We start from the raw sequence: 72,089 nt of genomic DNA, 5'->3' as shown, positions 1-72,089 counted from the left end.
CCTAAATTCCGGACTGACTCTTGGTTTCAAAGTCCTCTAGTAAAGAAGAAAGGTTCCCTCTTTTCTTTCAATATCCTTAATCTAGACTGTCTTTTCTTAACTATTCCTTGATGTACACATTATACCCCTTAGTTAAACTCTTGGAACTCTCACTCTGCTTTTTACCAGATTCTATAACCTTAGGTTCCTTACTTCATCAGCCAGACCTGTTTGGTGGTATATTTTCCAGATAACTTCAGCCTGGCTACCTTCTTCACTGTGCATATGGTTTACCTAAAAGAATCACAATCTGGAAGAGGAAACCATACTCACTGTACTCATTTCCTTCCATGCCATTGAAAGCTGATCAGCCAGCCCATCCCTTCTGAATTTTCCCGGAGAGAGTCAGACACCAGTTTCTAAGCCTCCCAAATTTCGAGGACATATGCCAGTTTTATTAATAATTCTCTTATGCTCCATGCAAGGAGTAGCTTGGGGTCAATATAAGGTTTTATGAAGCTTATCAAGCATTGATCCAGGGACAATATGCAGATCTTCCCTCTTGGAGATCACCACTCCCCAAATCTCAAGTTCTCTTGATGCCATCTCACTTAGCTTGGAGGTAGAGGTGAGTGCCAGAATGGAAAGGGAAAGAAAAATGTTTAGAATTCTCTATTCACATAAATCAATAAATAGGCCTCCTGTTAGCTCTTTAGCCTTCTCTCATATGGACTAGATTTGGGTGTTTATTGCTTAACCAGTTTGTCTGCCTTTTAGCATGTCTTGCATAGAGGTTGCTAGCAAATTCTTGTTAGATAAAATATAAAAATTCCCACTTAATATCATGTTGTATAGCAAAATGCCTAGCTCACATTAAATGTTCAATAAATGTAGATGCAATAATCATATTATTAGCACTTGGAGCTAAAAAATAATGATGTGTATTAGAATGAAGATGGAATTTAAATTATTTTTACTTATAGATCTAGATCCTTGATCTTGGTCAAGTCAGTAAACTTCTGCTTGTCTCAGTTTATGGATATAAATACACACACATCATGCATAACTTTTGCAGTGAACTCTGAGCTCCCTTCCACCTATAATGACCTATAATTCTACCCACTATTCAGTCAATACAAGTAATTGTTGAGTTTAATTTACTATAACTATATGCTCAAGCATAAATGTAAAAAGAGCTTTATTTTAGTCTTCATCATCTCAAATAAGGATATACTCACCACAGATGAATGCAGATTCAAATCCCATGAAGATGATAATATACTAAGGGAATCTCAAGCATATTAATTCATCTCCTTTAGGTCTAGGTTTGTTGGGCATAGAGAACCCACTTAGATACGCACCATAGAATAATTTACTTAACCTTGATTACATACCAAGTCTGGAATGTTTTATTCTAAGACTTGGATATTGCTCTTTGGAGTTCCAAAGTTAAAGGGGAATGTCATATTAGGAGTTAAGAGACCAAAAAAGCTTGAAATGAAATGAGATAAAACACATTTCCACCTTTGTCTTATTTAAATTAAAGGGATTTCATACATCTTCTCACAATATTTCATAAGCATTAAACCTTGACAATAGTTGGGCTTCTACATCCTTTGAAGTGAGAGATAAAGCCAAAAGCTGAAATCCATTAACCTAAGCCACTTGCATTTGTAAAAAGCAACACAATTAGTATTTCCCTAGGATGGCTGATCAAATGGAACCAAGTTGCTGAATCTATTAAACGTGCAGGCCTGAATTGTATATAGCCACATGTTCACTCTACAAAAGGTGTCAGGTATTATGTTTGTAGATCCTGGATTTTGATATAACCCGAAGGGAAAAGCCCGTATCTCTGTGTGACTCAATGTCACTTCTGAAAAAGTCATCTGTCTTTTTATTGTGCATATAAATTTAGGGCATTACTAGGAAGCACGATCATATTTTCTTTAATGTAAGATGAAATATTTCCCAGAGTAGGACAGTAATTCAAATAAAACCCAAGAAATAATGCATCTGTGTCCATCTCTCTAAGAAATGTATAGTCCCACATACCACTAAAAAAAAAAATCTCTGGTCCATTTAAATGATCTGTTCAAAGGAAAGTGTATCCAAATAAAAATCAGACTTCTGTTTAACAAAAATTCTCTCAAAACCAAAATCAAAATACCATGAGATACACTTCCTATTAAAATTTAATATAAAATTCCAGACAAGCCATTCTTATTTTTATTCGAAGTGTCATAATGTTAACATAAGAATTGAATTTGAAACACAATTTAACATTAAAAAATGTCTCAGCTTTCAAAAGTCCTAGGAGAAGGAGGCCTTGTGGTGACCTCATTATTCGGTTTTAAATTTAGCAAAGGAAGAGCTGACAGAGTAACAAGGACTATGGACAGAGGTGGCAGCGGTGGAAAGCAGAGCCTTTTGGAAAGCAGAGCCTTTGGAAAGAATAGACTCTGTCCTCACAGTGAAGAGCTCAAAAGTATAGGGCCATAGCTGAAACTTGGAGAAATCCAGGGGTTTTGTATATGTTGTCCTGAAATAAGAGCATCCACAATTTTTCTTCTGCTTCCTTTAGAGAGATTTTTTTTAATGTATCCAACTTATACATGCTGATTACGATGAAATGAAAGAAATTTGTTAAGAGAAGGAAAAGACACATTTTTAAAACAAACTTTGTTCAATTTATGTAATTGGAGTACTTTTAAAAATTTTATTAGTTTTAAATTTGAAAATAGTATATGATATAAAAAACATCCAGATGAAAAGAAAAATTAGTATATGACTTTGATATTTTTGTAAAAATCCAAATTGATATGCTGTCTTCATACTTAAGCACTTTTTAAAAAAGGTTATTCCCCCCAAAATTACTCTTTGAAGAGCATAATATATACCACTGTATTTTACCAATGTAAAACCTAACACTCAGAGTATTTAAATGATTTCATTTTAAAAATTGTTGGACAAAGACCGTAACTAGGGTCTTCTTACAGATCTTATCAAATTTAATAGGCATTGCTCTCTTCTCGTATGGACTTATTCATCATGGAATCAAAGTTAAATATTTATAGTTATATGTCTGCACACAAACTGCTTCTTGGGCTTGGCTGAATTAAAACAGAATTTTTCCCTTCAGAGTTTTCATTAAAGTTGAAACTGATAACCAATTGCATCTAAGAATTTTAGGGAGATAATGGATGTACATTAGAACTTCAGAACATAAAATGTAATATCTATATGTAAAGCAAAGTGCTGCAGGTTTCTGGAAATTAGCTGTTGTGCATCTTATGTATTTATTTATTTTACTATAGCCATGCAAGCAGGAGGAGTGGTTACTTGTCAGTATGCCCCCTCAACACAGCACCATGCTGGATACATAGTATATACTTAATAATATTCCTCAGTGAAATAAATATGAATACATGAATGAAATGGTTTGCCAATGAACATGCCTTTTAAAGTGTTTTCATTTTTTCCCACACTATCAGGGGGAATAAAAAAAGAAGTGATTAAAAATTAAAAGATTATAACCATCCAGATGAAAGGCAGTCAATATCTGGAACTGACTTTACATGAAGGTGTTTATGAAGTGGTTTCATAGAAAAATTCTGAAGTGTATGTAGTAGCCAATAGACTGAAGTGTATGTAGTAGCCAGTAGACTGAAGTGTATGTAGTAGCCAGTAGAAATGTTGCATCTTTTTAAAAAAAACAATGTAACAAAGAAACTTTAGATTTTCTTAAATGGGAAAAATTATTTCTGGTTACAGGTAATCTCAAAGCTATTTGTTTCCTGATTAAACTAAAAAATAGTCGGTCCACTCCAGCACAAATCAGAGAGACAATATTGAAAAGTCAGATGACAAATTAGAGAGCATGTTGTATAGTAGCATCAAGTCTTGTTAACTAGATGCAATTCCGCATTTTGAAAAAAAAAAATTGAAAACAAAATTATTTAAATTTAGCATTTTATAAATCTGTGCAAATTAGAATAGCAATATGTAGATCTAAAAAGTATTAAAATAACAGAATACTCTGCAGACATGAAAATGAGAATTCTTTGAAAATGATATTATGAATCTAAATACAAAGAATTTATCATCACAGCATAGCTTCCTTACAACATCCTCAGGAAGAATCAACGAAAACAAAGAAAAATAAATTCATCTGGCTAAGACTCCTATTAGTTCCAAATTTGAGGAAATATGGTATGTTACCACCAACAGCATGAAGTAGGAGATCTGAAAAAATAAGTGAACTCTAAGACAAAAATATCACTGGAGATAAAGGACATTTTAGAATGTGAAAGGGTCAATTTATATAAGGAAGATATAAAACTTATAAATATATGTGCACCTAACAAAAGAGACCCAAAATATATGAAACAAAACCTGGTAGAATAGATTGGAGTTATAGGCAATTCAACAATAGTACTAAAAGACACTAATAATTCCCTCCCAAAAATGAGTGGAAGCAAGCAGACAAAAAAAAAATATCTGTAAGTATATAGAGGACTTGAAAATACTATCAACCAACAGACCTAACTAACCTCTTTAGAACACTCCATACAACAGTAGCAGAAAGCATATTCTTCTAAAGTCGATAAAGAACACTCTCCAATATAAATAATATGATAATCCATAAAACAAACTTCAGTAAATATAAAACCATTGAAATCATACAAAGTATGTTCTCTGACCAAATTGGAGTTAAATTGGAAAGGAGCAACAGATGGAAATTAGGGAAATCCACAAGTAAATATGGAAAATAATACACTTAAAAATAGTTTATAGGTTAAGGAAGAAATCACAGGGAATTTAGAAAATGTTATGAACTAAATGAAAATAAAACCACAACATATTACAATTTACGGGATTCAGCTAAAGAGATGCTTATAGGAATACAAAATACCACAGAATGGGTGGCTTAAACACCACAAGTTTATTTTCTCACAACTCTGGAGACCGGAGATTCAAGTGTTGGAAGATTTGGTTTCTCCTGCGGCCTCTGTCTTTGATTTACATATGGCTGCCTTCTTGCTGTGTCCTCACAGGGCAGTTCCTCTGTGCCTGTCACATCTCTGCTGTCTCTTCCTCTCCTGAAAGGGTCACCAGTTCTGTTGGATTAGGGCTCCGTCCTTATACTCTCATTTAACCTCAACTACCTCTTTAAAGGCCCTATCTCCAAATACAGTCACATCAGGGGTTAGGGTTTCAACATATGAATTTTTGTGGGATATATAATTCAGTTCATAACAAGCTCTAAATGCCTACGGTAAAAAATAAAGAAATAACTCAAATCAAAAATCTCAGTTGCAGTCCTGAGACACTGGTAAGAACAAACTAAACCAAATATAAGCAGAAAAAGAAATATTAAAGATTAGAATGGAAATCAATAAAATAGAAAACAGAAGAACAACAGAGAATAAAGAATTAGTACTTTGTAAAGGTCAAGTAAATAAATTGAATTACTAATTTAAAATCTCTCCATAAACTATACCAGGCCCAAATGAGTTCATTGCTGAAATACAGAAAACATTTAATGAAAAAAAAAAAATCAATCCTTTAAAAAACTTAGAGAAAACAGAGGAAGAGGGAATATTTTCTGTATTATTCTACTAAGTCAATATTACCATGATACCAGTGCCAAAACAAGACATCACAAGAAAAATAAAAATTACAGATATCCCTGATAATTATAGATATAGGGATCTATAATTATTATATAATTAAAATATCTATAATTATATATATAGGGATAAACAAATATAGACAAAAATTATATAAACTATTAACAAACTGAATAGAGCACTATATTAAAAAAAGATTTTACAGTATTGCTACGTGATATTTATCTCAAGAAGGCAAAGATGGTTTAACATAAAAAGTAATTTCATGTTATACTTCATATTGCTTGAATGAATGACAAAAGCCACATGGTCATCTCAAAAGAGGAAGAAGAAGTATTTGACAAAATCTATTCAAGACAAAGACAAAATTCTCAATAAATGAGGAAAGAAAAGGAACTTCTTAATGAGGATAAAACCATCTAGAAAACAAACAAACAAAAACTAGAGCTAACATCATACTTGCAAAAATGAATATTTTCCAAGAGATCAAGGTCCACTATCTCATCAACTCTCTTTGATGTTGCACTAAAGGTTCTAAGCAGTGCAAAGAGGCAAAAAAAGAAAAAGAAAACAGCACCCATAGGAAAGGAAAAAAATAAAACTGACTTACTTCACAAATGACATGATTTTATATGAGTACTGTCATAGGAGAGAAGATTAATATGCAAAAAAATTATTCCTATATACTAGCAATGAACCATTTGAAAATAAAAATTAAGAAAATATTCCATTCACAATAGCACCAAAAATAATAAAAGTCTTGGGAATAAAATTAACAAAAGAAATGCAGGAATTGTACACTGAAAACTACAAAACAATGGTGGCAGAAATTAAAGTTCTAAGTATAACTTTTAATTTAAAAATTAAAAGTTAAAATTTAATACTACTATACAACCTAGTAACTTCCACTCCTAGGAATCTAACCAAGTAAAATGAAAACACATTTCTATATGAAGACATGTTTGTCTCCAGAATCAGGATAGGAGCAGAGACTTGTTAAGCATGAGACCCAGGACCAGACGATACTGTTGAACTATAGCTCTGTTCTGTAATTATTAGGCTGTTGGTCTTGAGAGATTCATAAACCTCATCCATGCATGTTCACTGGAGCCCAGAAAATCTTTCTAAACAACTACATTTCTTGAATACCTGTCATTTCCTTAATAAAAATTATTTCTAAAATTCTGTTAATTAATGAATTCTTATGTAAACATAATTTTAATATTTTAATAATTTGGCATTAGCCATCTCTAAAATTTTGATTCCTGTTTAGCATGTTTCAAATACTAACTACTATTAACTTAATTAAACAAAGGAGGCCATTAGACTGAGGAAGCTCTAATGCCATGGAGACCTACACAAGCAAACCGAAAGCTAAGTCTGTAAATGCCTCAAGGTTATGAAATAGAAACTTAAGGACAATCAATCTCAAACAGCCAACAAGGCCTTTAATCCATAGGCAATCAAATAATGTCCTTCTTTTGCTTCCACACCTTCTCTATATAAGTCATTGATGTACCTCCTGTGGGAAAACACCCCTAACCACTACCGGTTAGCTGCTGCCCAATTCCAATGGATTTTTGTTCAAATAAACCCTTCAAATTTTTAATATGGCTCAGTATATCTTTTAACACTACTTTAAAAATTAACAATAACATACACACATATATCACACTCTTTATATACAGTATTTCAAAGTAAATTATCATATAGGAAATTTAACAACATGCACTACGAAAGGTTCCCATATTCAAAAAGTGTTTAATGATATTTAATTCAATAATTCAGGAACTAAAATGAAACATCCCACATATCTTGATCCTCTTTACTAGTGACAAATTGTTTTATCAACTATATGCATGACTGGTGAAATTTTGGCCTTGAACATTCTTCAAAATGGATTATAAGATGTATCAGATATGAAAGACTGAGGTAAAAAAAACACTTTAAACTCAGAACCGCAATCAATAATCGATATTATCTCTGCCAAACTTTTCCCCTTCCCCCTGCCCACCCCTCCCCCTTCCTCTCCCTCTCTCTCTCTCTCTCACAGATACACACACACACACACACACACAGAGTATAACATCACATGATCAGGGGCTCACTAAAATGAGCTTCTACTTCTCACAATTTTAAATGTTCTTAATTCTAACTTAAGAATTGTATCACTTCCAAACCACTATTAAATATTTCTAAAATGTATTTTCTTTAAGCCAAGCAAATTACTGCAACATTGGGTTGTATTTCTAAAGCTTGAAATGAGATTACATTTAAAAGTCCAAGAAATATTGTTATAGCTGACATTAATTCATAAGTATGTACACTTTTATGACTAAACGTAGTGATGGCAAGCAAAGGTTTAAAATAGAAGGCCATAACTTGATAAAATTAAAATAAATATTCAGTTTAAAAACCTAAAAAAAAAATTAAAAAAAAAAGCTGTCCCAGAGCTTCCAGTAATTTTGCCTGGCCTTATTTGTAAATGAAAATTGGAAATCATGATATTACTTGTTCAAATCCTGAATTATAAAATGTATTTGTTTTTGCTATAAAAAAGATTTAAAACCACAATGTTTGAAACAAGTTCAACTGTGTTTAATTATTCATTATTTATCTGAGTCAACATCAGTGTTCTACTGGGCTCAGAAGTGATAAGTGATATTGAATAGTAGCTGTAGAGGTATTTCAAGACAAACTTTGTTCTTTGAAAATCATGCTTTTACACATAGCCCACTTCCTGAGAGAGAAAGTGATATTAGTAGGTAAGCAGAAATAGAAATGACGTTGATATAACACAGCAAATAATGAAGTGCTGAAAGAAAACTCCAAGCTTAATTAAAATATACTTAGAAGCAAACTATGAAGAGAGAAATGGTAGAATAGGTATTTGGCATTGATTTGCAAATCATTATGACATTTCCAACAGATTTTTCAATGATACAAAACATAAAGCTTTGCTTAAAAAGAAGTATAAATTTTGGTTGAAAATAGCAGATACTCTTAACTGCTATTAAAAAAAAAAAAACATAAGTTCAAAGCCATAAAGGAACCTAGCCAGAAACAATGCTTTAAAAGACATGATGTAATATAGAAGAATATTTTTACCCATCATTTTAAAAAGTGACTATTTTATTATACAAAGGAATTTCACAAAAATTGCTTGAATGCAATCCCTGTTTGTAGTAATGGAAACATTACATTATATTACTCTTTGGGTTGGAATGGTATTTGTAAGGTATTCAGAAAAATAATGCCCATGGAATCAATTAAGAAAATAAACATCTTTAAAAAGAATATATAATGTGTAAAACATTGGAAATGCACAAGGAAATTAAATGTTGGATACTGAGGCAAAAAAAACAGAGTAGAAGATGGAATGGCCTCAGCATTCCCATGAAAATGTTGAGCTTATCTGGTAATAAACTGGGAACTTAGAGCATTTTCTTTCTTCCCTCCCTCTCTTCCTTCTTTCCTTATTAAAGTAACATTGATTTATAACATTATATAAGTTTTATGTGTACAACATATTATATTTCTACTTCTGTATACCCTAAAATGCTCCCCACCAATAAATTAGTTTTCATCTATCACCATACAGTTGATTCCCTTTAGCCATTTTGCCCTCCAGCCCCCCTGCCCCCTCCCCTCTGGTAATCACTACTCTGCTCTCTGTATCTAAGTGTTAGATCATTTGTTATTTTTTGTTCTTTATTGACAAAAAATTGTCTATAACTTTTTTCTAAATATTAAATAAACTGTAATGCAAAATTTTGTAATAATTTAAATTAATTTTTAGTTCTATGCATGTTGTAATTACCATTATAATTCCTCTATTGGAAGAATTAGATTAGAGATTTTATTTTATCTAACATATTTTTGTTATCTCTTTGTTCCTGAGTATTACCATTTTGGCAATGTAATCAGAGAATTATTATCTAATAAATTATTTTTTACATTTTTTTGAAATTATCTTTATTGCCAGGAATTTGGTCAAATTCATAAATATTTTATTTCTATCTGAATGAAATCTAATGGGTCCTACGTCCAAAACTGGATAATGCATTTGGCATTTTGAACAAGTTTTATGTTTTTGTTATTCAAACAGTACATACACTTCTTTATCTTCTTTTACTATTAATTATTGATATTTTGGTGTTAGATGCATGCATGTTTAGAAATCTTATATGTTCCCAGTCAGTTTAATCACTTGTCAAATATATGTGATCATTACCCTTTATTTCTAGTATGAGTTTTTAAATTTAATTCTATTTTGTGTGATATTAATGTACTAACATTCATGTTATTCATTTTTTACCTAATACATCTTTTATATTCCTATCCATTTACTGTGACTTTTCTGAACTTTATGTTTTAGAAATGCCTGGAATATAGCAGATTTTTAAAATATGCAGTCAATTTTTGGCATTTATCTTCAGTTATCTACAAAAATTATTATTCCTAGTATATATGGATTTATTTCTTAAAATTTGTTTTTATTTTATTTCTTTGTCTTGCTTCATTTTTATTTGACTAATTGCTTTTCCAGATTTATATAGTATTGTTCAAGATTTTAGTTTTATTGCACTTCTTGATTTTGATATATAAACCTACCAAAAAAGAAAATTGTTTTCAAAATTGTACTAAATTCTCTGTTTGTCTGAAAATGTCTTATTTTTACCCTCATCTATAAAAAAATTTCATTTATATAAAATATATTAATAATAAATAAAGAGGGTGGGAGGACATTTTTGGAGGTGATGGATATATTTATGGCATAGATTGTGGTGATGGTTTGTTTCAGGGATGTATAATTATCTGCAAACTCATTAAGTTGTACAAATTAAATATGCATAGATTTTTGCAGGTCAAACAGAACTCACTAAAGTGGTTTAAATATATTCTAAGAATATCATCATTTATTATGTAATCATTCTTTTCTTTCTAGAAGCTTTTACTGTTCTGTTTGTTTTTATTGTAATACATTGGTTTTCTTATACTTAAGTGGATGTGGAGATCTTTTTGTTACTAATAATTGGGAGTAATTTGGCTTTTTAAAAATGAGAACAGGTATTTTTATGTCTAGAAAAACATTAAGCTCTAATCTTTTAAATATTCTCTACCCAATTGTTTCTAATTACTTTTAAAAAATAGGTATGTGTTAAGCCATCTAACTCAGTCCTCCATGCCTTGCAATCTCTTTTTCATGCTTTCTTCTCTTTGTCTTTGTGCCACATTTTTGATATTTTATATTGATTTGTCATTTTGCACATACATATATACATATATACTCTTCAGCTGCATCTAACCTGTTATACACACACACACACACACACGTATGTTGTATGGTGAGGGGGTGTGTGTGTATGTGTGTGTTTTACTTTGCTCATTTGCAGATTTTCCTTAGAAATTTTCAATATTCAATTATGGAAATAAAATCCTGTTAATAATCTAAGTTGGGACTTGTTAGTAATATCTGCACTTTCAGCAGTCTGCATAGGAAACTTCTCATACTGCATATTTTATTCTAATACTTATATCTTCAAATCTATATAGCACCTTGCTTTTTTTTCAAGTTCCAACAATATTTGCTAACAAAGGAATTTATCTTGGTTTGTCTTCATATTTTATATGTTTGGTTACTGCTGCCAGTTTTTACTTTGCAGAAAAAAAACTTCTCAAGAGGTATTTCACTTTTTACTTTATGATTAAGTTGAAAATATTAAAAGGAATAGACTTGATGACATTTTGTAACATATGAGATTTGGTAACATGAATCCTAAAATCCTGAAAAAATTGCCAAGAGCCTCTTCATTTTCTGGATGCTTGTATGTAAATGGTTTGCAGGTTGTAATTGGTTAATATTATATGAGCACTTATCTCAATTCACAATGTAAATTTAAAATGAGGTATCTTATAATTAATAATGTGTGTAAAACCAAATTTCTAATTATATTCTTGAAAACTATGAAAGTTCATTGACTCTTTGTCAGATCTAATTAGATACAGATTTGGTTGGATAAAGACTGTGTATTAGTTTCATATGGGTGCTGCAGAAAATTACCCCAAACTTGGTGAATTAAAACAAGAAATTTATTTTCTCACAGTTCTTGAGGCCAGAGTTCAGAATCAGTATCACAGGGTTGAAATCAAGGTATTAGCTGAAATCAAGGCTGCCATCTTTTGAGAGGCTTAAGGGGAAAATCCATTCCCAGCCTTTTCCAATTTCAGGCAGTTGCCAACATTCCTTGGCTTCATTCCAGTCTTCTAAGTCAGCATCTTCAATCTTTGCTCCATCTCCACATGACCTTCTCCTCTGTTTGTAGTCAAATCTCCCTGTGCCCTCCTCTTTTAAGAAAACATGTGATAGCAATTAGAGCCCACCTAGATAATCCAAGATTATCTGGCTACCTCAAAATGTTCAACTTAATCACATCTTAATCACATCTACAAAGATTTTTACCTTATAAGGTAATATTCACAGGTTCCAGTTATTAGCATGTAGCTATCTTTAGGAGGGCCCTTTTTTAATTACCACATAGATCATGTAGAAATAACTTTCTAGACACAAGATGGAGCCACTCCTGCCCAGGGTGCCATGGCAGCAAACCGAAATTTAGATAACTTTTTTTTCCCTATTAGATTAAGTTTACTATTTACATAGTTTTTATCTTCCATAATCTTTCTTTTTTTCCTTCCAGTTTCATTGAGATATAATTGACATACAGCACCATATAAGTTTAAGGTGTACAGCATAATGATTTGACTTATCACAAAGTGGTTATGACAATACCTTTAGTGAACATCCATCCTCTCGTGTGGATACAAAATTAAAGAAATAGAAAAAAATATTTTTCCTTGTGATGAGAACTCTTAGAATGTACTTTCTTAACATCTTTTATATATAACATACAGTAGCGTTAATTCTATTTATCATATTGTAAGTTATACCCCTAGTACTTAATTACAACTGGAAATTTGTGCCTTTTGACTACATCCAGTTACCCCTCCCTCCACTCTCCCACCTCTGGTAACCACAAATCTGATCTTTTTTTCTATGAGTTTACTTTGTTTGTTTTTGAAGTGTAATTGACCTACAACACTATGTTAGTTCCTGTTACACATTTCATATTCCTATACATTTCAAAATAACCACCATGATAAATCTAGTTATGATATGTCACCATACAAAAATATGACATAGTTACTGACTATATTCCATGCACTTTTCGTTTCACATCCATTGAATCTGTGAGTAAGCATTAGTCAAATCCATTTCACCTGCCTTCACTAATCAAGGTCATTTTAATTGTTGTTACAAAGACTTACATATCCCCCTAGCAGCATGTAGCTTTAACAAGGTGTTTGCTGGAGTTGTATTCCAGGATCTTGGAGTCAGCTGTGTCTAGTTCCAGCTGAGCTGGTTAAGACTGGATAGGATGACCCACCCTCCAACTGGGGAAAAGGGAGAATGTGCGGAGGCCTGTAGCTTAGTTATAGCTATGAGCAGAACGACGATTACCGCACCTTTTTCCACTCATCTTTCCCCATGATCCCCACGGTCCTCACGCTCCCCACACTCCCCAGACCTCAGATCACCTATCTCACAAATACCCAGAGTCCCTTGCCTTAGAGGAGGTGGAGCTGAGTTTTCTCCAGTTTCCTCAGCTGACTGTCTGGTGAGTAAATCCTCTCTTTGCTAAAAACCTTGGCATTTCAACATTTTGGCTTGCTGCACGTTGGGCAAAACAAACCTGCTTCGGTAACACCATGACTCATTTATTTTGTGGCTGGAAGTTTGTATCTCTTAATCTCTCTCACCTATTTTTTTCCTCCCCCCACCCCCCTTCCCTCTAGCAACTAGTATCTATAACTCTGTTTCTGTTTTGTTTGTTCATTTGTTTTTCTTTTTAGATTCCACATATAAGTTAGATGAGAGAGCCTCAACATCAAAAATGCAAACAACTCCATTAAAAAATGGGCAGAGGACCTGAATAGTTATTTATCCAAAGAAAATATACAGATGGCCAACAGGTACATGAAAAGATGCTCAACATCATCAGTTATCAGGGAAATGCAAATCAAAACTATAATGAGATATCACCTCACACATGTCAGAATGGCTATTATCAAAAGGACAACAAATAACAAGTATTGATAAGGATGTGGAGAAAAGGGAACCCTCGAGCACTGTTGGTTGGAATGTAAACTAGTGCAGCCATTGTGGAAAACAGCATCAATTTTCTTCAAAAAACCCAAAGTTGAACTACCATACTATCCATCAATTCCACTCCTGGATATTTATCCAAAGAAAACAAAAACACTAATTAGAAAAGATATCTGCAGCTCTCTGTTCATTGCAGCATTGTTTATAATAGCCAAGATATGGAAGCAATCTAAGTGTTCATCAATAGATGAATGGATAAAGAAGACATTGTATTATATAACATATATACTATATATATAAAGAAATATTACTCAGCTTAAAAAAGAATGGAATCTTGCCATTTGCAGCAACATGGATGGACCTAGAGGGTATTATAGTAAAATAATTCAGAGAACGAAAAGTACTGTGTGAGTTCACTTATATGTGAAATCTTAGGTAACTTTTCTGCCCCTGAAAATGTCCCACTTCACCAGAAGTGCAGTGTATTCAGTCAGCTGATCCCCAGACTCCATGCCCACGGTGGGCTCTATGCTTATTTCCTTCTTATCCCAAACAAGGTTGACTGTATGGCCCCAGCAAATCAGATATTTTCTACTTTCGTCTTCCTTGTTCTTTATTCTTTATCCTTTAAAAGCTTCCTGCCTTCCACCCTATTTTGCAGTTCTCTAAAAGGAGACTGTTCACTTCTTGAAGTATTAAATAAAATTTTTGGTATCACCTAAATTGTTTTCTTTATTTTCTAACAGTTTTTGGCTGAGGATGGGATCTGAAGCTGGCTACTGAAGGCCTATGGGACAAGGAGACTCACAGGCAAGGTGGCCATTGAATGCCTGGTGTTAAGCGTCCCTCTCATCGTTACCAAAGGCTGTGGGTAAGTCATTTTCAGATTTGAGCTCCACTTCCTTGTGTGCAGCTCTCTGATCCAAAGTAACTTTATTTAAAAAACATATATAGCTTGATCCTAGGATGTTTTCAGAGTTTGTTAAAGTTTCCAGAAAGGTTCTGTGGGCCTGGAAATGTTCTGGTGTAGTTATATTGGGAGTCTGTAGCAGGTGCTGTGCGATGGGTGCTGGCCATTAGGGAACTCAAAAAGCCTCAAGCTAAATAGCATAAATAGCTGGGGGACTTGGGAAAATAAAGACAAGAAATTCAGACTGTTTTGACTATCAGAATCAAAATATAAGTAGACACAAGTCAAACTATTAAAAGCCATTAGAGCATCCACCAGTATAAAGAAATTTTCCAGTGAAAGGAGTAACAGAGCTATCGCTAATGGGAATCTCAGAAGCCAAATCTGCAAAACTGGTGGGCACAGATCAAGCACTTGAAAGCTGTTAGAACTCTTGCCACCTAACTCTAAGACTCCCGTGCCAGGATAAGTTGGCCATGGAATGAGTTGGATTGGTACTAGGTCACCCACCAACCTCAACATTTCAGTGCTATAAGAGACACTGTAAAACACCACAAAATCCCCAACCTAGTGGCATATCCAGCTTAGGTATTAAATTGGTTCCAAGAGATCCAAGCCTTAGCCAAAGAAATGAATCCTCAAGTTTCAAAGAATTGAGTGTGCCACCTTCCAGAAGACCTGCTTATTTTATGTCTAAAAAATTAAAATTAATAGAAAACTTTGCCAAATTCTGGTAGATACTGGGGCTACAGTGTCTACTTTGAACCCTACTTGGTTGGGAGCCTGCACATGAGATCCTTGGAAAACTGGCAAAAGCCAGTGAAGAGTGAGAATTCTTATCAGAGTCTGCTCTCCTGGATCTCTGAATGGATAATGTAAAATTTCACGTTATCCCTTCCTTTCTAATCCAGACTCTTGTGAATTTGGTTTTGGGGTTTCCACTGGTTATCAATCTTTTCTCTCCCAGGGACAGCTATTGCTTGCTTATTTGTCTGGTTTTATGTCCTGAGAACTTGGCTTGGCTTTCTGCCTGCCTGGGGCACATGGACTGTTGGTTTTTGCATATGCAAGCAGTGCAGCTATCAGCTTGGGGGCCGAAAACTGTGGCCAGACAAAAATGTGAGTTGCACTTCTTTTGTGGCTAGGGTCCTACTGATTGTTGCCAGCTCTTGGGGAAATTGTGTGTGCCTTTCTTTTGGCTATCTTTAGGAGTGGCTCTGCGTCTTGGGAGGATGGTATCTTTTGTTATCTCTGTTACAGAATTTGTCAGCAAGAAAGTTAAGATGATGGTTAGCGTTTTAAGGTCTCATGAAATTTTCGTGAGCAATCTAAACATAAATGTTAACGGCAAGTAAATAGATACAAATAAAATTTTATAAATGAACTTTTCAACAATAATTATATTTGATAGTATGTCTATTTAAAAAGCTTCCAAATTTTTTTGATAACCTTAAAGTTACAAGGCTAAGACAAGTTAATTGATAGATATTTATTGAATATTTAGATCATTTCCAAATGAGATAAAATACTGAAACATTAATTACTGAACATAGTTTTATCCACTTTTGGCATCTTTTTATAGAGGAACTAAAGATATTTTGGTGTATTAGTAAATGTGTTTTGTGCCACGTTGAAAAATTTACGCTAAGGAAGAGTATACTTATAGAAATTATGAAGTGTATTTATAAATTTGCTGATCCACAAAATGCTCGTGTAACAGACAATCCACGATTGCTTACTTCTCAGTTTTCACTATGGATAAAGAATTCTAAGTGTTATGAATTCTAATCAATATAAAACTACTTAGAAATAATAAGAGTAAAATGAGACAACTGTGTGTGAAAAGTAGGTAAGAAAAGTGAAATGACTGTTTTTTTCAGAATGAGAAAAAAAACATAGGTCAAAATCTGAATGGATATAAAAAAGCTGTAGAAGGTTTCTGGAAAAGGAATCTTGGGAAGGAAATTTTATGTGTGGTCAAGCTGGCTAAGCTTGGAATGGATTTAAGTTTTTAAAAAATGAGTTTTAATATCTAAAGTACACTGGTGCAAAATTGGAATTTCCTTTTTTCTCTGTTAAAAGGACAGTATCCTTAGGTTATTGGTCTGCTCTTAATAAAAAATTATAAACAAGGGTTTTCCTTTATGTTTTAAGTAATCTGCCTGGAGAGCAAAGATTTTGTGTCTTACCAAAATAATTTACTGCACTTCATGTTGTCTTTATCAGATATTTGATTACTTAAGAGACTACTTAAGAGAACTTTCTTCTCAGTGTTAAAAGAGCTAAGTTTTGTTTACAGCTATGTAACTTTCTATATTTGCCTTTAAAATATTTGTCACTTTGCCTATGTGTATATTCTTGACAAACTCCCCCCCCCCACAAAAAAAAGTCAAGTTCTAAAAGAAGACTTTTGACCTTTAACTAACTTTGGGATTTTCCAAAGGGACTCTGAGGCACCTCAAATTTTTTGTCTCTCATGTCCTTAAGATGGCCTATAATTATCTACATGTTCTGGCTTCCCGTTAACTCTTACCCTGAACACTCTATTTATAATTTAACCTGATTCCTGTACATGTCTTCCAATTGGGAACCTCAAGTTGTAAGATGTATCGGTACTTTATTCCTTTTTATAGGTGTATAATACTTCATCACAGGTATATGCAACAATTTATCAGTTCATCATATAATGGGCATTTGGGTTGCTTCCACCTTTTGGATATTGTAAATAGTGCTGCTGTGAGCTTGTTACACTTGAATTTGTTTGACTATGTGCTTCCAGTTCTTTTTGATATATATCTCAGAATGGATTTGCTGGGTCATATATAATTCCATGTTTAACTTTATTGAAGAAAACTCCAAGCTGCTTTCTTCATAGCTGAACCATTTTGCATTCCCAACAGCAATGTATTAAGTTTCCAACTTCTCCACATCCTTGCCAAGACTTGTAAGGTTCTGGATATTTTTGCATTTTATTTGTTTGTTTTTAATTACAGTCATCCTATGCATGAAGTAGTAACTAACTGTTATTTTGATTTGCATTTCCTTAATGACTAAAACATTGAGCATCTTTTCAAATGTTGGCCACCTGCATTTCTTATTTGGAGAAATATACCCAAGTTATTTGCCCGTATTTAGATTGAGTTGATAGCTTTTTATCACTCAATGATAAAAGGTTTATATATTATGAATATTAGACCCTTATGCCTTTCAGATGTTTTCTCCTATTTTGTAGGATGTCTTTACATTTCCTTTATAATATCCTTTGATATACAGAAGCTTTTAATTTTGATAAAAGTCCAATTTATTTACTTTCGTTGCTTGTACTTTTTGTTCCATAACTAAGAATCCATTGCCCAATCCAAGGTGCTAATAATTGATACCTAGGATTTCTTACAAGATTTTCATGGCTTTAGGTCTTGCATTTACCTTGTTCATTTTTATATATCATGTGAGGTAGAGGTCCAAGTTCATTCTTTTGCATGCTGATATCCAGTTGTCCTAGCAGCATTTGTGAGAATATTCTTTCCCCATTGAATGGTCTTGGCACCCTCTTGGAAAGTTAATTAACCATAGATGTGTTATATCTGGACTCTCAATTCTATTCCATTTGCTCACATATCTAATGCTTATGCCAGCACCACATTGTTTTGATTACTGTAGCTTTGTATTAAGTTTTGAAATCAAGAAGTGTAAGTCCTCCAAATTTGCTCTTTTTAAAGATTGTTTTGTTTATTTGGTGTCTCTGAATTCCATATGAATTTGATGGTTGGGTTTTCTGTTTTGCAAAAATGTTGTTGGAATTTTGATAGATATTGAAAGTATTCAGGGCATATTACCTTTATAACAGTATTAAATCTTTCAATAGATAAACATGGATTGTCTTCATTTATTTAAGCCTTTCATTTCTTTCAGCTATTTTTGTAGTTTTTAGTGTACAATTACTTCACCTTATTGGTTACATTTATTCCTAGTTATTTTGTTCCCTTAGATGCTATTAATGAAATTGCTTTCTTAATTTTCAGATTGTTCATTGCATATTTAAGGAAATATAATTGATTTTTGTGTGTTGATCTTTTGCCCTGCTATTTTGCTGAATTTTTTATTAGCTCTAGTGGCATTCTTTTGTATTCACTGCATTTTCTATATATAGGAATATGTCATCTGTTAATAGAGATGATTTTACTTCTTCCTTTTCATTTTGGGTGCCTTTTATTTCCTTCTCTTTTCTAATTGTTCTAGCTAGAAGTTCCAGTACAATGTTGAAGAGCAATGGTTCAAGAGGCATCCTTGTGTTGTTTCTTTATATATAATCTTCTCCCCTATTACACCAAAGAGGAGAGGTCATTTACAAAAGTATTTAAATATGTGCAATAAAATTTAAAATTACAAATATATAATTGGTGAAGGGAAAGTGTACATAAGATAGAAAGTGTCATGAATGAGGGCAGCATGTAGATATGGACTTACAGTATTCTAATATAAGGCTGCAAATTAGGCTCTGCACTTTTCTGATATCCAAAGGAAAATGGGGAAAATCTCAATTCTGTTTAAGGAAAAAAGCAAAACAGATATTTAGATGGAAATAAAGACTTCCCAGATGTCTCAATCTATAAACCTTTTTCTTCTATGAATTGTTATATAGGGCATTCTAAACAATGTGGTTGGTAATATTCTCTAATATACTTTAAAATAATTCAGTAGTGAATATGTAATAAATTATTATAGGAATTCTTAATGTAGGATAAAGACACAAACCATTAAAAGCAATGGAGGAATGGAGATAGAAGCAGCAAGGTAAAGTTAGTTTTAAAGAACAGAGCATATCTTTGTGAGGATGCCCTGATGAGAAAGAGAAAGTGCTAGGCAGTCATGGGATTGGACTGTGGCTAGATCAGATTATCTGTTTTTAGCTGAGTGAGAACAGCCGGGTGGTTGTTCAGACTATCAGTGTCTGGTGGGGAAGGGGTGGGTGGAGATGAAGGAGATTCATAAGAGGCAGCAAATCTGGGCCTTTCATTAGTAAAACTTGCTTCACTTTGATCATCAAAACTTGGAGAGTGTAAACCTTGCAAGATGAATCAATTTCTTAAAATATATTACTCATTAAACTTTGCTGATTTGGAGATAACAAACTCATTATTAAAATGTGTATGTGATTTTGGTGGTTTTATGTTTTGCTTTGTTTTAGCAATGACATTTTGCCATTATACCTGAAAATCTAAACATCTAGACTACTATCAGTTCCAATTCACAGTAAAGAAGTATGATTTTTAGGATACTGTATCACTGCATATAAAACAGAGCTGTATGAAAAAATGAAAACATCTGTTAAACATTTTATTCCTCTCTGAAGCATAGTCTGAAATATCAATAGTAAATATTAATTTCAGCAGTATGTAGATTATTAACAGTTATTATTTTTAAAAGTAAGAGAGAGATGATTCTGATGCTCATCTGCTTTTTCCTGCCTGGCTTTTGCTGATGACTTATCACAGTATTTGTGTGGTAGCTTCTAGACAAATCAGGACAGAGTCATATGTTCTTGTCTCCTTGTCTAAGCTCTTTAACTAAAGATAATTTCTAGTTGATCCTCTTTAATTATGTGACTAATTAAAATTAATAAAATGTGATATTTTCTCCTCAAATTTACTTAGCTACATTTTCATGGGACTCTAAACTCAAGGGTCAGGGGAAGAACAGTATATACAATTCTATAAGGCAACTCCATGTGTTCTTCAATTTAAGTACATAGTAAGCTATGGAAAGAGGTAGAAATGACTAAGAAGGGATATTATTTTGCCAGATGTTTTTTTGTCAATGAAAGAAAGAAATACTGGTTAATTTGGGCTCTATTTTATAAAATTATGTTCTCAGTTAAACTTTCTAATGATTTTTATATATTAAAGATCTCTGGTGTTATTAGTGTCTTATTTTACTTGTTTCATAAAAGCAAAACTAATAAATTAGTCCTTTTTAATGAATTTTATGTATATTTCAATATATCGCAGCCCATTGAACATTTTCAACCCAAAGCTTCTAGCGAGTACAGAGTTCTTGCTCTGCACAAAAGAATATATCTAGGGACAATAAACTGTTGTCCTGTAAGCATGTTTCTTTCTTGTCCATTCAGTTTTATATATATTGCACTAGAATCTTGCATATAGTATCCTCCCCCACCATTCCATGCTATAGAAATATACAAGGTTCCTATGGAAATCATGGGATATTTTTACTGCTGCTCCCAACACAGGAAACTTGATTCTTAAAATTCAAGAAAGGGTATATTGTCATAGCCTTAAGGTCATTTTTTAAAATTATTTATTTATTTATTTTTGTGTCTGCGTTGGGTCTTAGTTGGGGCATGCTGGATCTGCACGGGCTCTTCATTGCAGCGCATGGACTTCTCTCTAGTGTGGTGAGCAGGTTTTCACTCTCTAGTTGTGGCGCACGGGCTCCAGGGCACATGGGCTCTGTAGTTTGCAGCACAGCAGGCTCTCTCGTTCAGGCGCACAAGCTCAGTTGTTGTGGCATGCGGGCTTAGTTTCCCCATGGCATGTGGTATCTTAGTTCCCCAACCAGGGATCAAACCTGCATCCCCTGCATTGGAAGGCAGATTCTTTACCACTGGACCACGAGGGAAGTCCCCTTAAGGTCATTTTTGAATTGTAATTAATCAGTGTCAGCCATATAGACAGACCTGGATAGAATACACATGCCTAAGGCACACTGTAGACCTACTTAATCAGAAACTCCTGGGGCAGTTATAGCATGTGCATATTGGAAAGAAGTTCTTCACATGTTTTAGAATGATTAAGAAAACCCTAGAGCTGGTAATATTCTCAGGAGAGGAAATAGGATTAGAAGGTGCAATAAAGCATGGAGATGGGGATAGCTTATAAAACAGAAAGAGGGTATAATCCATATAATATATAAAAAGAAAAGAAGAAACACATGAAAATGAAAGTAGTATGACATAAAATGACTGAATTACCAGACTAGAAGTAGAACTGATGAGGAAAACATCAAACAGGATTTAAATGTAAAGTTGGGCAAAGCATTTATCTTAACTTAGAATAAAACTTGCAGAGGTCAGGGCTCCTGTCTGTACTCAACTTCTTAACCACCACAGTCTTCCACATATTTGATACTCAGTACATATTTCCAGGGTGGACAAATGCTCTTTAACTAGTAAAGTACAAGTAAATTCATGCAGAAGTGGAGAAAGCACTGACTGTACTTGCGTCACTGTTCCAGGTGTACACAGAGCCCATCTGTTGTACCAGATGCCTGGTGGTTGATGGGACAACAAGCGTGTGGGAGACAAAAAGTATCCTTTTCCAAGAAGGCCACCAGGAAAGAATCCAATGCAACTATGCCAGGACTACTCCTAACTTCCATCAATAGCCTCACAATCATATTGAGTTCACTAATTTAACCAGATATCTTCTGCAAATGTATGGGGAGATAATTGGGCTGCATTTTACAGTTTAAAATAAACAACCCTTGAACATTTTTGATAAAAGTTAATTTACATGTGCTTTAGGCAAACACTCTGTGTTTTCTATGCCTTCCTTTAAACATACTAAGACATTAGTGGCTTCTAGAAATACTTCAGTATGCAGTATTTCTAAATTAACCCTTAATTTTCAAGTATTTGATGTGGGTAGTATATACATTCTCCTAATTTTAAACATCTTTCATTTAGCTATAATTATAAAAACCTATGGCTTGTAGAATAAAAATCTAATGATTTAGTTTTCTATTTCAGATTGTCATTTCTCACCTGTAAGTTATAGGATTCTGAAAAAAAATGCAGACAATTGCATTAAATTTAGTGTTATAGTCTCTAGATTATTAAACCAATGTCATTATTGCAAAATATTTTGCTTTCATTATTGCAAAACAAATATCTGTACTGTAATCCTAAGAAGTCTTATTTATATGTGTGTTTTTCTCCCTTTTACTTACTTTTTGTAAGAACTAATGCCTTACAATAAAGTAATACATTCCTTATGATGTTACTTTAGTTAGCTTTCTGACTTTTGTGCTTCTTTTGTGTGTTTTGTTTTGTTTTGTTTTGGAGAAAGGGAATTACCTCTTAATGTCTTCAAGTCACACCATGGTTTCTTCCTCACGCAGTTGTGAATGTTGGCATTATTGATCAAAGTGGGAAAAATAGTGTCATCCACATCTAAAGGCATGGTTAATACTGTCTGTCAGGCATCAGTAACCCTAGAATCTTTCTGTGCAGTAAGGAGGTTTAGGATTTCTTCTTGTTTTACTTCAGTGAAAACCTAGTATCCCATCTATTCTTTAGTAGTAAGCCAGAGGAAGGATAAATTTGGTTTTTGAGAGATATTTGATTTTTATAGGTATTTTCTAAGTATTTCACAGGTTAACTTATACAGTATTGAAGTCTAAGAAATGTAAGTAGTGGTCTGAAACAAAATGAGACATATCAATCATAGTCTTTGCTTTTCAGTAGATTAGTGGCTTAGAAGGGGCGATTACAGAAATATGCTATTTGGAGAGTTTATACCAGAGAATATTGACCTATTGTTTCTCACAATAAGGAGGAAAAGTGTTTAAATTACATTTAAATGAAACAATATCAGAATAATTTTCTAAGAACTGTTATTAAATTGTTTGTCGAGAGATATTTAAAAAGAAAAATGACATTATTCTACCCAGAATGGTTTAGAGATAATTAACCAAAGATATTTGAAAGATGTAACTGAACTTGTGACATTTTTAATATTAATTTTATAGACAGAAATGTTTTCTTTTTATGAAATTTATATATAACATAATTTTAAAAATAAACCTAGAAAATAATAGCAATAGCATCAAGTATACATTTTTTTTCTTGAATCCATTTTGCTTTATTTTTATTTTGGGGGAAGCATCAAAATTTGGTAGCTATATGGGCATTGAAGCATACAGATCTGTGTTCAAATGTTGGCTCCTTCTAGTAATATGTGACTTTGGTTAGGACACTTCATACAGTCAAGGTTCAGTCTCTTCAGCAATGAATAATCCAAGTTGTTTTGATAATAAAAATATATATATTTAAAGTAGATGGATTCATCTGGAGCTAAATAATTATTATCCTGAATGAAAATATGCCTATGTCCATTTTTCCTCCAACTTTACTGAGACAAAATTGACATATGACTGTCTGTAAGTTTAAGGTACACATGTGATGGTTTGATACACATATATTATGAAATGATATCCACAATAAGGTTAGTTAATACTCCTCACCTTGCATAATTTTACCATTTTGTTGTTTTGTCTGATGAGAACATTAAAGTTCTACTCTCATAGTAACTTTCAAGTATACAGTACAGTATTATTAACTATAATCCCCATGCTGTACATTATCCTGGAACTTATTCATCTTATAACTGGATGTTTGTACCCTTTGACCAATATGTCCCCATTTCCTGCAGTCTTCAGCCATTGGCAACCACCATTCTACTCCTTGCTTATTTTTAGATTCTGCATATGAGTGAGATGATACAGTATTTGTATTTCTCTGTCTGACTTATTTCACTGAGCATAATGCTATTGAGGTCCATCCATGTTGTTGCAAATGGTAGGATTTCATTCTTTTTTATGGCTAAATAATATATATATTTATATATTATATTAATATATTTTATATTATATATATCCATGTATTAAATATATATCACATTTTATAGATATAAATTATATAGGGTATATATGCCAAATGGTAAGACTCTTGGGGGCTATCTTTGAATTCTGTCTACAATAGAGACTTTTAAATTCATTTGTTTTTAAATGTAGCATTCTAGTTCAGAAAGGAATCTATTCATTATTTCAAAAACTCATTTCTTGGGGCTTCCCTGGTGGCGCAGTGGTTGAGAGTCTGCCTGCCGATGCAGGGGACACGGGTTCGTGCCCCGGTCCAGGAAGATCCCACATGCTGCGGAGCGGCTGGGCCCGTGAGCCATGGCAGCTGAGCCTGCGCGTCAGGAGCCTGTGCTCCGTAACGGGAGAGGCCACAACAGTGAGAGATCCGCGTACTAACAAAAAAAAAAAAAAAAAACACTCATTTCTTTGTAGAAATAAATGAGTATATACTTGTGGCATTTATTAATATTAATGTTTATCCTCAAACTGATAGACACTATTTATATCACCCAACTATAAAATCAGTACTAGAGATCAAAATACATGTAAATCAGAATTATACCTTTAGATACTGAAGCTGGATGAATCATTTTTTATCTATGGATATTTTTGATGGATGGAGATTGTAAATATCAAATTATATCACATACTTTGATATGGAAATATCACTGTACTATTTCTAAATAATATAGTAAATGGTCTTGAGTATATCCTATGTTGAAAGGTAATATATATTCTTTGTACTATAAATCTAAATGGCACAAACACCTGTTTGGCAGGAATGTAAGTGAAAATCCAACATTAAGACAGAAAAAGATAAGGGTTTTAAACTAATACAGAATTATTATTATTATTATTATTTTTTTGCGCTACGCGGGCCTCTCACGTTTGTGGCCTCTCCCGTTGCGGAGCACAGGCTCCGGACGCGCAGGCTCAGGGCCATGGCTCACGGGCCCAGCCGCTCCACGGCATGTGGGATCTTCCCGGACCGGGGCACGAACCCGTGTCCCCTGCGTCGGCAGGCGGACTCTCAACCACTGCGCCACCAGGGAAGCCCCAGAATTATTAAATTCTACTATTTTGCATGTTAAAAGAGATTTAAATTCATAGTCACTTATTAGTATATGGTATCTAAATGCAACAGAGGACAAACTTCTGCTTAATAATTTATATCCCTTCCTGATTTTCCAAAGTTTAGAATTAGATGCAACTTAATAATTTACTTTGAAAATGTCATAGGAACCCAAGAAATGACTTTTGGAATTCATCCTAATACTGGGTCTCTGATAGTATCACTGTCATGTGGGAGACAAGGTAATTTACCTCTAGAAATTAAACAAAATTTAAACAGACTCTCCCAAGCATCTTCTGTTTATTTGTTCATATAACATTTTTAGCACTTACCCTATTCCAGGCACTGGGCCAAACACATTAAATGAATTAACTCATCTAATCCTCACCATAAGCCCATGATATTATAGATATTTTGCCAGGTCATGATATGAAATTTTACCTGTATGTGATTTTCCTTATTACTATTAAAATAAGTGATATTTAAAAAGCATTTACTTGAAAACAATATCCAATATGCTATGAGTCTTTCCTTATTAAAAGCTCTGATTAGATTTTAAGGAAATTAAGTAACCTGCTGGTGGTTACATGCTGACTGAAACTGAGTGAACAATTGGAATTTTCTTCATATCCTTCTCATTCATTTTCTCATCCTCCCTCACTCCTTCACTATAAATCAACTTCCCCCAAATGAAAGGTAGAAATAGAGAATGGAAAGCCCAAACCTAAGAACATGCAATTTTTCCTCTACTACATGAACTGCTTTTGTATGCCTTTGCCCTGTGTCTACTTTGTATGTTTCTAATCCCATTTGGGCTCCTTCCGCACAAACAGACAAAATATTTTTCTCTTTGACAGTGATCTTACTCATGTATCCCCTTAAAATATCTTTGAAAATTTATATTCTGTTTTATATTTTAGTTGACTTCTATAATGTTCTATTATTAATTTAAAGTTTAAAAGGTTCAAATTCAGGCATATTATAATTTATGATAAATATAAAACTGCCACATTTCTTTTTAAAATTGGATAATGATATCAGTAGGCCCTGAGACAATTATGTGGTGTTAAGTATTTTATTTCAGAGACTTCAGGGAAGCATGGTGAGAAATTGGGAGAGTGAGGCAAGGGAGGGAAGGAAACAGTCTAGGGTGTTCATGTGATGGGTTGCTGCTGTGGGTAACAGCGGTAACTGTTTCAGAATCTACTGAAATCATTTGGAGAGACTGACTAGTACATATACCATAATTATTAAAAGGCAAGACGTATGGCTTATTTATCCACCTCCTTCCCTCACTGGTAGAGGGTTTCTCCTGGAGGCAATAATTCCAGGAGGCTTCCCTGCCTTCCCCAGTTTGAGTCAAGTCAGCTGCTAGAGCCAGAGGAAGCTCTCAGGCAGGGAGATGCAAGTCTCCAGTCAAGAAGCTGTCACTGTGCACGAGGCTCGTCCATCACAGTTCAGAAGATCCTGGGGTGGGCCAAGGGCCTAGGGCCAGACACTGACAGTGTCTGATTTAGCCTCTAATTCCACAAAATTTGATTCAATTAGTTATTTTCTCTGATTATAAAAATATACTTTTTAAAGTAAACTTTTAGAACTTAAATATAACCATAATTGATATCAGAATAGAAAGAGCAAACTTTTAAAAATCTTTATTAAACATAAAAAAAAAAATTTTATTCCAAATGTGTCTCTTAATTGAATATATGTAGCTTTTTTTCAATAAATCATACATCATGGCTGAATATGATATTCTTGCTAGAAATAAACAGGATTTAGCATTATTCTTATTTTCCATTTTCATAGACATAAACCATAGTAAGCCTTTTACATATAAGTAAGTAATCTGCATAGAGGGAAATCTGTTGCTCCAATGCTATTCAATTATTTAAATTTCTTTTGAGTTACAGAACACTCACAGACTGATGTTACTAAAAGTTATTTTAATAAGCTATCAACTGATTGCTTTATTGTGTTATCTTTCATTTTTATTGAAATTAAATTAACGAAAATTACTCAACTTACAAAATATTTATTACATCATCCCTAGAGCCATTCAGTGTCTTAATTTCTCAGAATTATACCAGAAAATTTTTTGTAAGACTTATCAATAAAATGATAATCCTACTTGTTATTCCCTACGGAGGCAACTCTCTTAATTCAATATAGCCTTTAAACTCTTTATTGACTAATGCATGGCAAATACTGAAAAAATAAAAATATTTCACCTATTGTATTTAGAAAATTCAAGAGACCCAGGGAAATATTCAAATTATTTCTATTTAACTTAAATCAACATCACTAAACTGTATTTCTTTCCCTTTCAAACGTGTTTTCTAATGACATATTCTAGAAATGAGTCCTGCAACTAGTTGAAAATAATTGCTTACTTTCCAAATGTGCAAATTCATGTGTGGGAGGGTGTATGTGTATGTGTCTATATTAAGTACGTTTTACTGATGCTCTCTTTGCTTTGTCTCAGAGGCTTCTCTCTCAAGAGATTTGTTTTTATATCCCCAAATGGAAGATGTAAACTTATTAAAAGAAAATTGTCTTTGCTTGCATATTCCTATGCTGCCAAATTTCTGAATTCAGAATAAGACCCTGTTTTTATCTTCAGGCTTTGTCCTTAACAGATGTATGTAAAACTACAGGAAAATACAGATATTTTAGTTATTCATTAAAAGAAGTATCTTTTGGACTTCCCTGGTGGCGCAGTGGTTGGGAGTCGGCCTGCCAATGCAAGCGACAAGGGTTCGCGCCCTGGTCTGGGAAGATCCCACATGCTGTGGAGCAACTAGGCCCGTAAGCCACAATTACTGAGCCTGCGCGTCTGGAGCCTGTGCTCCACAACAAGAGAGGCCACGATAGTGAGAGGCCCGCGATGAAGAGTGGCCCCCGCTCGCAGCAACTAGAGAAAGCCCTCGCACAGAAACAAAGATCCAACACAGCCATAAATTAATTAATTAATTAATTTAAAAAAATTTTTTAAACTTAAAAAAAAAAAGTATCTTTTATTTAATTCCCTGTGGATTTTTGTACCCTAGGTCCATAGATCTGGTACTATTTGGGGTAGCTAAGTATAATAAAACATTTGACTCTATTTTTGATGTTTGACTGCTGACAGGTTTCGAGCCGCACTACTCAGCCTCCCCTCCTCTCCGCACGTTGCCATGCTGATGTCAAAGCCTGGGTGCGCCCCCTTTTGGTGCTGGTGGGAAGTTCAGTCCACACCCGTCCTGGCTCCCATTCTCATGAACCTCTAATCACAATGAAAGCCAAGCTAGTCTCCTTTTCTGTCTTTCTAGTCATTTTTGGACCTGCTTGGGAGCCTGCCCCTCTGTCTGCAGAAAGCCTCATCATATGAATAATTAACCTTTTCATATCCTTTTTGTAAACATGCACTTTATCAGTTTTGACATCTTTTGAGCTCCTCATGCCCAAAGCGTATTTTGTTATCAGCATTAGTAACCTTTTACAGAAGATGTAACAGTGAGACAACTGTATGGGACACATGTAGATTAATTTGACATGTAAGGAGAAATAGTATTTTGGGATCAAGATACTTAAATATGTCCTTGATTCTTGAGAGGGATAATTCACAACTTTATACCTACAGACATTAAGAGTTCTGACTCAAAGGCAGTTAAGTCATAGTGTTTGCTCTTTGAAAACCGTAAAAGAGTTTCATCAGTGTGATATTCTCTGTTTGAATAGAATATGATATCTCAAACTATATCTTGGATTTCTACCAATCAAAAAGCAGTGATTCAAGTGGCTTATTTTAAGCAGAGTTCAAAACAACCTGGACTTGTCTCTGAGGTTTTCATTATTTGACTCAACAAACTACTATGGATTACCTATTTATAAGAAATGTGCATAAAAAATAGAAAATGATCTGAAAAAGCTCAATAATGATTAGTTTCGCTTCTTTTTTAGTATCCTTAATCAAAACTGAACAGAAACAAAAGAATGAGATGGGACTCATTTTGCAGTTAAATTACAGAAAGGAATTTATATAGACAATATTGCTCTTAATACTAGAAAGTTATATCTGATAGAGAAAAAATACAGCATCAATAAACAGAAAATCTGAAGTCCTCACCCTCACAGGATCTTTGGAGATTTCACTAAAGTTCTTTCCCCTCTATAGATTTCAGTTGTTGAATTATAAAATCATGTTCCTTTCCTACCTAAAATGTAAGGTTCTGTGATATGTTTTTTAGACATGAAAAATTGTTGAACTTATCTAACCTAAATAATTAGTTAGGGTATGTGTGTGTGTGTATGTGTGTGTGTGTGTGTGTATGTGTGTGCGCACGCGTGCAAATTATAAACTTTCAAGCTACTAAACTAACATTAGCATGCTGAATGCTATCTGAAGACCCAAGGATTCATAGAATTTTGAATACTCCCTAGGCTACTTTCTGTTAGAACTAATTTTTTAATGATGATAGTGTCCATATTGGCTTTTGTGAGTATATGTTTTGGAATCAATTTGCAAATTGACATCTTGGCCCAGTTTACTCTCAAAGATATAGGAGCCACCTGTCATCTTTATTCCGTAAAGATTAAGTCAAATGCCCTCTAACTCTGATTCCTTTGTATCCTGGCTGTAAAGGAGTCCTGTTCATGTGAATTCTGACTCATTTATTGCCTACTTCATTGCTCAGATAGCCAAAGCTTCATTAAATGAACAGAGAGACCCACGGATTTGCACTGACTAAGGAAATTCACTGGACTTATCCAAAGAGTCCTCAAGAATGATTTCTGATCATCATCGTTTCATGCTTTATCTGTCAGGGTTCAGTGGTTGTTTCAAAATCTTTCATTTTAAGACCTACAGACTATCTTAAAATTCATCTGAAAATGGGATTGAACAAAATCCCAAATTCTATAACTTTTGTTGTGATCATGTTTTTATATTGTGCCTCTCTTTCAATGAATATTCCTGCTTCAGGCATATTTCAGCTTATAAGGCAGGAATGTTTCCGCTATAATTAATACCAAATGCATTTCCTTTCTTTTTGAAAAAAGCACCTACCATCCCTAAATGAATGCGTCATAACTAGATGTGCTCTGGTTGTTGAGGATTAGCTAAGTACATGATACCAAACACATGCTACAGCCTTCCCTTTTAGTATATCTATTTATTATACAGGATATTAGATGGGACAAGTTAGTCTCATCTTTGAAGACTGTACAGAATAAAAAAGTCACTAATATGAGGACTATTACAAAATCCTGTTTGCTCTGCAGTGTTTTTTACATATCTTCTACTTTGGCTCTGAAGTTTCATCAGGGTCATTCCTTTAGAACAAAATTACAGAATTGTAAAATAACAATAAAAATAATTGTTCTATTTTTGGCAGTGTGTGGTATATAAAACAAGCCCTAATTATTTTACATGAATTCTGATTTTTTAATTCTCAAAAAAAATGCTACAGATTAGATTGAATTTACTATAGGCTCAATTTTGCAAATGAAGAAAAATAAGCGCAATCTAGATCCTTCCACAGCCACAAGATGGTGGCTGAAGTTCTGTTCACTGCATCCAAATATCATTACATGCTTTGCTGCTTCCCCCATAACCATTAATATTGCCTAGCATTGTTTGCATGTGTATCTGGGTTTAATTTGCATGACATCATTAGACTATAAATAGATTGATAGAAATAGATGGGCAGAAAGATAGAAGGAGAAACTGCCTTCAGAATTCTTCTTTCTCAAACTCACTTGCTGATCTGGTCATCTTTGCAATTTCTATTTACTAATGAAAGCTCCAAAATAATTGCAGAAAATTATTGAACCTGCAATTACCAAATGGGTAATTATGAAGCAGTTCTAGAAGACTCCTTCATATTTCTTTCCAACTAATTAAAGTGTACAAACTTTGATTCTTTCTCTTAGAATTAATGTGGCATTACATATAACTACAAGTTTGTTACTTAAAGATAAGTTAATGTACATTTTAAAGACATTTTAGAAGTTCAGTAGATGTTTCATAATTGCACGTGTACATATTTCTCTCTAGGTTTCTTAACTTTACGCTTATCAGTCTTATTTTTATTTAGAATTTGCCTGAAATAAAAAAAACTGGTCTCGTACATAGGTTAAAGCCAAAATGTTTATTTTCATGTTAGGCCAAGAAGACACAAATTTACCCATGTTTTTGTAGTAGCAAAAGTCATAAGTATGCGGTTTTTTACAAAGTTTTCTTTGAGAATACTCCAGTTCTCATTGACGTGAAAGGGAGTGGCTGATGTAGAGCAATGGTTAGGACAGTTCAGGAGTCAGACTGCTCGAGCTTCATTCCTGCTCCGTCACATCTCAGCTGTGTGATCTTTGACACATTATCCTCAGTATTTCCATTTCCCCCTGTAAACTGGGGAAATAATATTACCCACCTCATAATGTCCTCGTGAAGATTATAAGAGATAATAAATGTTAAGTCCTTAAAACAAAGCCTGACACACATGATAAACATCTAAGAAATCTTAAGTATGTATTATTACCTTAATTTTCTGAATGATTCAGAATTTTAAGCTTAAATGAAATGATTATTCAGGGTATTTTTTAGCCTTTGAGATAAAAACCTGTGATTTCATAAAGCAAGCATTGTAACAAGGCACATTTTCCCTTACACCTGAATAAAAGCATTTTTGAAGCCTGTCAATTTTTCTGTTTTGTAAATATGTGTTTTCTATTATTTATATATGTATACATATATAATATTATATATATATATAATTGTTGTACAGTTCTTGGGCAGTAAAATCTTTCTCAGCTTAACTGAATTATAGCTTACTAAAATTCTTCATTCATTGAGTTTTCTCTTTGCTCTTAAATAATAAAGCACCTCACCAAATAGCTCTGATTAGAAGCAAAAGGGAAAGAAGAAAATGAACAAATGAAAGGAGAAACCCTGCAGCTCGACCTAGCCTAGAGACTCTCTGGGAGAGAGATTGATGCTGGACGCTGATTGCAAACGGCACAGGGACCTTCTGTGTGCCCTGCAGCATGGTCAGGTGGTGGACAGTGGAGGTTGCTCTTTGCTGTTTGCACCTCATTTTCAGTTGTGACTGCTGAGCTGGCTTACTCTGGAATTTACTTCAGACCCATGAGGTTCACAGGAGTGCTATTATTGTGTTAGTTTGGACACAGAGAGACTCAGTATTTTTTCTTTCATTATTCATACAGTAAAATCCTTGAGCCTCAAGGCAGCAGCCAGGACCTTTGTCATCAGTAACTATTTATAAACAATTACAGTCACTCTTCTCAGGGATGTTGTGCACTAAGTAGAAAGGGGCAAAGGAATATGAGTATTAAATAGAGGATTATCTCCTTTTTCTGTTCTCATATACATGTGCTTTCTTCTAGTTTACCCTTCATATACTTCCTCTCAGACTTATATCTTACATATCTCTAGTACACTTACCATAACTAAGAAATCAACATTACCATTAACTAACTATGCACTTTATTGAATTTGACCAATTTTCTACTGTTGTCCTTTTTCCATTGCAGGTTGCAATGGCTAATTTTTTATATCACTTTTCAATACTTGTGATAGCAATTGTGAAGACCATTGTCACTAGCATAATGCTGCTAAAACAGAGGTTCAGAGAGATTAAACAATTTGCCTACACATCCAGAAGACATTGGTCTTGTGGCCCTAGGTCCAGGGCTCTCTCCTTTAGACCATTCTCATACTGTCTTCCAGCATAAGAAATACATTCACAGCAAAGAGAGTCATTACTTTTTTTTACTGGGAACAAAAGAAATGAGCAGGCTTTTTATTAAAATTTATTTGTGCACATAAGTGTGTAGTTTATAATTGCTTTGAAAAGCATACATTTATGTTCATTTGGCAATAAGATAGTTATTTATTTTAGAAGATAAAGGATGGCTAATGTCATTGAATAATATTGTACCAATACATATATCTGTTCCCAAAATAGCTTATTTTCAAATTTTTATTCATGAGCTTTTATTCTGAAAGGCTCTGTATTTTTAAGTGAAGCTTGATATTAAAATATCAAAAGTTCCACAAAGAACATTTCAAATTAATTTCTTAAAATGCTGTTCTACACTATTTTAATGTAAATAATTACAATAAAATGTATTTTAAGGTTAATGATTCAAACTAAAATTTATATAAGGACAAAGAACCATTTTCTTTCTTTTGCTTATCCCAGTTGACCCCAAATGAAATCAGTGTTAAGAGTTTCTTAAGAATGCTTCTAGAAAAAAGCAAACATTTTGAATATTCTTTTCTCCTTTGTACTTTTTCCTCATGATAAAAATTTCAATAATTTGTTCATAGAATTATACCTTATACATTCTATTGACAGCTGAGTATTCTGCTTACGGGTATACTGCGATTTAGTTTAGAGTTTTTAAATTGATAGCCCATTTTTTGTTATTTTCACTTCTGTCAAAGCCATAAATGCTATGATGACAAACTACTTAAGAGATCTCTTAAGAAAAATCTGTGGAGTGAATTCCTAGGAGGAGAACAGTTGGGAGGACGATAAGTGCATTTAATTTTAATAGCTATTGACAAATTGGCCTTCAAATCAGTTCCAGAAAACATTGACCAAAGACACATCTGAAAGTACCCTATTACCACAGGCTTCCTGACAATGAGTACTAACAAACCTTGAAAAATTTTCTTCACCAATTAGTTTGCTGAAAAAGGGACCAGGATTTTATTTATATTGATTTAATTATGAGATGGAACATCTTTTCAGATACTTACTGGCCATTGGCATTTCTCGTCATAAAAATGTTATTTTGTGATTAATTTTTTCCTACTGACTTTTTGCTACCCTATCTCTTGTTGATTATATTATTAAACTAAAGATATTAGCTCATTCTCTCATAGGTGCTTCATCCCCCTCCCCAACTTTTTACTTCCATTTTACTTTATGTATGGCATGTTCTTCATTCAGAAGAATTTAGTTTTGCTTTGGTTGTTATTTTAGGCTGTCAAAATTATCAGTTGTTTCCCTTCCAGTTTCTGGACTTGTGATCAGGCTTAGAAAAGTTTCACTCACTCCAAGATTTGAAAAATGTAAACTTGACAGGTGTTGCTTTCCTGTGACTGAGTGTCTGTGTATTTGGCAGCTGTATCGAAGTAGTGTTCATATGCTATGAAATTCACTCATTTGAGTAAGTGTACAGTTCAGTACCACAATCCAATACGGGGACATTATTACCACCAGTGAAAGAAGTGGCAATCAGTCCCCATTCCCATCCTTAATGTCTGAATAGATTTATCTTTTCTGGATATTTCTTACTGATAGAATCACACAACAAGGAGTACTAACAAACCTAAAAAAATTATATTTACCAATTAGGTAAATTGGTCTTCTGAGTCAGGTTTCATTTACCTAGTATAATGTTTTGGGAATTCATCTATATGCTAGCATGTTTTAAGTCTTCCAATCCATGAATATATATATGTCTTTATGTTAATTTACATTTTTAAAATTTTTTCTCAGCAATATTTTGTAGTTCTTCTCAGTGTACAAGTTTTGCACTTCTTTTGTTAAATTTAATCCTAAGTATATTTTATTTTTATGATATTGTGAAGGGAAATATTTTGTTTTCAGATTTGCATTGCTATTATATAGAAATGTAGTTTTTAAAATGTGTTGTGACCCTTCTGTTAACCATTTAAATGCTCTAGTAGATAAAGATGGTTTTATATTGGAAAGTACACTGAACTAGCAGTCACAATAATATATATGTTGTTTGCTTTAAAGTGTATGAATTTACGTTTAGATAATTCTAACAAGTTTTCAATGTCTATGAATGTTTGGCAGGTTATTCAAAACTTTGTAGGGTAGAGAACATTCATGCTGGGTTTGGTAGGATATCTAGTGTCCTTGGTTCTGGCATACCAAATTCTAGTAGCATCCTCTCACTATTCATTGTGGAAACCACAGAAGACCCTATAATTTAAAAAATATATATTCCATAAAATATATTACCATGCTTTGTGAATCACTCTTTAGAGCTTACCATATAATGTCTAAGCCTGTGTGTTCCCAGAGAGGGAGTATGTCTTATTCTTTCCAGTGCCTAGCACAGTACATGGCATGTAAGCATTCAGTATGTCTACTAAATTACTGTATTATGAGTGAAACCTTGGAGATTTCCAGCAATAAATTTACCATATAGTTGAGATGGGTTAAAGGGCTCATGGACTTCATTTTACAGGTTGAAGAAATGAAGACCAAGGGGTTTAAATGACAGAACTACTTTTTTTTAATTGAAAGAGAATCTCAGTTTGACTTAAAATATCTTTGAATTGGTAGAGATCATGGACATCATTTAGTTTAATTAGCTAATTAGAAAACACCACTTCTATAGCATCACTCACATGGTAATCTATGTAACTTAAAACTTCCACTGATGGTTAATATACTTAATAGGCATGATTACTTGAGAATGTAGGCCTTTGTTTTTTTGGGAAGCTATAAATATTTAAATAGTGAATTTAAATATGCCTACTTTTATCTAATCATATTTAGTCATATGTTTGCCCTCTAGAAGAGTATAATTTGCTTCCAATACTGAAATAATAGCTTGTTACATATGCAAATGCAGCTATAATGTTTCCCTTTGGCATTCTCTTCTTCAGGCACTAAAAAACATATATTTTAACTTCCTTAGTTTAGTTTAATTTTAATCTCTAATCAGTCTGGTCACCTTCTTCTGAACTTTAATACCTCAATAGCTTTCTTAAAATGTGGTGCTCGGAATTAAATATGATATTTTAAATGTGTTTCTAGTGGAATTCATGTAGTCCCTTTTCAAAGCAATAATGACATTTTTGCAGATGTTTCGTTATCTGGTTATATTTCCTTGCAAGTCTGAGAACTCCTTGGTGAAAAATGCTTTATCTTATTACCACTGCATGATGAATTGAATTAAAATCATTGAAATGTGTTAACATCTTTATATAGTACCAGATCATGATTATATATTTAGCTATGATATTAGATTATTGAAGATAGTCTGCCTTTTAAATAAGGCAGTATAAAATTATCCCCACCATATTCTTATCATATTGATTGTATATACCTTTATGATATAATTGGGTACAGAATAATCTGATTCTGGATGTAAATAATATTGTTCTGTTCAGCATTCCAAAAGTAAGAGGCATGAGTAGAAAAGGTAAGTTTTCCTAGAACACTCAATACTTGCAAACCTAAGGTAGTTTTTTGATCATCGTTTTCTCTTTTCTGAACATTCCTTTAAAAACTATGTATTGAAGTTCTCCATAACATTTGGTTTTGCAGGGAAAAAAATATTATAACAGTACATTGAACAGATACCAACTTTTTAGATATGTCAAATTTTGTCCATGTTTTATTCATTGCCATTCATTGCTTTCATTCATTGTCAGTTCTAAGACCTCCTCCTTTGTGCCTAGATAATTGTGGCAAACTTCTTGTGAGTATCTGCTATACTTGTACCCGCTGGTCTTTGGAACAATAAGAAACTCTCCTGTTTGTGTCCTTTGCTCACATGGTGTTTACTGAAACGGATCTCTCTTATTTTTAAGGTATCCCTATTTTTTCCTTAAGAAACTGCCCTTTTTGTACTTCCTACATCCAACAATGACGCTTCCTCCAGAACTTAGCATTTTGTTATTTTGGGGGGTTTTGGCATATTTTCTTCCCACTGACTTCTTTCTACTCAGTTTTTCATATCTCTCTCCGAGAATATCAGTCAAGTAATCTGACAGAGGCAAAATTATCCTCTTTAGTCAACAGTGGTTCTCATGATTGGGGGAAAGCTACTATATTTGTGTGCAGGGACAAATTAGGGGATCCTAATATACCTATGAAGCTCAAGACAGTACCAACCTAATCAAGAACTATTTTATAACAAGCTGATAATTTCATTTAACTCTTCACATGACTTTGGGAAGCTCAGTTTTTTAAGCCAAAGGGGTAATGACACCTTTCCTAGAAGTTTTGAGTGTTAACAAACATAAGGTGAAGAGGAATTCTTTTTCATTAATGAGGAAATGCAAAACAGGACAATCACTTTGGAAGACGGTGTGGTATGTAGTTACTTATAAAACTAAACATATTCTTGCTATATGATCCAGCAGTTGCATTCCTTGGTATTTATCCAAAGAAGTTGAGAACTTATGTCCACACAAAAACCTGTACACAAATGTTTATATAACTTTATTCACAGTTGCCAAACTTGGAAACAACCAAGATGCCCTGCAGCCTGTGAATGGGTAAACTTTGTTATATCCAGACAATAGAATTTTATTCAACCCTAAAAAGAAATGAGCTATCAAACCATGAAAACACATGGAAGAAATTTAAGCACATATTACTACATGAAAGAAGCCAATCTAAAAAGGCAACATATGATTCCAACTATATGACATTCTGGAAAAGGAAAAACTATGGAAACAATAAAAAGATCAGTGGTTATCAGGAGTTAGAGTGGGGGAGGGATACATATATGGAGCACAGAAAAATTTGGGGGCAGTGAAAATATTCCGTATGATACTACGGTGATGGATATGTGTCCAAACCCATAGAATGTACAACACCAAGGGTGAACAGTAAGGTAAACTATGGAAGTAGGGTGATTGTGATGTAGCAATGTAAGTTCATCAATTGTACTACTCTGGTGGAGGATGTTGACAATAGGGGAGACTATGCATGTGTGTGGGTAGGGGTTATATAAGAAATCCCTGTACCTTCCACTCAATTTTGCTTTGTATCTAAAACTGCTCTAAAAAAGTCTTAATTGAAAGAAAAAACACAATGAGACATCACTTCACATCTGCTAAAATGACTATATTTAACAGATCATTTAAAGTTTTGTGAGGCTGTAGAGAAATTAGAACCCTCATATATTGATGATTGGGATTATTAAATGGTGGGATTATAAAATGGTGCACTCTGGCAGTTCTTCCAAGTTAAATATACAGTTGCTGTATGATTTACCTATTCAACTTCTACATGCCTAAGAGAAATAAAAACTTATGAAAACTTGTACATGAATGTTCATAGCGCCTAATAGCCAAAGGTGGAAACAACCCAAATATCTATCAATTAATGAATGGATACTTGTGTATGAATTTAAAAAAATATGTTATATCCAGACAGCAGAAATGTGTTCAACATAAAAAGGAATGAATTACTGATAGACGTTAGAAACACAGATGCACCTTGAAAACTTTATGCTACTTAAAGAAGTCAGTGACAAAAGACTGCATAGTGAATGATTCCGTTTATATGAAAGGTTAAAATAGGAGAATCTAGAGATTGAAAGTATGCTAATATTGTCTAGGGCTGGAAAGTAATGGGGAGTGACTGCTCATGGAAACGGGGTTTCCTTTGGGGATGATGGAAATGTAAAATGTGGTAACGGTGGCACAATTCTGTAAATATACTAAAATTCACTGAAATGTACACTTTAAATGAGTGGATTATATAGCATATGCATTATATTCACAGTAAAGCTATTTTTAAATTAAATTTAATTTATTTACTTATTTTTGGCTGTGTTGGGTCTTCGTTTCTGTGTGAGGGCTTTCTCTAGTTGCAGCAAAAAAGGGCCACTCTTCATTGTGGTGCGCGGGCCGTTCACTATTGTGGCCTCTCTCGTTGCGGAGCACAGGCTCCAGACGCGCAGGCTCAGTAGTTGTGGAGCACGGGCCCAGTTGCTCCGCGGCATGTGGGATCTTCCCAGACCAGGGCTCGAACCCGTGTCCCCTGCATTGGCAGGCAGATTCTCAACCATTGCGCCACCAGGCAAGCCCTATTTTTAAAATTTAAAAAATAAAGAAAAGCAAGGTCTGTCGAAATATTTTGTAGTTGATAAATAATACATAAATGCATCATTATTTTTCCTTGCTGAAAGTAACTTTGGTGCTCGTGAAAATTTACTTTTTTAATACTATAAATAGTCCACATTAGTCTTCTATTATATCATTTCCTTGTCATATTTTTTACTCCTCTTCTTGCTACTATTAATCCTTCAGGGGAGCAGGAAATTAATTTGGTTCTCTTTAATTCATCCAAGTCCGTTACCCATAAAAGTCATTTTAATAAATCACAGAACCAAATATTTTCTTATTTTTGATTGTGTTGAGAGTTTATTTTTTGACAAAAATAACTTAAAAAAATAGTTCCAATATTAAAAATCACTATCAGTTGTAAGAAATTAACTAAATGTGAGTTACAAATTTCAAACCCTGAATGCTAGCTTAAGATATTCAGATTTTAACTAAATTAAATTCCTGTGTATTTAATAGGCAAAAAGTGCCTGGGAGATAACCATAAAGATTGTCATCATACTTACTTAGAGTCTTTCCCAGTGATGTAGAAGAGAGGATAAGCATCCTAGAAATTAACTATAAATTTGATAATAAATAAACATATTAAACACACCAGTAGAGACAGAAAAAAAATAATACCAAGGGTCAACATAAGCTAAATATAAAAATATATAATTATAAAAGTTAAATCAAATTACATACTCATTTCTATAAACACCTTAGGAAATGTATGTCTGTCATTTCTTAGAGAGCTTTCGAAAGAAGGTTCACTTACGCTTTTTGCAAATATACTGTATTTAGAAGACGATGATCATCAGCCTTAGGCACTCTCAGCTTTGACTTCTGATTGTAGCAGATGAGAAAATTTATGAATGAAGTCCTATTTGTTTTCACTTGGAATAGGTTTCTTTGGATAAGCCACTATTTTCAAATCGGAGTAGCTCCACAGCAATCAGAAATTCTTTTCTATCTTCTGTCCCTTTTCCTCTGTGGGTCATATGGGTTCTATGAGTAGGCAGGGACATTCTTATTTGGTTTGGCTTGTATTTTCTTGTCTGTCAGTAAATGCATGAATCCCTGTTATATTCTTTTCCTGAGAGAAGTAAGACCAATCATGAAAGAAGGGGAAAGTGTATAAATGGACCCAGTAAATAAGAACATGTGGCAAAGTGCAAGGTAAAAGAGCAAGTGAAATTTATTGGGTTATACATTACATCTATTTTAATGCAAGGGAAATAGACACTTTCAGTAGTTCCTGAGACAATGCTTTGATTATATGAACTTTATTCTTTCTTATTAATATCAGTATAATTTATAGGAGTTGAAGTCAGCATGAATTAGAGTGTTGAGGGTGTGTGAGTCCCTGATGTTCAGGAAAGAATGATTCATCTGAGTGTTAAAATTCATGTGACAGAAAAGGTCATCACACTTTTCCATAGATATTCAGTTACTAATCATAAATAAGGTTGTCCTTTATTAACGCCCATTCATCCAACTTGTTATTAGTGTTAACAACTGGTTGTGATTGAGAAAAATGGAACTCTAGCATTATAGAATGTAGAATGGCAAAGGTTTTTGCTTTTCCTGTTTTTTTTTTTTTTGGCTAAGCTCTGACATTGGCTCATTTTTAGAATGGCAAAGTTCACAAGAATGAGAACAAATAGAGAGTGAAATGATCTTTTGAAAGAAATGGTAGCTGTGTCATCCCAGAGGCAATTAAATATGATGAACAAATCACCAAAATGTACACAGTACACTTGGGATCAATCTAATCTTAGCAGGGGATTCAACAGCCTGCATTAGATGACAATAATTTGATTATTTTCTTTAAATATATAGTTGGCTCTTAAATTTATCCCCAGGTCTGTGTTAGATATTGATACTTACAAAAATTTAGTTATCAACTGAGATTGTTAAGATAGTAGGAAGTATGAATATGTGAATCTAATCTTATTTTCCTTCAAATCAATTCTTCTGTTTATCCATATTTTGATTGGAATTGTCTTTTTCAAACATTTCTGAGTTATATTTATTTGTATACACTGTTATTTGCAAAGACAATGTGATTTACACTTAGGTGAAAATCTTTAATTTAAAAAACACAAAATTAATATAACTTTAAAAGTACTATATATTTCTTAAGTAGGCCTATCTTGGAAAAATAATAATAAATTTTAAAAATAATTGTGGCTTGTGCTCTGTTTTGTATTGTTTTTCATGTTGTTTAAGAGATTTGTATTTTTATCCCTATGAGTGAATCTCTGAGGGTGTTCCTGAAGCTTCAAAGCCCAAATACAGTTTTCATCAAAGACTGAAATCCAAACTTGAATGGAAAATTTCATCTTGTCAATTTCTCACATGATTTGTATTTAGTTTACCAAGGAGGTTTTAAGTGGCATATGAAATCATTAAAACAATAATTCCTGAAAAAAATGCAATATGCATCATTTGTTCCGTCCTCAATAAGTGACTTTATTTACTACAATGTTTGGGAAGCCACGTTTCCTTACAGTTTTTCTCAATCTCTGATACCTTGGGAACAAATATAAAGCCAACCTCATAAAAATGAGGAAACTTATGTTTATATATTCAAGGAGCTTTGGAACTAGAAACTCATTTTAGCCATGATATTGACCAATATTAAGTAAAGTGGAAAGTTTTTTCTTAGATTCTATTCAAGTGAGTTTAATTACAATCTCACAAATGGACCTTGGATGAAGTATCATTTCAAATAAGATTCTTATTAGGCTACAACAACAGAAATAGGAATATAATGTGACCCACATGTCTAGTTTTAAATTTTCTAGAAGGCACACTCAAAAAGTAACAAAAAATGGAATTATTTTTAAAATTTAAACCAATGTGTCCAAAATAGTACCATTCAATATGTAATCAATATTAAAAACTCTTGATGAAATAATTTTTATATCAAGTCTTTGGAATCTATTGAACAGTGGAGGATTAGAGTTTTAAAAAATATTTGTGTTTATTCTTTTTTTTTTGCTTGTTTTGATTTTTCTTCCAGTTTTATTGAGATATAATTGACATACAGCACTGTATGAGTTTAAGGTATACAGCATAATGATTTGACTTACGTACATCATGAAATGATTATCACAATAAGTTTAGTGAACATCCTTCATCTCATATAAGATACAAAAGAAAAAGAAAAAAGGTTTTTCCCTTGTGATGAGAACTCAGGGTTTACTCTCTTAACAACTCATATATAAAATACAGCTGCATTTAATTATATTAAGGTTGTTGTATGTTACACCCTTAGTATTTCTTTATCTTATAACTTATCTTGTACCTTTTGACTACTTTCATCAAAAATATATCCAAAAATACATAGACAGAGCTCTTTTCACTATGTCACTGATGCTGTTTATAAATTGGTCACATGACTCTGTTTTCTTTGTTAAGACAAAAAAAGTATATAAACCATTCATGTAAGAGCAGAAAAAAATTAAAGCTCATTTCTCACTGCTGTTTCTTAACCATTTTCTTTCTTCCTTGGCATGTTTCATACATGTTATACTTCCTTCCCTGAGAAACTTTCTGGGAAATACAATGTACACTCTCTCTTTTCCTTTGATAAAAGATTAGAATGCTTTAAAAGACAAATAATTTAACTTTTTAATAATTATGGTTTCCTAATAAGGTAATTACTTTCCATGGTGATACTCTAGGGAATGGAGGCAAGGAGCTTGCCTTCCTAACAAAGACTATCAGAACCACGTTGGGATTTTTGAAAGTACATATTACCATGTGCTCCTAATATTTTAAGAACCACTTGAGGGGCAGAAGTTGTTTAGAAGTAGGCCTCATTACATTGGGACTTAGTTTGGGGTTCTATCATTAAGAAAGCATGGTAAGAAGAAGGAATTTAGATACAAATAAAACTTTTTTTGCATTTTTTTGATGGGATGGAGATACATAGTACATAGAAAATCTTATGAACACTTATTTTGTTCCTCTCTAACTATCTATCTACCCAAATCCCGTCTTCCCCCAAAGATCCTCCCTCCCCAGACTTGGAAACATCAAGAGCTGGGCTTACATAGGAGTTCACAAACCCATGATTTCTTTTCTTGTCCTTTTCTTTTTTTCCTTTTACATCCTTCTGCTCAATCTTGGTAGATCCCGGATAAGAGATGACCAATAGCTCATGGCTCCCATTCTCACCTTCTCTTTCATTTCTTCAACTTCACTTTCAGTTCTAAGCTTCCCCTCTCTTCTTCTTAAGCTGAAAATGTAATTCACTTCCGCCTGGAGTCATTTCTTAGGTGGAGGGGGTCTTTCTTCAAAACTTAGGTCTAGAAAATGGGTGATATCTGATGAATGGATACTTTACAATGACATTTAATTCTCTCCTCTTACAGTACATGAAGTCATTACCCTGTGCATTATATTCTCTGAAACATTTAAGAGAATAATGTCTTAATGACTAAAGCGCTCTCCCTTATGGACCACACTGTTACACTGGGGTCATGTTAGGCACTCCTGTCTTAAACTTTCCCTGGCTCTGAGCTCTCCTCATCAAATTCAGGGATCTAATTCGTTCCACTTGCATGACTATTTTCACTGCAGAGCTGAGTCAAGGGAAGGAGCCGTAGCAGCACCACTCTGATCAATCAGTTCTCCTGAATGTCTTAGATGGGTACACTGTTAGCTGACTTTGTTCCTGATGGTAAATTAACCATTTTTTCCTTAGCCCAAACCATACCTAGCAACAGCAAGAATTATTCATTGCATAATTTATGTTAACACTATTCAAGTTCAGCTGATGTAATTTCTGGTTTCCCAAATGTGCCTTACAACCCTGGTGGCAGGTTGTGATGGTTTTATTTAATGAAAATTCAAAGGCAGAGGTCTTTTCACTGTTTCACTAATACTCTTTATAAGTTGGCCACATGACTCTCAGGTTTTCTTTGTTGTTGTTAAGACAAAAAAAGGTATAGAAACCATTCATCCAAGAGAGAAAAAATTTCTAAATCAAAGCTCATATCTCACTGCCATTATTTAAACATTTTCTCTTCTTTCTTTACTGCCATAAACACAACATACTCCCTTCCCTGAGAAGCCTTCTGGGAAATACACTGTAAGCTTTCTCTTTTCCTGGTTTTACTCATAAGAAACACTCACTGGGGAGCTTATCTTTTCCATACGTTCTCCTTCCACTTTTGGCCACAAAGTGGTGGTGATGGGGTAAAAACTGTGGGAACTCAACTCAGTCATTTTGCTCTCACTTTTATATACTATACCCAAAGCCAAAGGAGTTGATTTGAGAAACTTCCAGACTCCTTAATGAAGACTCCTTACACCTCTACTAAAAAGGACCTGAATGAGTTTGAAGTCCTTCTACATCTTTGGAGGGGTGTTCCTGTTATGGTTTGAATTGTGTCTTCCCAAAAATTCATGTGTTTAAGTCCTAATCCCCAATACCTCAGGAGGTGACCTTATTTGGAAAAAGAGTAGTTGAAGATGTAATCAGCTCACTTAAGATTAGGTCATACACAGCAATCCCACTACTGGGCATATACCCTGAGAAAACCATAATTCAAAAAGAGTCATGTACCAAAATGTTCATTGCAACTCCATTTACAGTAGCCTGGAGATGGAAACAACCTAAGCGTCCATCATCGGATGAATGGATAAAGAAGATGTGGCACATATATACAATGGAATATTACTCAGCTATAAAAAGAAATGAAATTGAGCTATTTGTAATGAGGTGGATAGACCTAGAGTCTGTCATACAGAGTGAAGTAAGTCAGAAAGAAAAAGACAAATACCATATGCTAACACATATATATGGAATTTAAGAAAAAAAAATGTCATGAAGAACGTAGGGGTAAGACAAGAATAAAGACACAGACCTACTAGAGAATGGACTTGAGGATATGGGGAGGGGGAAGGGTAAGCTGTGACAAAGCGAGAGAGAGGCATGGACATATATACACTACCAAATGTAAAATAGATAGCTAGTGGGAAGCAGCCGCATAGCACAGGGAGATCAGCTCAGGTGCTTTGTGACTGCCTGGAGGAGTGGGATAGGGAGGGTGGGAGGGAGGGAGACGCAAGAGGGAAGAGATATGGGGACATATGTATATGTATAATTGATTCAGTTTGTTATAAAGCAGAAACTAACACACCATTGTAAAGCAATTATACTCCAATAAAGATGTTAAAAAATAAAAGATTAGGTCATACAGGAGTAGGATATTTGCTTCAGATGTTAATTGTTTTTTAAAGAAATGAAATGTTACAGATACAAATAAAACCTTGTCACCATCGATTCTTTTCTCTTTTCCTCTTGAAAAGTAACCATAATCTTAAAGTCACTGTGTGCCATTTAGTTTTATTTTTTAAATTAATGTAACAATCATCAAATCAATATTTATTGTTTTACCGTGTACCAGAAATTGTTCCAAGTATTTTACATCATGATGTCAATTCATTAAACTAGCAACTGTGGTATTCTCATCTTACCTATGAGGGAACAATGGTCTTAAGGAATAAGCAGCCATCTGAAGTCACACAGCCAGTAAGAGGTGTGTGACTGGAATTTGAACAGTCTGGCATGTTGGCTCCAGAGATCATACATTTAAATGTTCCCTTACATAGTACGGGCACATAGTACATAGTATGCACCTGTAAACCAATTATGGTACTATTTTAAGTTTTAGATGCTTATATAAATGGTAACATCCTGCAAACATTCTCATCAACCTGCTTTTCACTTAACATTAATTTGGAGATTTATCCATATTTATGCAAATGGCTCTATTTTAGCTATTTCTTAACATGCCATCAATGTTTCTGAGTGCTGTAGATTTCTACACCCTGGAAAAATGTCCCATGTGATTTAGATTGGGTGAGTAAAGTGAAAATATGAAAAAAGAGATCTTGTAGGACATCAGATTCATTCTCAGACGGAACAGTAGGAGGTGGTACACATAAAATATGAGGATGTGGACATTATTCTATTAAAACTGACCAAATCTACATACACATCTCTTGGAAAGTCTTTGCATATTCTCAGGTACATGAAAAATATATTGAAGAGTACTGCTATAGATGATCAGTAAGGTTCGGTATGGTCCAGCAAAGTTGCTAACAATAATCTATATATAAAACTTCAATCAGATGCATAAAGTTATTTACAGTAATGGCTTGTTATGAAGAATATTGTATGTAGTACTCTTGAATTTGGATTTAATTATCTGGCCAATGAATATGCAAACTCAATTTATTGTTTCTGTTTTCTTCCATTCGTTTTGCTTCATTATTTATCAATCAATATCAATTTAGAAATATATGCAAAATCATATTTTATATAGAGGATGCTTTTGGAGAGAAAAGAAAGCAGATGAAACAGAACCACTTAGAAGATTAGTATAGTCACTCAGGCAAAGAAAGATTAGACATGTACATATGGACAGTGGGGTTTGAAACTGGAAGATTTGAAAAATGTTTAAAAACAAAAATCAACAAGGGAGAGTGACAAATTGTTTATGGAGAGAGTGCAGGAAGGAGTCATTAATAACTCTTAACCTTGCCAAAGAAATGTATCTGTGAGTCAGAGTTAATAATGCTTTAATGATGAATTGTGGGAGTTTCAAAGAGAGAGAGATTAGTGGAAGATTCATTGTAATGAAATTGACTTTTAAGATGGATAAGTATATTTTTCATACTTATGAATATTGTTGATCCTATTTTCCTCATCAACAGGAATCATGTATTATTTCTTATGACAAATGGTATCCATTGTATGGAGCTTAGAAAATATGGAAAAATACAGAGAAGGAAACAAAAAATACCAGTATGCCTTAGAGATAACCTGCGATGCATGTGTATGGCTGTATAAGACATTAAAATCATACTGTGAACATATTATTTTAATGTTTAATATTATAAACAATATTATTTTAATTATAAACAAGTATTATTTAATGTTATAAACAATAATACAGTTATATTTTATTATTATAAACGTATTATTTTAATATGGTTGATAACCCAATTATTTGCCAATCTTCAATTACTGCACATATACAGAATTGAAATTTTGATTTGCTTTTACAAATGGTGCCAAAATGAAGAGTAAATAGCATTTTATACACACACACACACACACACAAACACACAAAACGAGTTATAGTAGAATCAGAGAAAAAGCATAAGAAAGGCACAGAGAAATAATAAATATTTAAAGCATGTTAAACAGTATAATTTCCCTTGAGCACAGAGATTTTGAAAGCTAAGAGAAGTTAAGACTGGAAAGAAAAGCTGACATACTATCATGATGACAGATGATGGAATTTGTTCCTCACTTGGTTATAAATATGAAACCAATGTAGTTGCTAAAATATAACTGGGTAAAATGAGCATTTACCTTGGAGGATTATATAAAGTGAATAAGAGTGGATAAAGGCTGAAAAAAATGAGGCCAGTTAGAACACTGAATAATCAAGGAAATAGGCATGAGAGCTTGAACTAGAATGTTATTTTTAAAGGACGAGAGAAAAAACTGGAAGTGATTAGCATCAGTGAGAGAAAATAATAATGGTTGGATAGATATAAGCAAGAAAGGAATGTGAGGAATCAATGTTTCAAGCCTGGGAAACTTGGTGAATTTTGCTAAGTTTCTGGAGAAGAATTGTATTTAATGGGATAAGATGAAGTGTTCAGTTTGGGTTGCAATTTTCTGCTGCCTATCAGCAAACAATAGATAAACCCTAAAGCTGAAGGACATGTGCTTCTGAAGCACAGAAGCATCATTAAAGATAGAAATAGAGACTCATTTAAAAGGAGGGAATGATAAAATTTAAAAAAAGGGGGGAAATAGAAGATTTTAAATTGTTAGGAGTATAGAGAAAAGAGAATATGATCTATGCTAAAACTTAATACATTAAACGTAGGGCGTGAGTAAAGAGAGTTAATCATGGTATAAGGAATACTCACAGAGATAAATGACTTAAATGGTTCTTATATTTTAAGACAAAGTGGTTGGTCAACTATCACAAATACTGTGAGGAAGTTTTGGAGGAGGAAGGATGGTTGGCCGTTATATTCATGGTATATTTTACATTCAGCAAGACTTTCTTCATCAAATCATATGGAGGTGACAGTGAATCAGTGAAGGACTGACACTCAGGTGATCCTCATGAGATTCTTTATCAGAGACACAAGCATATACCAAACTTAGATCCATTTGGGGAACAGTTACTCCACCTGAAGAAGTTAGGGTATTTCCATTTCAAGCCCTTTATTAGTGTTCCATGTTTTGGAGTTTTCTAGAAGAAAACCAATTATAAAAACCAATTGTTGGGCTTCCCTGGTGGCACAGTGGTTGAGAGTCCGCCTGCCGATGCAGGGGACACAGGTTCGTGCCCCAGTCTGGGAAGATCCCACATGACGCAGAGCGGCTAGGCCCGTGAGCCACGGCCGCTGAGCCTGCAAGTCCGGAGCCTGTGCTCCTCAACGGCAGAGGACACAACAGTGAGAGGCCCGCATACCGAAAAAAAAAAAAAACAATTGTAAATGTTAAGATGCTTTTAGAATGGGCATCTGAAAATAAAATGTAGTTTTGAAAGACTGTCAAATCAATGTAGCTAAATTTGCTTTGCACTGTAAGCTCTGCGCTGTTACTTTATTTCAAGTTAAAAATTATTCTTAAAAAATTCTAAATACCAAGTTTAATAGAATTACTCTAATTATTTGAAAGTTTTAGGCTTTATTTATAATACTTTAATATTATATTTAATTTAAATTTTTGAAGTACATATTAATCATTAGGAAAGTACTGAAGAACACATTAATTTAAAAAAATATTCCAACTTACTACGAACTTGTAATTCGTTATTAGCTCTAAGTCTCCATTATTAACTTATGAGTTTGAATACTGTGAAATCAACGTCACTAACATGGGAGATATTTAGGATGAATGGTTGAATTTTTCTAGATCATAGCTCTAGATGAAAATACAGTAGATTAAAATACAGTGTTAGTAACTAGGAAACTATTATTTAACAGATAGGGTCACAATATAATATTAAATGTACCTTTACAGTACAACCGCTCTAGAAATGGTTTGGCAGATTCTTATAAAGTGAAACTGACACTTACTATAACACCCAGCAATCTAATTTTAAATATTTAACCAAGAAATGAAACTTTACGTTCAAACAAAATCTTTCCATAAATTTCAGAGTAGCTTGATTCATTATCATCAAAACCTGGAAAAGTCCTTCAATGGGTAAATAAATAAACTGTGATAAATCCATGCAGTGAAATACTTATTCAGCAATGAAAAGGAGCAAACTGTTGAAACGTGCAACAGCATGAATGAATCTCCAGTACATTATGCTAAGTGAAAAGGCCAGATTCAAAAGGCTACAGCCAACATGGTTCCAATTATATGACATTCTTGAAAATGAAAAAAACTGTAGGAAGAGAAAATATATAAAAACAGATGAGTGATTATTAGGCGTTAGAGGTGGGTGTAGGTGTTAAAACACAAAGAGGCAGAGTGTAATATTTTGGAGAGGTAGAACAGTTGTGTATCTTAACTGTGGTGATGCTACACTTTTGAACACATTTTTCAAAACTCAGAAAACTGTACATCAAAAGGAATGTTTTACTGTATGTAAATTAGACTTAAAAAACGATTTTTCTCTTAAATTAGCCCATCAATTGCTAAAAATTTTCTTTAAGAAAAAAATACTACACTTAAAATATCTACACTGGTGTCTGACTTACTTCATTCAGTATGACAATCTCAGGGTCCATCCACGTCATTGCAAATGGCATTACTTCATTCTTTTTTATGGCTGAGTAATATCCCATTGTATATATGTACTACATCTTCTTTATCCATTCATCCATCAATGGACATTTAGGTTGCTTCCATGTCCTGGCTATTGTAAATAGTGCTGCAATGAACATTGGGGTACATGTGTCTTTTTGAGTGAAGTAAGTCAGACAGAGAAAGACAAATATATGATATCGTTTATATGTGGAATCTAAAAAAAATGGTACAAATGAATTGATTTACAAAACAGAAATAAGTCACAGATGTAGAAAACAAACTTATGGTTACCAAGGGAGAAGGCAGGGGAGAGATAAATTGGGAGTTTGGGATTGACATATACACACTACTATATATAAAATAGATAACTGATAAGAACCTACTGTATAGCACAGGGAACACTACTCAATACTATGTAATGACCTATATGGAAAAGAATCTAAAAAAGAGTGGATATATGTATATGTATAACTGATTGACTTTGCTGTACAGCAGAAACTAACACAACATTGTAAATCAACTATACTCCAATAAAAATTAATTTAAAAAATGATGACTTAAAAAAATATCTACATGATGTATCATAGGGTATATGTTTAAATGCCTCTATTTTAACAAGCTCGATTTAATGTTAGCCCATATGTAAAGATTTTAATACTAGTAAATACAAATTTGTGGTTATTATATCAAAGGTAGTAACTATTGTTTAAGAAACCATGATGTGACACAGCAGGAAGTAGAATATTTACAGTTAGAAGGAAATGAATTTACATCCCAGTTCTGATGCATAGTTGCTATATGTCATCAAAAGAACTACATTGCCTTTCTGGGACTCAGTTTCCTTGGAAATGGGGTTAAAGTACTCACATGCTTTATTTATTATAATAATTAAATGAGATAGTGCTATCCAAGACCCTCAATAATTTTTTTTTGCTAAAAATCATTTCCTCCCTTTTCTTGAAAATTATTTTCTGAAGAAATTTTTAAATCCCATGGGATTGTAATTTATTGGCAATTTTTACATATGTTTTCAAAAAAGGCCTGGAAATATGGGCTAACATATAATATTTATGCCAAAAAGTCACTTGCAGCACACAGTTTGCTCAAATATAATTTAAGTTTCAGTAATAGAAACCTAAATATACTCTTTAAATGACTATACACAATCATAAACAGATTTCTGATCTCAAAAAAATATTTTTCTGAAGCTACATTTTTTTTATTTTCAGTTATTTATTAAAAGGAAAAGGTCCACTAAATTTGATTAAAGTTCTACATTATTATTGTAAATGGAAATATATATTTTCTATAGGAAAATACAATTATTTTTTGTAATACTTATAGCACTGAATTCAAGGAGTGTGAAATATTTCAAAGGAGGAGAGAAATGGTAGGAGATAAAGTCAAGGAGCTATAAGAAAGAAAGGCTCAAAACATGGTAGACATTGGTGGAAAGGCTCAGAACATGGTAGACATTGGTGGCCATTTTAAGCCATTTGTCTTTATCTCTTTGAGACCCTGGAAGCCAGTGTATTAGAGACATTTCAACAAATGAAAGACACTATTTATTTATTATCACACCAGCTGCCTTGTTACAAGTAGATTGTAGGGGAAGAAGGACAAAAATCAGAAAGGCCAATTAGGAGACTGTTATAATAATTCAGGTGAGAGAAGGTGGTGCCTTGACCAGGAAGGTGTACAAGATTAACCAGTTACTGAGGGGAAATTACATGGACTCAATAGGGAAAAGTTTTGTAGTACTTGATATGGGAGAAAATGTAGGGGAAATGAAGAGAATAGAGAAATATAAGGGATATAAAGATAGGAGTCATGAAAATACTAGATGTTTGCACGTAGATAAGTAACAAAAAGGAAAAATAAGACAAGGGATACTAAGACATATTATGCTCTAAAGGAGAACTAAAAATATGCAGAATGAGTTTCACAGTGAATGTCACTTCAGGAAATCTGCCTACCATAATTAAAACTGATGGACTCTCTTGTCCACAGACATGGCTTCAATCAGGTCCAGCTATCAGAGTGGCATGACTCCCAGTGTTGCCAGATTCATGGGCCATTAGGACCAACCCAAAATGGCTTTGAGGATTATTCTGAGAATATAGAAAGTTGCCAGAAAACAGTAGCAAAGTATGATTTTCCCTGAAGATTTCCAGAGAGAGTTTTGCAAAAACTTTTGAATTGCTGTGAAAATATACTGAACAATGTTCTGTTCCGTTTCTGGTTTGAACCCCTTGAGACCTATAGGAATCATTAACAAGGAAAATCAGTCGAGCTTGAAGAAACAATGTACATGGATCCTACTGATAAAACTAGAACTTGGGAAACTTTGAAACACATAACTGGGAAGAATAGTTGGCTGATGGTGTGGTAGTTATCCCAGTGCTGCAAAGAACTCTTTATTATGAATGTATCATTCTGGTGAAACAGTTCTGACCGCCAATGGGAAACTACAGCCTAGAATTCCCCACAGGTCTCACAGTCAGTAATGAAAGCCCAGAAGCAGCTGCTCTTTGGGAGCTTGAGGAAGAAACTGGCAATGAAGGTGACGTTACTGAATGTTCTTTAGCTGTAAGTACGGATCCAAGTTTGTCAGCAGTACCACATACATTGTGGCAATAACTGTTAATGGAGATGATGCTGAAAATGTAAAACCTAAGCCAAAGCCAGAGGATAGAGAATTTGTGGAAGTAATTTTTTGCTAAAGAATGATCTCTTGAAGAGATTTGATGCTAAAGTGACTGAAGAACATCTGATGGTGGACGTCAGTCTTTTCTTATGCTCTCGCGCTGAAGCTGTTTGAAGTTCCCTTCCTGTAATTTTAGGTGCAAAGAGCAATGGCCATGTTTTTGTAAATGAGACCACCGGGGCCTCCTTTACTAAGACTTTGTATTCAGCTTAGTTTAATGTCGATTTGAAATTAACTTTTCCATACAATATAAGCAACACAGAATGAAAAAAAAGAAAAAAAATCCTCAAGTGGGGTGGTAGCTGAAACAATGACAGAACATAAATATTAGTCTCTGAGAAGAAACGAAAAAGATGAGATCATATTCGAGAAATTATTTGTTGAATCTGGCTCAATGCTAAGCTAGCAGTAAGAACACAGCAGGAATGAGAAGGACGCTGGATGCTAGTAGACAAGGAGGTATATGCTTCTGAAGTGAAAAGGAAGCCAATGGGAATGACAGACACCTGAGTCATTCTAGGATTTTTGCATAAAATAAAGTTGATGAGGGACAGGAACAGGGCTGTACCTTCAGCTTGGGTGTAGGAAAGATACCCAGAAACCCAGTCATAAGCAGAGAGATATTCTACAGGATGGGAGAATGGAAGAAGTCACTGGTATCTTCTGTAGTTATACAAGAGTAAACACATATTCCAAACATTGTCTTATGTATGGATGCTCTCCAAGCAGTGATTGTCCTTGCTATAAGCAATGATCTAAGAAAACATTTACCTATAACAGGAAGCCTTGAAGACAATTTAGACTTTTGAGAAAGACACCCTAATTCATAGAGCACTACTTATGAATGACATCTGGGATTGCCTCTTAGACTTGAAAGCTTTTTCTATTAATGTGTTTATCCAACACAGTATACCAACTTATCAGCCTTAGGTAATTATTGACCATCAGCCTCCATTTTTGAACAATTAAATCTCACCTTCTAGGTGCATTTGAACTTTATGTAGTTAATGATTCCTAAAGTTGACTGAAAAGCCAGATCAATTTCCTACTGTTTTGAATTCCTAATGTCATATTCAGGTTCCTGCAGGGAGATTGAAATCAGTCAGGATTTCCTAGGCAACAATCTGAAAATAGTTGAAAAGGAGGGCCTTTTTAATATTCTTTAATGTGCTTTACCACACGTAGTGCCAACACCAGTTTGCACCTAAGACTACTTACCCGTGTTCATTTTCCCTGCCGCAACATTTACAACTCCAGTAGGCCTCTTATTTTTTCCAAGGAAGAAGCAGAATTAGCCTCGGGATGATTTCACTTTCTGTGGACACTAGGCCAGGATAATGAACAACATAGAAAGAATAAAACTCCATAGAATCAAATGTTTTCTGTTTGCAGGGTAAACAGGGTTCAATTAAAATTTAATTGAAGTAGATGTTTTGTCTAGCCAAACTCAAATGGACTTTTGGATCAGAAGCAAAATAAGGAATTTCTAGACTCCAGTCTCCCCTCACACACATTTGAAGTATCACTCCCATACAAAATAAATATTTTGTGTTCTAATTCACCTATTTAGGTCTGTGGCCTATTAATAGAGATTTCTGTAATATAAAGAGATTAATGATTTTACTTGGGTAAGCAGATTATAAAAAACAATACTAACTATATGAAATACACTTGAAATAAATTGCCCCTTTTGACATGATTTGAGTACAGCACTAAAAGGATACAGGATCAGACATATCAAGAGTAGCTTTGCTTATAAACCAAGTAATTACTACTTAATAAATTAAGCATATTCTAATTGCAAAATTCCTAACATTACATTACGTTTTTAAGTATGTGGCTGTCCTTTACTGTGACATTACTTTGAAGGTAGTATTTCACTGAATCTATGATTCACGACTAATTTATATGCCACTAAGAGCAAGACATTATGATTTTTAATATGACACAATTATTTCTTTTTTCCCTTCTCTTCAATTTTTTGCAATAGTTTGAGAAGGATAGGTATTAACTCTTCTTTATGTGCTTGGTACAATTCCCCTGTGAAGCCATCCAATCCTTGACTTCTGTTTATTGGTAGCTTTTTGATTTATTGATTTGACCTATATCTACTTGTTTAAAACCGATAGTCATTTAAGTTCAAACACATTCTATAAGCTCTACACATTTTTACTTTTCCCTCATATTTTGTGTTTGTGATGTCATATCTTACATCTTCATGTCTATCACTTTATTTATTTTAGTTATAGTTGATCTTACAATCTTTGTCTTCTAACCTTTATACAAGATAATTTAAATGGTTAATTCACGGCATTTACTATATATTTGCCTTTACCTGTAGGATTTTTCCTTCCTATAGTTTCCTATTTCTTGTAGCCTTTTCTCTTTCATTTAAAGAAGACCCTATAACACTTCTTGTAAGTATAGTTTAGTATTGATGAACTCTTAGTTGTTGCTTGTCTAAGAAGCTCTCTACTTCAATTCTGAATGATAACCTTCCAGGGTAGAGTATCCTAGGCTGTATGTTTTTTCCCTTCACCATGTTAAATATATCATTGAACTCCCTTCTGGCGTGAAAAGTTTCTGCTGAAAAATCAGCTCATAGCCTTATTGGGGTTCCCTTGTATGTGACTTCTTTGATGCATTTAGAATCCTCTCTGTAACTTATGCCATTTTAAGTTATAATATGTCTTGGTGTGGCTCTCTTGTTTCAAATTCTCTGTGCTTCCTGTACCTGAATATCTGTTTCCTTCATGTTTAGGAATTTTTCAGCTATAATTTCATCTAATACATTTTCTACTTCTTTCTCTCTTTCTTCTCCTTCTGGAGAAGAAATATAATGCAAATGTTAGTACGCTTGATGTTGTCCCAGAGGTCCCTTAAACCATTCTCATTTTTTAAAATTTGTTTTTTCTTTTGCTGTTTTGATTGAGTGATTTTTGCTTTGTGAGTTCTTTCTAAGAAATCTTTGCCTTAGCCAAGGTCAAATATTTTTTCTATATTTTCTTAGAAAAGATGTATAGTTTTATGTTCATACTTCGGTTTATAATCCATTTTGTGTTATTTTTTTGTGTGATGTGAGGAATTTGCCATATATCACTTTTTTTAATATGTTGTCAAGATGTTCCAGCAGAATTTCTGGAAAAGGTGGTATTTTCTCCATGCAATTTATTTCACAAATTCTCTGGAAATCAACTGACAGTATATGTAAGGGTATCTTTGTGGGCTGTAATTTCTCTTCCATTGATTGTTGTGCTCTTCCTTTTGTCAATATCCCATTATCTTGTTTATGGTAGCTTATGGCAAGCCTTGAAATTAATAATGACAATCCTCTAAATGTTTTCTTCTATTTCAAAATTACATTGACAAACTTACAAACAAAATTATATTGACAAAACTCCCTTTCCATATAAAGTTTGGAATCAATTTGCATTGTACAAAGAAAAAAAAAGCCTCTGGGATTTTGATTGGGACTGAGTGAAATTGATGAATTCATTTGGGGAAAACTGGCATTTTTCTTGAGAATTTTATCCACAGGAAGGATGTATCTCTTCATTTATGTAGGTTTTTCTTTGATTCTTTTCATCAGTGGTTTATACATTTTTTCATACTGATATTACACATATTTTGTTAAATATATGTCTAAGTGTTCCATGTTTTGTGGTGCCATATTTCTTTATTTTTCTTTTAATATCAATAGCTGTAGAAGTCCTCTCTACCTTTTAATTCCTGATATTGCAATTTGTGTCTTCTCTCTGTTTTCCTTAATCAGTTTAATGTTTCTAATCTTCTCAAAGAACTAAGTTTGGGTTTCATTGATTTTGTCTATGATATTTGTTTTTGTTTGTTTGTTTTCTTATTTGATTGATTTTAACTCTGATCTTCTGCTAGGTCATAGTATATGTGTGAGAGTGTGTAATTGAGTCAATCTAGTCAAGAGCTTTTGTTTCATTGTCCTGTGGTTATCTTTCAGTGAACAAGTGTCCTCAAATATTTCTAGCATGACATTGTGCTTATTTTGGAAGCTGGAATACTAGAGGATTTATCTCAAAGTTCATGCTCCTAACTCAGATTTTGCTATTACCAATTTAAATGGTGTTAAATAAAATATAATAGATATAGGAAGGTTAACAATAAAATTGTTGATTTTAATGGTAATACTAAACCTATAGGTAAAATCATGTGGATATAAAATAAAATATTTCTTTTTCAATGAAACCAGGTATCAACTTTTTCCATTAACATGACTTTATTTTTTTATTGAAGTATAGTTGATTTACAATGTTGTGTTAGTTTCTGGTGCATAGCAAGGTGATTAAGTTATACATATATATTACATATATATACATACTTTTTTTCATATTCTTTTCCATTATGGTTTATTACAGGATATTGAATATAGTTCCCTGTGCTACACAGTAGGACCTTGTTGTTTATCTATTTTATATATAGTAGCTTGTATCTGCTAATTCCAAACTCCTATTTTATCCCTCCCCTACCCTCTTTCCCCTTTGGTAACTATAAGTTTGTTTCCTATGTCTGTGAGTCTGTTTCTGTTTGGTATATAAGTTCCTTTGTGTCATAGTTTAGATTCCACATATAAGTGACATCATATGGTATTTGTCTTTCTCTTTCTGACTTACTTCACTTAGTATGATAACCTCTAGGTTCATCCATGTTGCAAATGGCATTATTTCATTCTTTTTTATGGCAGAGTAGTGTTCCATGTGTGTATATACCACATCTTTATCCATTCATCTGTCTATGGACATTTAGAATGCTTCCATATCTTGGCTATTGTAAAATAATGCTGTTTTGAACATTGGGGTACATGTATCTTTTCAAATTATAGTTTTCTCTAGATATATGCCCATGAGTGAGTGGGATTGCTGGATCATATGGTAACTCTGTTTTTAGTTTTTTAAGGCACCTTCATACTGTTCTCCATAGTGGCTGCGCCAATTTACATTCCCCCCAACAGTATAGGAAGGTTTCCTTTACTCCACACCCTCTCCAGCATTTGTTACTTGTAGACATTTTAATAATGGCCACTCTAACCAGTGTGAAGTGGTACATCATTGTAGTTTTGATTTGCATTTCTCTAATAATTAGCAATGTTGAGCATCTTTTCATGTGCCTGTTGGCCATCTGTATAACATGACTTTAAAGTATCACTTTTTCTTAATAAGACTATCAAAGATTGCATAGATGGCACAGCCAGAATAAAGATAAAGGTTTTCACATCTCATTTGTTTAATTTGTATAATATTTGTGAAGTGGCTATTAAAATTTTGTATCAAGCACATTCATCGATATACAAAGGCCATACTTTGTGTACATGTGCACGTATACACACACTCACACAAACATCTATACATATATCAAGGCTATATAGTAGAGGTTTATTTTAGTGCACAGGTGTGATTTGTAATCATCATATTGACACGATGACCAAATATTACAGTCTCTGCTTACATTATAATACCCATGAAATTTCAATCACATTGAGATTTTACAACTTGAAGTAATTTGAGGAACAAATACAGCTAAAAATAAATAGGTATTAGGGTTTTAGTTGTTTACATCAGTACCAAAGCATGGGGCCAAAATATCTAAAATTTTTTTCTGACATTGAAAAGTAATTATTTTTCAGTAAGCAACCATGATGCATGTATGACAGTAGTGAATGCAGAGTTGGAAGAGAATAAAATTGAATAGAATGAGACTTAGTTTGTGGTGCTGCTCTGAGAAAGTTTCAGCCAGGCTATGGCGAACTCCAGAGAAAGGAATGCCCATTAAAGGAGTTCTGTTTGGGTAGGAATGTCCCAGATATAGTACTTAACTCTTACTCATTATTTAGAAAGTCTGGGGAGGACATAACTCAACATGAGTGCTGTGGTGGTTACCAAAGCTACAACAGCAGTAGGATCTCTGCCAGCTACACGACTCAGGGCAGATTTTTTTGATAGGAGACCTGAGGAGCACACCTCCATTTTTGCCATTAAAAATAACAAGAAAATACTAGAAAATTAACAATTGAATAGACCAAGAAAAACAAAAATATAAAAATATAAATATGTATATGGTTGTTGAATTATTGGTGATGTAAGCCAGAAAAAATAGGCTTAACCTTAGTACATTAATGCTACTTTATTAAAGTGATTCATGAGCCAAAGCCTTATTCAGAATTTGAAATGTGTTCATTGAGTTATGTGTATATTTATCTATTACACAGCTAGGAGATAGAATTTTCAAGCTTTTTATAGAATTTAAAATGCAATTTTTAATGTGTCCAGGGATTTATAATCTGTTCAAAGCTAAATATTATAAACACTTTGGGAATAATTGTATTCTGTTACCAGATATATGGAAGTATCATATTTTTAAAAATGGTAATGCAAAAGAAAAATGTTAGATATTTCATTATCACTAGTGAACAAACTTTAAATCTTAGATACCATAGGTGATACAAATTTTCTAAGAAAAGACTGAGGTTTACTGTGTTTATGATGTAGCAACCATAAACAATTTCTAATGGTGTTGAAAATTTTAAATATAATGTTAACAAGGTGAACGATTTTATAAATCAGCAGAATAACATTTAGGAAAAGTTCTTTTAATCTCTGGATACTATGCAAAGTTTTGAGAGGAAAAAAAGATGAAAAACACTACTGTGGCTCTACTGTAACACAGTAGCTCTCTTTCTTGGAAATTATTCAAAGCAAATATTCAGTGAAAACACAGTGATATATATGTAAGAATGAAAAACAGGGTGTTTTTTATTAAAGAAAAAGAAAATTCATAGAAATAATTAAATTATAGTAAAGTTTTACCCTGAGATATTTCACATTTTATTTTAATAATTTAACATTTCAATAACAATAAACTATATTTAAGAATTAGGAGAATTCTTGTAATATGTGAATACTAATTGCTTTCAATTTTGTCTCATAATTTGTTTCAGGCACTAAACAAAATTGTTGTTTTGATGATGTGCTGTTTGGTAATGTTAGGAGATATAACAATGTATGGCTGCCTACTTTACTGCTCCCAGAACATGCAGATATTTAAAACTGCCTCCTCAAATGGTTCTGGCTTGTGGGACAAATAAACTCTCACTCGCCATCCCTGTGTCCTTCAAAAATTTCTTGGGGTGCTTTTTCTCCAACAATTTCTTTAACCCAGGCAGAAGAATATTTACTTCGGGTGGCCTTTGTCGGCTCTTTCCATCGCCCCTGGACATTGAGTGTTATATTTCCTGGCTCTTATGCTGAGTTCTCCATACCCTCCCCTCACCACCACCATGACCCTATTGAGCAGGGCATGTGATGGCTGACCCCACAGGGATTGCTCTCTTGTATCCACAGGAAGCTTTCATCCACCCCTTGCCCTGACAAACTGATTGCAACAGAGCAACAGCCTTCACTCTCTGGCTTTACTTCAAAAGCAAGTGGTCAACCTCTCCTTTGTCCTTTAGAAGTACCCTGTTTTCTGTCTGCTTTGATTTTCACAATAATGAGTCAGGCTCCTAACTTTGGTGTATTCCAAGGACAAGGAACATTTTTCAAGCTCTTTGAGTGACTCCCTGCTCCTTTGATAAGTTTCACCTGGTTTAGAATTTGAGGACTTACCTTCCTCTCTCACAGACAGCAGTGTAGGGACTCTAATTAGGATGACAACCCTCTCCAAATAAAATTATTTACCAATTGCTCTGCTTTAACTCTATCTGACTCCTTAAATCTCTGATATTACCTTGAGGTCCTTGAGGCATGGAAGAGGCTCTGGAAAATTTTGTTGCTTTTCATCAGGGTGAGATGTTCACCTCACACTCATCTTGGTATTATAACATGTATACTATTGAAAATTTAATGAAAACTGAGGAGGAAGTATAATATTCTAATATTATTTCATTTTTCAATAAGTGCCAATCATTGAATAAACATAATATCTGGGAATCATAGAAGAGGAACAGTATAATTTTCCTGGAGGTAGATCATGGGTTTTAATAGTATGAAGAACTGTCAGAAAAATGCTTCTTTGTGATCTTTAAGTCATATATATTTGGAGGTTATTGATGTATATACTAATTAACTGAGTGCTCCCATGTTTTGACTTTCACACCTATTGGTACCTGCGTACTGAATGAATTTTAAAACATCATGATTGACTTCCAAACGTTAAGCCACATTGACTATAACCATACTTTCTGGTTTTATGTTGTATTCAATTAATTCAAAAATAATTTAGCCACAGAGATTATGATATTATGTACACAGTAATTTTATTTACTGCTTAAAAATGGTTGCCCTAGTCAAGAATTCACAGTCCAGATTAATTTAATCAGAAAGACTTCAGTTATTCTCATGTTAATCCACACCAGTAACTTTACTACAATTAAATTTTCATTGGTTGTATTAATAACTTGTTAGCTAATGAAAATTAGAAATTGGCTTTCTGAAGAAGTTAGTAAATTCAATACATGTTAACTGGCTTACATATTTTAGAGACACCCTCACCTTCCCCCAGCATTAATGGGCCTAAAAATCTGGTCAGCCTTGTATATGTCTGATATGTTCCGGCATCAATATCCAGTCTTAATTGTTAAAGGACGTGGTACAAAGAGTTTGGGTTTCCAAAACCTGCCCCTGAAATATAGTCCATTTGCCTTAGCTAATCTTTCAAGAAAAGTGTTTTAAAAACACCCAAAGCCAAGATTCCCTAAACCCACAGAATAGGTTGCTTGAGGTTTGGTTTCTACTTGCTAGTAAATATCTCTGTGGTGGAATTAGGTCAAAGAGGCCATTTGACTAACACCTTTCAAGTTTTTAGAGACTATCTTGCTATCACCTATTTCCAACTATTGGAGATCTATATGTAGTCTAGCTCAAAACAGCAGTGGGAGGGAAAGATGAAGGAGTTGTGGGAGGGGGAGTGTCTGGAAAGGCTCACTGATGAGATGGTATTTTAACTAAGTATTAAAAATGAGTAAGATTTTGCCAGTTGACTGGGACATATAAGAAAAAACTATTTAGTATGTCTAATGTTTCTATGTAGAATTGTTCAGGGAATGTGGTTTATTCAGGAAAGTAAACTATGGCTGAAATTTAAGGATTTTAAGATAAAAGTACATGCAGGGGCTGGGTTATAAAAAGGTCTATATGGTATACTTAAGTGTTTTTAAAACTTTTTGCAACTTGTGGAAAATACATTTTTTTATTATATGACCTCACACACACACACACACACTGAAACAAAAATGTTACAAAATAATACTTACATTTTACTAGTTTCTATGTACTCTAATATTTTATTTACTTTTTTCTGAAATATTCTATTCCATTTTATTTTATTGAAATGTTGATATTGAAACCAGTGGATTTCTTTCTTGACACACCAATGGAACATAACCCACTTTAACAAACATTGCCCTAGAGAACTTAACCAACGTCCTAGGTGTCCAAGTAGTGCAGTCAGGAGGGGTAACCCAGCAGCTGGTGAACAGCACATGAGCTGAGTCAGGGGGGTCTGCACTTGTCCTTGCCCAGAACCGCACTGCACGACACTCGCACATGCCAAAGGGAGAGCAATATTAAATAGCAAATACGAAAATCCATGACAGGCTGAGAGAGAGACTGTGGAAGAAAGGAAATTGTAGTACCTTTAAGAGCACTTTTTTCCTGCTTTTTGAACAAAAAGTACCACATTTGCAATTTTCATTTGGTCCTCAAGTTGTTTCCCTTTGTGCAAAAAGCACTGTCCAATAGAAATATTGTGCAAGCCACATATGTAATTTAAAATTTTCTACTAGAAACACTTAAAAATATAAAAAAGAACATGTAAACATATTTTAATATGTTTATTTAACCCAATATATCCAAAATATTAGCAAATCAATTAATAATTAAAATATTAATGGAATATTTTAGTTTTTTATTCCCTCCAAGTGTTTTAGATGTGGTATATGTTATACTTATAGATCATCTTAATTTGAACTAGCCACATTTAGAGTAGTAAGTCACATGGCATTTGTCATCACCATATTGGGCAGTGTGGCTCTAAAAGTGGGGAGGGCTTCCCTGGTGGCGCAGGGGTTGAGAGTCCGCCTGCCAATGCAGGGGACACGGGTTCGTGCCCCGGTCCGGGAAGATTCCACATGCCGCGGAGAGGCTGGGCCCGTGAGCCATGGCCGCTGAGCCTGCGCGTCCGGAGCCTGTGCTCCGCGGCGGGAGAGGCCACAACAGTGAGAGGCCACAACAGTGAGAGGCCCTCGTACTATAAATAAATAAATAAATAAATAAGTGGGGAATACGGGAAAGTTTCATGCCAGTGTTTATGAGGTCCAATTTGACTTTTAGGAAGATCTCACTCGTTTAGTAACGCAGAGAATGAAGTAGATTGTGAGACTGGAGGTAGGGAGAATCAAACATTAGCTTTTTGGATTGGGGGAAGGGCATATTTGAGATGTATATGGGTAGAATTATCAGGACTTGGACACAGATTACATGTGTTTAGTGGTAATGGTAAAGAGGAAACAGAGAAAAGAAAGGGATTAGAATGATTGCAAGGTTTGTGAACTTGGTGATTGGGTGGATGGTGGTGCCACTCTAGATAATGTATCCAGGATGAGAGCCACAGTATACTTTCAATCCTTTTTTTTAAGTTGACTTATTAAATTCTGTTGTTATCAAAGTGGCCTGAGATACTCCTTGATTTAATAATGTTCTAATGGCGCTTATCTTGGGAAACACACTGGTGATTTAGAATTGAAAAAAACCTTATAAGTTGTTTGACCCAGTGGATTCTGCCTAAGATAAACTCTGGAGGTTGGATTCAGGGCCAGTCCTGTGGGTGGTAGAAGATGGCAACCACTAGAATGACCAGCTTTTTAATGAATGTATAAGAAAACTGACCTAGTGAAATTGGCTAATTTTCTCAAATCCTCTCTAGTTAGGCACAAACTAGAATTAAACACGACTAGTGTTTTTCTTTTTTAAGACTTAGGACTTTCCTCAAAACTTTATTCTCTGTATCTTGGCTTTACCTTATACTTTTAAAGTGAGATTATTTGGCCAAAATTCCCCCAGTTTCATTTTAAAAGCTCTACACTTTCACCTTTTCAGTCTTCCTTCGATTCTCTCTGCAAGATGTGCCCTACTATTTGTGAGGACTAATATCTTGCCCATTCTCTGGCTTTTACCTGCTTTCCATTCTTCCTAGATCAATGTGTTGTTCCATTTACTTTTTGAGATCAGTATTTTGAGATGCCAGCATGTACTCTGTAAAAACTCCTCTTGGTTATTTATATTGCTTCATATCTTTGTTTAAAGGCTGAATTTCTATACTGAGTTGGTCAAGGTGGAAAAAGGAATGGAGAATGATCTTTAGCTTTGGGTAAAATACATATGAACCTGTTCTGAATAGTTCAGTTTTTCTACTTCAAAAATACATTTGCCCCAGTGGATTAATCAGTACCAAAGATCCAGTATGCAATAACAACTTAAAATACTACAGAGAAGTAGTATTGACACATATTTGTTAGAGAGCCAACTGTGAGTGTGAGAGAGTACATATACTTGTGTGTATACTTGTGTGTAAATGGATTTTTCTGTATTATTTAGCTGTATTTAATGTGATAGAGAAAATGTAGAGTGAAATATGAGTAAGGATAAACACTAATAGAGACATTAGAGAATGTCTATATGATGCAAATTTTTGCATTAAGTGAATTTAAATTTTGAACAGACTATTATGTAAACTCAGTATATTCTTTCAGGAATACTGGAAGCTAATAAACTTTCTGAGTCATTGAAAATCTAAAAACATTTTTATCTTGTTAGTCCACTTAATCATTTAGTAAGGAATCATAGATTCAACTTAATTTTCCAAAAATCTTTTGTAGCCATTGCTCTGTTGTCATCAGCTAAAACAATTGTCTTCTATCAAACTTAATTTAGCAGTAGCAGAGGAAGGAGCAATGATCATCTAGAGGATAAGAGAAAAAACTGAGAACAGAAAAGAAAATTGGAACTTTCCAGTCTAATATCCCTGTTTCAGGAAATTAACTCTACTGAAGACTAGACAAACAAAAATGTAAATAAACAAACAAAACTTAATTAAGGGGCTTCTAATTCATACACTTTTATACTTTTTATATCTATCTGCAGGGTCTTAGCAGACAGATTTTTTTTTTTTGAACAATCGGTAGATTGAGTGGAGTGAACTCAAGATAGCTCTATCAGAACAGTCATTTTGTCTCTCTTCATTTTATTTTTTAAAGAGATTTAATGACAGTTATTTTTAATGTTTCTTTTAACTCATGTTCTATGAGTCGTTATCATGGTGTCTTTGAAAGTTAGAATATCATCATATGTATACTAGTCATAGGACAATAGAATTTGGAGGAGACAGATAGGGATTGAATCCTGGCTTTATCATTTACTACCTATATGACTGGGCAAGTCACAAATCACATAACCTCTCAAAACCTTTGGCTTCTCATCTGTAAATAAAAGTCATGTCTTACAGAGTTCTTATGGAATTTATGGATTATTCATATAACATGCTGAGAATTGTGTAAGTCACACATTAGGGACTATAATAAGGTGGATTTTACAAGTAACTGTTTGGCCAGAGTTGGAGTTAAGGCTTTCACATATCAAAACTTTTATTTTTAAGTGTATATTATTGTAAATATTTCTACAAAAATGGTTGTGCTTTATGTCCCTCATGAACACAGTAACATAATATATCAGGATTCTACACTGGGTCTGAAGGACCCTGGCTTCATTAGAGCTGTCTCAGGGAGCATAAGCAAAGGGAATGGAAAAAGTTGCACAGGTATCCCTGCTTCAGTCTTTACATTTTATGTAAATATGTGTTTAAACATCAAGGTTTCTATAGGATTTTTAAGAAAATTATTTTGCTGCTTAAAAACAAGCCAAAACAAAACAAATATTAGTATGCACATTTTTACATCTTGATTGAGACATTTAATAAAGTACACTTATTTAAAAAATACAACTTGATAAAATTATGACATATGTATACACTATGAAAGCATCACCACAATGACAATAATGAAAAATTCATCACACCCACATAATGTTTATTAAAGGCAGAAAAAGTTGAAATAATTAATTGATATATGAAATAGATGTCCTGGGACTTCCCTGGTGTCTGAGTGGTTAAGAATCTGCCTGCCAGTACAGGGGACACGGGTTCAAGTCCTGGTCTGGGATGTTCCCACATGCCGCAGAGCAGTTAAGCCCGTGAGCCACAACTACTGAGGCCACGTGCCTAGAGCCCATGCTCCGCAGCAAGAGAAGCCACCGCAACGAGAAGCCCACGCACTGCAACGAAGTGTAACCCCCCCTCACCACAGCTAGAGAGCCCGTGTGCAGCAACAAAAGACCCAAAGCAGCCAAAAATAAATAAATTTATTAAAAAAAAATAGATGTCCAAATTAAGAATCATTGTCCTTAACATCTTGCTCTTTGTGTAATGTAGATTTCCTACCTCTGATAGCCAGAACAAAATACATAGTTCTATAGAATTTTCAGATGACCTGCTTTTCTGAAAGATTTGCTAACATTTAAAAAGTAAACATAACGTTAAACAAATTATTTCTATTGAAGGACTAGGAAAGTTTAGTTTAATGTATCTTTGAGCAAGTTTATGCAACATTAAACCTTTTGTAAGGCTTCCTGGAATTGGCTCAGTGATGCAAACCTGTTTACTGAGAGGAATTGGATTCAGACATCCTTTGCATTTAAGGGATTAGCGGTCTCTCTAATGACTAGTCAATTGCTGAGGTGACTGCAAATTTAAACGAAGAATGATTACTTAGGTGCATGGCTCAATTGCTGGCTCACATTCCCTGTTAGAGGAAGCACTAATGCATTAATTCTAACACTCCACTAAGCAATATAGAAGTGTCATATAATTATTATATGCTATATGGGCTCTGGAGAAAAAAACAATCTTTGAAATCCCAGTATGCATATTTATTGTACTTCCTACTATTGCTTCTGCCAAGTGGAAAGAGTGTATTTATCTGTCATGTAAATAATCACATTTGATTAGGCATTGAAATAGTATATTTATAAACATTTTCCCTTAAAGTACTGAATAAATTAACCTCATGAGGGAACCAAACTGCCCACCTTGATCTGTTACTTAATCTGACCAGAGATTATTTAAAACATTAGGACCTGATTACACCTCTTCAGACTTCAGAGTATAATTTTAATAAATCCAAACATCAACTTAATTTATCATGATTTTTTAAATAACTTATTTATTTTTTAGCCAAATCTTACACATGCACAAAATAGCCATCATAATAACAAAATAGTGCTCTGTATAAATTCTTACTCCATAGATGTTCTTAGATAGACACACATCTCAAATAAACATATAAAGAAGGCATGGACAATTCTAATCCTTTATGTACAGATATCCCTTTCTCTATGTCAGAGAATTCCTGAGGAAAATGTAAATTCTATAAATATAGGTAGTGTACCATGTGATGTGGTAAGAAAGAAAACCAATTTAAGATTCTTACCTCAAAAGATTGAATAAATATCTGATAACATATCTGCATTATTTTTACTTTTCCAAATCCTATTTTTATATTTAAGTAATATTATATTTTATATAAGTCCAAAGAAGAATTTAATGAACACACCTCTATTACTGTGAATTTATCTGATTTTTAAAATAAATAGCTTTTATGATTAAAATTATAAGATCAAACCCAAATATCATGAATTATGCTTATTAAGTAATATGCTGAGCTATATATATATATATGTATATATATACACACATATATATGATTAAAAAAGGAATATGATAATGAAGAAAAAGGAAAAGAGGAAGGAGGAAAGTAAAAAGGAAGACATGTTGGCCCTGTGTGCTAATGGCTTATCTTTTAGTGAGATATGATTAAAAACCATTTTGTGCCACTTTTTGCCTATCTGAATTCTAAAATAATAAGTATTAAAGAATATATGAGATAACAGGCCTCTGGTATAGTATGTTGTTGGAATGGATAAGAACAGTTTATTTTGAGGGTGATTTGACAAATAGCCTTTGTAAGTTACATGCATATTCTTTATCTCATCAGTTTATCTTGTAAAAAATGTGCCCTGAAGAGAAATATACACAAGTCCAATAGATATATGCTCAAGATTGCTTATCACAGCATTGTTTACAAAATTAAAAATAAAGCAATCTGTGAAGGAACTGATTCAAAGGCAACTGTTACTCCTATATAATATGTTACTCCTATATAATAGAATACTAAATAACTGTTTAACAAATAAAGTAGATTTATACATATTAATGTGAAAATGTCAATTACTCATGATTAAATGGAAAAGAGTCATTTAACTCTGTATAGAATGATTATTTTGTATGTACTTTAAAAATCAATAGTCATAGATATGCTCTATATGTATACAAAATTTATAATACAAAGGAAAGATTCAATGCCATTACCTCAAGCATATAGGTATTGGGAGAGTTTGATATGAGATCCAGACCTTTATGTTTTGCTTCATAAACTTTTATATTTTATAAGCATCAATTTTTTATTTTCTAAATAAATATCTCTATGTTTTTATGATTGTTAGTTATTCTTCTCTACCTAATTTTGGAGATGAGAAGGAATTCCTTTGAACTTGAATTTAGTTGGCATATTATATCATGTGGTTAAAAGAATGACGATCATTTTGGAAATAAAAATAAAGAATGAAAACAAGAGGTAAAGGATTCTGGTTTTTTTACTGTGAAATGAAGCTTGTGACAAATATTCTAGGAGCTTCTTAATGAGACCAGTGAAAGATCGGCAGAATGGAGGTATTTGGGGGTAATTAATAAACAGAACTAACAATGACCAAATAGAACACAAGTTAAAAATTTAATTCATTACTAAATGTTGCCTGATGAAGCAAATTCAGTAAGAATGAGCATAAGAAGAAGATTAGGTAACTGTAGAAAAAACCTATAGAGGGGGGCATATTACCAGGGTATCCTTGTACTTTCTCAAAGGACTATGGGGATTCTCCAAAATTCCACTAAAGATGGCAGTGTTAAATATTTTAAAATAAATGGAATCAATTAATTTGCGGCATGGCTATATCCTGGCACAGACTGATGGTATATTAGTACAACAAAGTATCCCCAGTAGTGTAGGGAGATGCCAGTTATCTAAACCAAAATATTCCTAGTTTTGAAAAAGACAGTTCATTATGCTCTCATAAATAATCTTTTTTTTTTTGGCTAAAAATTATGCTCACAGATCTTCTAATTTAGATTCTTCCGTAACCTATCCACTGGGAAAAATTAGAAATAGCTACATGTTTTCATATATAAACTACAAATTAACACATTGATTTTCTCCTTATAAGTTAGTTAAATTAGGCATGAATTCAGTGCCTTTAGATGAATGGATGAAGCTGGTATTCTAAATTTGACAAACCTGAAGACCAGTACAAAACTTAGAAGACTTTAATAAGATTCAAACACCAGATAATACCTCCTCTGAGTAGCTGGTCAAACAGCCTTTCTATTATTGCCAACTTATTAACAGAAAAATCCCAGGCATGACCCTGGTTGAGTGCTATTTGAGATCTACTGAAACTGTATTCAGTTTTTTTGGAAAAAATATTTTAAAAGTTTTCCTTCATAGTGCTTCATCAGTAGATAAAATGAAATAGGTTTGTATTGGGTAAAAATAAGAGTTGCTTCTACTGCTCAAGGTTTGATAAACAGATTTGTTGTGAACAGAAGAATAAAACAGACTAATATAAACTACAACAAATTATTTTCCAATTTAGTGAAGAAACAGGGAATTTTTAAAACTTACTCAAAATCAGATCAAATTCATAGCATACTTTAAATTTAAAATTCATAGCGTACTCCAAAATGTCAAGAACGGTTGATCCTTGTGGTACAAACTCACCAGGTATCATGACAGGGAACAAGGGAAAATTTGGAGATGTGACATGTCTGGTTACATGGTCAAATCCCAGATCCTAGTTAATATCTGCCACTCCCAATTTTCTTATGTTTTATACTATGAAAACAACTACCCTAAATTTTGGAATTTTCAGACACCTTTCTGATTGGATGGAGGAAGTCATTTTTTACCTGTAATGATTTGAAACTTTAAGGATTTTCTATAACCAGAACACTTTAATATTCACCTCATGCAATAATATTGAATTCTTACCTGATTGTGTATCCCAATTAACCCAAGGAGTGTATTATTGCCTGGATGGATAAGTACTTATAATCCCAGTTTTTCAAGGGGCAGTCATCTAAAATTCTAGGCCTTTTGTCCATCATGCTTTACCTTCACAAATTTCAAAATTAGGTTTTTCAGGCCAATATTCATTATAAAGGCCAGGTGCCTTTCAGTCATGGCTATTTCACAACTAATCATTGTTATTCTCACAGCATGGTAGAGGCATCACTCAGCAAAGTTGTTACACTCTATTTTATTAATCAGAAGTGTTTATGAATTACATGAATATTCACTATTGAATTAAATGCATTCAATATTGGCATCCAGTTAGAGATATTAATAACAGCTCATGTTTTTTTACTACAAGGGTCAGTATTGGTTTTAATTACATTGAAGGAAAAATAACACACTGAATAATATATAATATGTAAAAAATTAATAAACAGAAACCTCAGTTAAATAGAGTTGGGAAACTAGAAAGGGAAGCTCTCACGCCAAGAGATGATAGCAGAGCCCAACAAGAATAAGAAAGACTCTTCTTTCCTGGCAAGGTCTAAGCCATGACTCTGTTTACTGTAGCCCTCCCAACTTCCTTTGCCTCTCTGTAAAAGTACACTCCTTCCCTTGCCTGTAGGGGAACTTGCATGTGGTTTGCAATGGTTGCAGACTCCAAATTGCAATTCTCTGCTGATCACAAATAAATCCTTCTTTACTGGAGAAATATCCATCAGTCTACTTGTTTCTGGTTAACAAATAGAAATGTGCCTTAATCCTTAATCTTGCAGTTTTCTGTAATCACGCTATTTGAACCAATCATTAGATAATTTGATATGAGATAAGCTAAACACATATGTCAGAGCTATTGAGACTAGAAATGTAAGCCATTTGTTCTAACTGCTGATACTATAGTTTTATTATTAAACACTGGATATGGTCTAAACAGATAATCAACACAACAATCAATTATTTCTAGAAAGACTCACTAGCTTAATATAAATTGCTCTAAAACTATGTTCATTAACTTTGGTGTATATGTCTTCAAAACCTAATTAACCAAATTCCACACATTTTATATAGCATGTCAAAGAAGTCAGTTGCTTAGAGTTATAACCAGAACCAAGGTGATCTTTGAGGCCTTACCAGACCCATATTGGAGGAGTTCACAGCCATGTTTTGGTATAAGGCGTTCCTGCACTGGTACATGGGCGAGGGCATGGATGAGATAAAGTTCAACGAAGGTGAGAGCAACATGAACAACCTGCTGTCCAAGCCGGCAGTCCCCGGAAGCTACGGCTAAGGAGGACGGCAAATTTGAGGAGGAGGCAGAAGTGGAGGTGGCCTAGAGATGTCTGTTACAGGGTAAAGCACAGAAACCTTTGAACTCTTTATCAAACACAGCGTGGAGCTGATAGCCACGTCTCACTGTGTCTGCACTTGCACTTCTTCCTGTCTTAACAACACAAGGTGTACAAACACTACCACTAAAGCATTTTCATAGTGAAAAAAATTCTTTTTTACTTTCATGCAGTGGGGTCAGAGTGTATTCCTATAGGTGATATCAGAGTCATTGAATAAGACACTTGTGTGAAGAATTATTGCTTTCTGAGAGCAAGACACAACAGTATTGTGTCTGTAATTTTTTGTTGTGTCTGTAATTTTTTGTATGATAATATTAAGTTTAATCTGCCAAATATACAAGCTGAATTTTTTTTCAACATCTTTATTGGGGTATAATTACTTTACAATGGTGTGTTAGTTTCTGCTTTATAACAAAGTGAATCAGTTATACATATACACATGTTCCCATATCTCTTCCCTCTTGCGTCTCCCTCCCTCCCATCCTCCCTATCCCACCCCTCCAGGTGGTCACAAAGCACCGAGCCGATCTCCCTGTGCTATGCGGCTGCTTCCCACTAGCTATCTATTTTACGTTTGTTAGTGTATATATGTCCATGCCTCTCTCTCACCCTGTCACAGCTCACCCTTCCCCCTCCCCATATCCTCAAGTCCGTTCTCCAGTAGGTCTGCGTCTTTATTCCTGTCTTACCCCTACGTTCTTCATGACA

General features: G+C 33.7%; 1 pseudogene across 1 annotated transcript; it reads left to right on the top strand.

The window, feature by feature from the left end:
• The first annotated feature begins 36,598 nt into the window (after positions 1 to 36,598).
• On the top strand, positions 36,599 to 52,902 carry LOC309827140 (ADP-sugar pyrophosphatase-like; annotated as a pseudogene). The gene is made up of 2 exons: positions 36,599 to 36,611; positions 52,345 to 52,902. The product of its transcript is annotated as an ADP-sugar pyrophosphatase-like (transcript).
• The last annotated feature ends 19,187 nt before the right edge of the window (positions 52,903 to 72,089 follow it).

This window comes from Grampus griseus (genome assembly GCF_964374135.1).
Source record: "Grampus griseus genome assembly, chromosome: 9".
Lineage (NCBI taxonomy): Eukaryota > Metazoa > Chordata > Mammalia > Artiodactyla > Delphinidae > Grampus > Grampus griseus.
This window is presented reverse-complemented; position numbering and strand designations above follow the sequence as displayed.